Source organism: Rattus norvegicus, chromosome 1, assembly GCF_036323735.1.
Source record: "Rattus norvegicus strain BN/NHsdMcwi chromosome 1, GRCr8, whole genome shotgun sequence".
Lineage (NCBI taxonomy): Eukaryota > Metazoa > Chordata > Mammalia > Rodentia > Muridae > Rattus > Rattus norvegicus.
In genome coordinates, this window is record NC_086019.1 from 32977694 (window position 1) to 33049782 (window position 72089).

The 72089-nt window shown below is 42.9% G+C and overlaps 2 long non-coding RNA genes and 1 pseudogene across 4 annotated transcripts; 2 read left to right on the forward strand and 1 right to left on the reverse strand.

The window, feature by feature from the left end:
* Positions 1 to 4711: 4711 nt before the first annotated feature.
* LOC134484855 (uncharacterized) lies at positions 4712 to 15728 on the reverse strand. Its single transcript, XR_010062658.1, has 3 exons — positions 15653 to 15728; positions 14452 to 14514; positions 4712 to 5097 (listed from the first exon to the last, which is right to left on the reverse strand). It is a non-coding gene; the product is annotated as an uncharacterized LOC134484855 (long non-coding RNA).
* Positions 15729 to 28587: 12859 nt separating this feature from the next.
* Positions 28588 to 44672, forward strand: LOC120098992 (uncharacterized). 3 transcript variants are annotated; one of them, XR_005497829.2, is made up of 4 exons: positions 28588 to 28705; positions 30785 to 30836; positions 38756 to 38845; positions 40696 to 40841. It is a non-coding gene; the product is annotated as an uncharacterized LOC120098992 (long non-coding RNA). The 3 variants fall into 3 exon arrangements; XR_005497827.2 differs by lacking the exons at positions 38756 to 38845; positions 40696 to 40841 and adding an exon at positions 44453 to 44672 and having other exon boundaries at positions 28595 to 28705; XR_010062848.1 differs by lacking the exons at positions 38756 to 38845; positions 40696 to 40841 and having other exon boundaries at positions 30785 to 31133.
* A 9095-nt stretch (positions 44673 to 53767) lies between these two features.
* Rpl10a-ps11 (ribosomal protein L10A, pseudogene 11) lies at positions 53768 to 54323 on the forward strand (annotated as a pseudogene).
* The last annotated feature ends 17766 nt before the right edge of the window (positions 54324 to 72089 follow it).

Sequence of the window (72089 nt, forward strand, 5' to 3'; positions counted from 1 at the left end):
GGTCCTTTGATTGTACACATGACATTGTTACAGGCTAGGAAAGGAAAACTCAAAAATTAGAGATGGGAGTATTCTACCCATCCAGTAAAGATTGGTTAGTGTGCTTTCCATGAAAGTGTTGCTTTCCTATGTGCTTCAACCTGGTAATGCTGGCTAGATATTCCTAATGAAGGTTTTCAGGGTCCCGTTCTGAAAATGTCAATGATGCGGTACCAGAAAAGCGTCCCTCATCCTTCATGCTGAATTGTGTTACTGATTTTGTGTTATTACTAAGACATGTTGTCACCTAATAAAGACCAAAAAAAAAAAAAGACTAACAGATAAAACTCAAATATACTAAACACTGTCTTAAAGTAGGATAAGTAAATCAGAAAACAATTCAACATAATTTATAATTTTTCCTTGCCAAGAAAGGTAACATCATAGTCCTTTTAAATTAGACCAGTTGGTGGCAAACTACATCATTTGCTTAGTAGCAAAGGAGAAAGAAATGCCCAGAGGCTGGGTCAGCTTCAGGCTTGTGTTCACCGGAAGCTCCCAAGTTCATGACTGGCATACACAAAACAAAACTGCCAAGGATTTGTAATAGAGAGTCTCACTGCTTGGAAGCTGGGTGGTGGGATCCACCTTAACCATTGTTTTGGTTCCCAACTTTATTTATGTATTAGTTAATGTTCTGCGGCTGTTTGCCTGTAGCACCAGGTTGAATGATCTGGGAATCTGGGAATGTGTGCTCAGTGTGGAGGAGAGGGGAAACATTTGCAGTAGTAATAAATGGATTCCTAGCACTCTTCATCATCATGGCTTTCTCCGAGGCAGAGTGCTCTACAACCTTCTCCTAAAATTGTGGCCCTTTGATACAGTTCCTGATGTCGTGATTACCCCTATCATAAAAATATTTTCATTTCCACTTAAAAACGTTACTGCTAAAAACTTTAATGAAAATATCTGTGTTTTATGATGGTCTTGGGCATCCTCTGTGAAAGAGTTATTCAACCCCCAAAGGGGTCACAACCCACAGGTTGAGAGCCTCTGGGGAAAGTTGTTTACCATGCTGGCTCAGCAACTCTGGGAGGTAGAATTGTCATTGATTATACTCTTCATGAAGGAAACTGGAGTGACTGAGAGGTCGAGTCCCATGACACTCATAGTGGTAGAACTGTAGTGTTAGCCTTTGCTCTATAGACCAACTGGTGAAGTTCTTGGGTAAAAGGAGGAAGACCCATTCCAGCAGGACACAGGAAGGGCTGGGCTAGGCTCTTTAGAGATCAGCACAGAAGCTGAGCCCAATGTTTCACAGCTGCAAATTGTGACTGCACCTGTTTGAGATAGGGATGTGCCACAGCTGAAGGTCACGAGTTCAGAGTCCATGGAAGGGCTTTTTGGATAACACTGAAGGTCAGGCATTTGGAGGCTTGTCTCTACCCACCAGACCAAGGCAAACAGCTGAATGACTTCCGCCATGCTGCAGCAGAGTAAATATGAAATCAGGTGCACCCTTCAAGGGAACATTGAAAATTTCTTTCTTTCTTTCTTTCTTTTTTTTTTTTTTTTTTTTTTTTGGAGACAACATATAGTTTTGGTACCTGGGCTGACCTCAAACTCTTGACCTCACCTGGTCTTCCTGCTAAGTGTTAGGACTGTGAACCACTACCTCTGGCTCACGGGAAGGACTTCTGAATTCTGGAATCCAGTTCTAGCAATAGATCCTTTGAATCATTCCTCCTGATGAATGTCAGTGTGGCTATGCTATGAACCCAGGACACTTCCCTTCAGTCAGTAGAGATGATTTACCTTTTCTGTGACTTAATTGAATCTTTAGTGAAACATAGCCTGTCATTTGTCACAGTCCAGTGTAAACACCAGTCAAGTACACTGTGACCCAGGTCTAGAAATCCAGGCAAAGGATATGCAAAATATGCTAACCTTCCCCTGTGGGCAGAAGACCCTTTGGAAGCCACTCCTTAAATCTCTCACTCCTATTTGAAATGTGGAGATGAGGGACCAAGGTTGCCAGGCTCTGACCACAGGGTTCCTGTGCAGAAGTGGCATTATTCCTGCATAGAAAACTCCTGGGCGTCCTGAGACACAACCCCGGCCTGTCAAAGACAAGAAGCAAGTGGCTTCTCCTGCTGGGCCAAGCTTGCCCAGTTGATACACAGCTTTGCCATGTTTGGTTCATTCAGATGACAAAGAAAGAATGGGTGGTATTATTTTCATCTTTATTTAATAGTGTTATTGCTAAGGATCTTAATGAAAATATCTGTAAATATTCTATATGGGCATGCTCTAAGATAATGGACCAGGTCCTTCCTGGACCCTGCAATTATACTCAGATCTCAGTGGATGCTCCCTCTGGCAGGAGGTATAGACCAGTGTGTGGCTCACACAGGGACAGCACTGTGGTGAGTCACAGGGAGAAGTCAGAGTTCATAGTTCTTATGGAATCTTCTCAAAGCAGAAGAGGACTCCATGCAAACATGGCATTCTTTCCCATAGATAGTCAAGCATAGCGATCTTTAACCATACAGACATTAAAAACTTAGGTCCGCCATCATTCTTAGATAGGAATCCCAGCTTTACATTAAGATACGCTGTGAGACCTTCAGTATGTAAGCTGAGTTCATGTGCCTCAGTGTCTTTATCCATATCTTAGGAATGATGGTGGTACACCTCTCTTAGAAGCTGTCTAACTTTTGGTGTCAGGGACAGAATATGTTCATGCAGTCATTAACAGGTGTCCAGCCATGCACTCAAGGTCATGGGTAGGTAACACGTAGAAGAGTAAAACAAGTCTTGCCATTGAGGGCAGCAGAAGAGCAGGATGGAGAACTGAAACACAAATGTAGCAGGCAGATATAGTATTAGTCATCATCTAATGAGGAAATGAGAGCAAGATGGGTGGGTCCTTCAGCCTCGGGGGAAGCTGGGCTGAAGGAGACCCCGAGAGGATTTGAAAGGAAGAATGACTTGGTTGATGGCCAGACTGTGTGAGCACACATTCATCAGTGCTCCTGGAGGACACAGCTGAGAATGGAAACTGGGTATGATGGTTTTGCTCTGTACAAAGGCTATCCATGAGTGCTAAGCCCCATGTGCGTGTGCAGAAGTCAGAAGTCAAGAGTCTGGGTGGACAGGTAAGAAGGTCCCAAAGCCAACCAAGTGGGGACTGATGAGGCTCCATTGGATGGTTAAACTGAGAACAGACAATGATTATATAACAGTGGCTAAACTAATGATGGTAGCATAATGACACCTTGCACAAGCAAGCACTGTGTAGCACATGCTGTCCCCAGTGACAGTATGTGGGCCATCTCTATTTTTATTCTCCCTATGAAATCCCACATTTTCTGCAAAGGCTAATCAAGTTATGTGTAGAGAACTTGCTTGGTACATGACACTGTTCTGGGCACTTTATCTATAGTCTTATCAATCTCCACCATAGCAGTCCACTTAAGATCATTCATATGCTCATGCATTGAATGGCTCTAGGGAGCTATAGAGAAAAAGTCATGGGTGTTCCATCCCCTGCACATGCTTGTGGGCAACTACACAGTAACCTTTCCAAGTCTGTTGATTATTCCAGAGGTATATTTTCCATATATACCAAGGTATGTTTTCCAGATTTTATGAATACTCCTATAACCTCTAATGTAAATAAATGGGTATATTCAATTTACTAGCTCCAGATCCACTACTATCCACATAGGCTTATCAGCCTCTGGGATGCGGGCTATTCTGTTATCACAAGAGTGTTTAATAAAATCCACATCATTTTCTTGCTTCCAGGGGCTGTAACATTGGGGTCTGGGTCAGGGTGTCAATCTTACAGAGTCCTTGAACTTTCCCTGCCCGTGAACAAGTTTGAGAACTCAGATAAGCTGTTACCTCCTGAGACCTAGGTTGAAACCATAGTTTATTGGAAATTCGTCTTTAGAGCAAAGAAAGAGACAAACAACAGAAAGAACACGAAGGTATGTTGGTGTGTATTTGCTTTCCATCTGTGGCACCCAGCTGGCCTCCTGCATCCGGTGAACCCCAGAACACTTTGCTGTAGGGATGATGCTCAACTGTGCCCCTGCATGGGCACAAGGAAATGCACTTGTCCCACCCACCTCTGTAAGGAAGCCTGCAGGCTCCTCTTCAGCCTTACCTCTTCATTTATATGGTGCTATTTTAAGCTGCCATGTTGGACACCACCATTTTTTTTCTTCTTCGCTGCTGAGGGGACAATTCTTTCCCATCAGCCAGATGCCATGCCTTGATTTAACAATGCTTTGCTATTGGCTGGAGCACTCCTCATGCCCAGGAGCTGCAGCCAGGGGCATGGGAGCCTCCTTTGATTTTCTAATCCTCAGCTCCTCTGCCTGCCTCTGTGCAAGAAGCTCTCTGGGTTCAGATTCCACCGCAAGAATCCCCAGAGATAGGGACGGTGCTCGAAGGAAAGGAGGCAAGGTCAGACCTCAGAAAGGAAACGCTCTGCCTTTGAAAACTGCAAGGGTCAGTTCGGTAATTAGCCAGCTGAAGTGAGCCATGGCCAGGGCCCACCAAACTCGCCAGCGGCTCTTTGGTAATGAGGAGGGGTCTTTGTCTGTACACTGGCTGGTATGCTGACACCTGGTCTTTTACTACATAGCAGAGCTCTCGATCCATAAGGTTTATTAATAGAGATTAATCAATAAAGATAGACATGGAGTTCTTTGGTGCAGCACACAAGGTCAGCCAAGTGCAGGCACTGCCAGCCTCTCACTCAGCCCCTGATCTTTAATTGATGTCCCCTGCTAAAGAGGCCACCAGAGGACAAGTGCCATCTGCCATCCAAATCCTGAGCCTCTTCTCTTCAGGCCTGAGGCACAGCCATGCTGAACTGAGCCATACTGCCCTCTGGGATGGGTGAGTAGGCCAGCAAGCTTGCACGCAGACCCCAGTGTTCCAGGGACTGTGCTTGTACACTCTTCTACCTTTCCTTGTCCCTGGGTGACTTTACAGCTGTGACGTCAAGGGTCAAGATGCATTTTTATGTTAAATTTACATTCTTACATGTAGGTTTCACCACCTTGGGAAATGAAGCTGTCGTATTGTGCTGTGTGATTTTTCCTGGGGAGACAGAAAGGAAATGTTTGTCCAGAGAGAGTTACTGATGTGACACACGGAGTGTGTCTTAATGAAGTGGTGAGTTGCCATCCGAAGCTTGCATGTCCCGCCAGCAGATACAGTACTGAAAATCCCACCGGAACATATGCAATTTCTTGGGAAAACTGAATTCCTGGATTTCCTAAGCGTTGCAGGTAGTTTGGACAGAGACTCTTTGTCCCAGAAATGTATCCATTTCATAACCTTAGATTAAAGGGGCTTTTTAATATTATAAGTCTCTGCTTCCTGCATCTTGACAATTACATTCCCAGAGTCTTCTGAGCCACGATCCTCCTACTAGAAGGGGAAGCAGGAGCAAGCTTCCTTCCTCCTCATTCCCTTCATCGGTGACTGCCCTCAGAGCACAAGGGAACTGCATTGACTGCAGACCTGACCCTCCTCGATGGCTCTCCATCATTTTACATCCCTAGGACACGTGGGTAGGGGCCAGCCTCTGTTTCATAGGAGCCAAGTTTCATAGGGCCTGCAGAGCCCTGCAACCTGAGCAGGGGAGGGGCTGTTTGTGGAAGTGAAAGGCTAGGGTTAGCACATTTACAAGCCCCTCACCTTCTTTGTCTAGATGTTCTGCTGGGTATGTGTGCCAAGTGCACAAGCCAGGGAAACCAGAGGAAAAGTGTTCAGAGCCCCCTCCAAAGTCCCAAAGGCCAGGGGTACCACACCAAGAGCCTTTACTGTGCCATGTAATTACTTAGCACAGTGATGTTGGGCTAGGATATCCCCATTTTTGTGTTGTTCTTATCTTTTGTTCAGTGACTTTTAGTGGAAACTACTACATGGTAAATGAATCATGTCACTTTTCCCCATTCCTGGTTCTTTGATGACACCCTTGAGCCCTGCTTCCAATGTATAGCATGGTCCACACACGCCCGTTCCCACAAAACACAGGCTTCTGTTCCTTTATGATTCTGCTGGATTGCTGTGGATGAATTTGGTGGAGTAACAAAGTAGAAGTGTTTTTCTTTTTTTTTCTTTTCTTTTTAAATTCCCTTCTGCATTTCCACCATTCCTTTTGTTTTCTTGTGTTTGTGTGTGTGTGTGTGTGTGTGTGTGTGTGTGTGTGTGTGTGTGTGTGGTGTTTGGTGTATGCATATGTGTGTGGAATAGAGTATTCCAACAGGTGGAAAGGTTGTACCACGCTTCTTATTCCTGTAAAAAATCAAGGTCTCTCTCTGAACTTAGTAAGAGCCAGCAGGCACAGGACTGGTGTTGCAGGTGTGCCCAATTCTGCTCGTTTTCTGCTGGGGGTTTCAGCTTATTCCTCCAGCCTATGTAGCCATGCATTCTTCCTACCATCTAAAAGGAGGCTCTCATCTGCCCGGTTTTACATTCTACCCAAGGAAGGGAAAGGTGCAGTCAGCTCCTGCTCCATTTGCTTGAATTTTCTGCACCAAACACCATGTGAGCTCACCTGCACAGTGGGCCCATAGTTCCAAAGTTTCACACGCTAGGAAGGGCTTTCTACCTCTAGTTCTTACCCCTACTGTACTGTACTGCTTCATACCCCAGAGGATCTGCTGCTCTGTGGGTAAATGCTGACTTGGGCAATGGGAGTAGTTTTGTCTCTGGTATGTTTAAGGCATTAAACAACTAAGGCTTGGAGCTGAGGAGATAACACAGCCATAGAAGAACTTGCTCTGTAAACATCAAAAGCTACACATAAGCCAGTGTTGGGGAAGTGGAGATAGGAGGTCTCTGGGGTTACCTGGCCAGGCATTCTAGCAGAGTTCATAAGTTCTCTCTCTCTCTCTCTCTCTTCCTGTGACAAAATATGTTCTTTCCCCAGCCATCCCTATTTAATAATCCATGCTTCTTCTATTGTTGCATTGGCTAGGAATTTATTTTAAGTCATGTAAGTAGAGAAATAGGCTGAGGGTAGAAGCCTAGATTTTTCCCTGATTTGAGGGAATGTGCCTCTCAGGGGATTCTAAACTCAATCCAATTGATGACAAGGACTAGCAAGTCTTTGCCAACTTGGCATTGGAACATTAATGCAAGCATAGGGCAGGACAGGGCTCCATTTGGGGGGTCAATATGGCCTGCCCAATGCACTGGGAATCTCGAAATGTGCCTCTCCACTTTCTGTGAAGATTTCAATGCAGGGAGGAGAGAGTGTGCCAAGGTCCTTCGTTACATGGATAAGGGCCAAGGCACTCATTTAAACTCAATTTAATCTTTTAAAGATCCATAAACAGTTACATTCTAAAGTATAAGGGGCCAGATATAAGCCCCTGAAATATATGAATTTTGGGGAACACAATATAGCCCATAATATAAACCCACACGCAATATTCCCTCTTGAGCTTACTTATCTGATAACAGCAATCATCAAGTTCCATCAGCTGTACTTCTGACACTCAGTCCCTCTCCCACACTAAGTCCTCCATAGCTTTCTCCCAGAAACAAGGACATCAGCTGGTGCTTCTAGACCATAGCATGCACCAAAGACCCACCAACCATGTCCTAACTTCACTCTTAGAGGCCCAGCTGCCAGCTCTGTTTTCATCACACATGCCTAAGAAGCTTCTCAATCTTAATGAAGGATTTGAATCAATGTCTCCATATGACCTCGACTGGCTTCAGACCTGCCATGATCCCCCTGCCTCTGCTTGCAGAAATCCAGTATTCCCTGCATCTGCCATCACACCTAGAATAAAGCTCCTCTCGTTATTCCCTGACCATCTCCCACCAAGTTTTCCGTCCTGGAAACCTGTAACTACATGATTAATGTTGCTGGAACTAAGATTTCACAGCCATTATTGAATCTCCCCTGCCTTTTGCATATAGGAACAAAGACACTGTGTTTAAAATATTCAAAATGTATTTAGACTCTAAACAGCCTCCCCCACTTTCCTCTACTTGTTATATCTCACTGCATTGCTGCTACAGGCTCCCAGCCCATTTTTCCATGTCCATGATTCAATATCTGAGAACAATTAAAGCAACATTTTAAGATGTTGCCAGTATAGTGCTGTGTCATATTCAATTAAAATCTATGTTATCAATTGAAGTCTGGACATTAATTATCTCCAAGTTGATCTCCAAACCATTTCCCAGTGAAAACTCATGAGAGAGAGTAACAGATATAGATAGATAGATAGATAGATAGATAGATAGATAGAGATAGAGATAGAGAGATGATAGAAGATAGTAGATTTGGCACATTCAATTCACTATATAACATGTTTCCAAACTAATTTAAAGTGGTATATGAACAAATGAACTTAAGGTAAAAAAAATGCATAGGTAGAAGAATTCATCAAGTCAGGTTGCTGAAGGCTTCTTAAAGAGAGGGAATGAACACACACACACACACACACACACACACACACACACACACACTTTCTACATCCATAAAAAGGAAGAAAAGAAGTCTGAAATTCATATTACATTAAACTATTTCAGAAATTATTTAGTAATCAAAAACCACAGAGAAGTCCCACAGGCAGGGGTGGTGGGGTGGTGGCAAAGAAAAGACATTTGCAACACAAATATAAGGGAAAAGCTTATATCCAGAATATAAAAGTCTTGACTAATTATGAAAAAACAGAGGCAGTCTTATACAAATAAATCAAGATGCTGCTCAAAAGAATGCAACAAATAGCCAATAAGGTGTTCAAAGTTACAGTTGTCCTCTGAGTCATTTGCATAGAGGAAGCTTTGATGAATTAATCCTCGGCCTATCTCCATGGTCAGACTTAAGAGATGGACAGTGGCAAAGACTGTAGAGGATATGGAATAACTCAGAAAACACACAAGAGCCACCATCACTTCAGCTGAATGCTCACACACTCCATGAGGAGGTACTTTGCAACTGGTCTGCAATAAACACAGATGACAGTCCTTTGGAAACAAAAGCCAGTTGATGATGTCCATACAATATCATTCTTGATAAACCAAATTAAAAACAGCCTGTGTTAGTCAGGTATCTGTTCTTGTAACAAAATACCTGAGGTAATTCGCTTACCAAGAAGAAAGGTAAATTTAGCATGTGGTCCTAGATTAAGTTGGCCATTTGCTTTGGGCTTTGGGGTATATAGATGCGTCATGTCGGAACTGCATGGCAGAGTAAAACTTCCTAACTTCTGAGCCTGGAAGCAGAATGTGGAAGAGCCTAGGATCACACAATCTCTTTGAACAACTCAAGATCTAATGTTTTCCCACTAGGACCCACATTTTTCAGGTAGTACTACCTTCCAGATAACACACAGTCACCAAGTCTTATGTACCATGCCAACTTCAGGAGCACGTTCATCCAAACCACAGCATAACCCAAATGCCATTCCAACACTGGAACAGAGAGATGGATGTTCAACCAACTATAAGTAATCCAAGTGCCATGCCAGCAATAGAATAAATGGACAACAGTGTTCATGGAACATGGTGTAACTCTGCCAAGCCAACGGTTGGCTGAATGAACAGCAATGTTCATAGGTTGTAGAATAACTCAAATGTCATCCCAACAGTAAAACAGATAGATGTAATATTTTAAGATTATAGTGTGATCCAAGTGTAGCAGTAGGACACCAATGGATGGTGGTGTTCAATCCTAAACTAGAGGGGAAGAGACCACAATATATAGTTTTGTGAAAAGCCATTCTTACCAGGGCGCCTGCTTCCTTCTGTCACACAGGAAGTAGCATCCTTCTAGACATCATCCACACTTCTTTTCAGCTTCACAGATTACAGCTTTGGTTCATCATAAGCAAAGACATGATGTTGCATGAGGAATAAGCAGTGCCACTGTGTGTCCAGTTTCTCCATCATGGCACCTATATGCGGTGAGTGTGCAAGGTCAGCTGAGCACCTTTCTGTCTGGGTGAGAGGAGATTTCACAGTGGCCGGTCTGGGAACATATCATTCCAAGCTCACCGTTTTGCAGTAGCAGATTACAACAAAGGCCCTAGTGGAGGGGTGTGATGATCCCTAGTCACCCAGGTAAGCTGTTTATGGCTCCTCCCCGGCCATTAGCAAGTTATGCTTGAGTGGACACTGAGCCATGTTTCCACGAAATGTGTGAATAATTTAAAGTGAAAGTCTAAAGATTTGTGTATAAGGGTTTGCATATGAGTCTCTTCATAGAGTACACCACATTCTAAATTTGGTCCAACACATAGACAGTTTCAACAACAGCACAATGAAAGGTTTGAGGCCACCTCTAAACAATAGTTTGTAAATAGAAGCTCTTTTTTTTTCCAGCGCTAGACAAGCGCTCTACCACTGAGCTAAATCCCCAACCCCGTAAATAGAAGTTCTTGAGGAAGGTGGATAAAGCAGAATTTACACACATACAAGACAGATAAGCATACGGGCACACACACCACACATACACAAAGAAGGGGAAGGAAGGAGGAAGAGGGGAAGGGAAGAAGGGGAGAGAGAGAGAGAGAGAGAGAGAGAGAGAGAGAGAGAGAGAGAGAGAGGAAGAGGAGAGTTTATTGAAACAGTCTCAAGCTGTAGGCTGCAATCACACATTGGGACACATAACTGAATACAGGATATGAGAACGTGGCAGCAGTAAAGTTCCTGAAAAATCAACAATCAACAACTAATTCCAAAACAAAAATGTAACACATTCAAGGGGTTCCTGACAGCACTCAGCTGTGCCCTGCTGTACCACATGCCCTTACTGCAGCCTTGGCTCTAATTGTGCGACATCACACCTTGGACTATGCATGCAGTCACATATACGATCACACGTACAGTTGTTCAACACTGTAACACTGTGACACCTCACCTCAAAGGTAGGATTGCTCGCAGCCTGTGATGGTCTGCTGCACTCTTACTGTACATGTGGAGTTTTCCTTGCTTACCTGATAGTTTAATTACAGAAAACAAAAGCTTTTAATATTTTATAATACTCCTCAGAAATTAAGCATCATACTGATGTGCGTGGGTTTGTGTGTGTCCTCTGTATGTGACAGTGAGCCACACCCATAAAATCTCAACAACGTTATGACTTAAACATGACCTGCCTAATGACAACACCAGGTGACATGCCAACATGAATACAGGAAACTTCATAAAGCTTTAGCCCTATATGAAGCGCTACAACCAATCAATGACTGCTGAGGGAGTGTCTTAGTCAGGGTTTCTATTCCTGCACAAAACATCATGACCAAGAAGCAAGTTGGGGAGAAAAGGGCTAATTCAGCTTACACTTCCACATTGCTGTTCATCACCAAAGGAAGTCAGGATAGGAACTCAAACAAAGCAGGAACCTGGAGGCAGGAGCTGACACAGAGACCAGGGAAGGATGCTGCTTACTGGCTTGCTTCCCCTGGCTTGTTCAGCTTGCTTTCTTATAGAACCCAGGACTACCAGCCCAGGGATGGCACCACACACAATGGGCCCTCCCACCCTGGATAACTAAGAAAATGCCTTACAGCGATATCTCATAGAGGCATTTCCTTAAGGGAGGCTTCTTTTTCTGTTATAATTCTAGCTGTGTTGACACACAAAACCAGGCCATAAAGAGAAGGACAATCATATTCTCCAGTGATAAGCCCTTTATCCCAGGTGTCCATCCCTAAAATGCATATATATGCAAGCAATAATAAGTGGACTGATGTGCGTGCATGAATTCATATATATATGTATATATATATGTATATATATGTATATATATGTATATATATATAATTAAGGAATAATAGGTCATGAATTTGAGAGGGAGTAGGATGACACAGGAGGAGTTGGCATGGGAACAGCAGGGTGAGAATGATGTAAATCCATTGCTTCTAAATGAAATTCTCCAAATTATGAATTTTAAATTAATAATTAGTCTACTCTGGATTGGATTGGATTGGATTGGAATTTTTTTTGAATTTTCCTTTTTAATTGCTAATTTAATTTTAATAAATTTTGGATTAATTTTGGACTTGGATTAGGACAGAATTTCCAATAGTTTCTGAAGTATCCCTGTTTTAGTTAGGGTTGCTATTGTTGTAAGAAACTACCATGGCTCAAAGCAGCTTGACATCACAGTCCATTACCAAAAGGAAGTCAGGGCAGGAACCTGGAGGAAGGGGTGAGGTAGACACCACGCTTGCTGCTTACTGGCTTGTTCTCCATCATCCAGGGTTCTTATAGAACCCAGGGCTGACAGCTCATGAATGGCCCCACCCACAATGAACCAGGGCCTCTTACATCAATTATTAATCAAGAAAATGCCCTATAGGCCAATCTGGTAGAGGTATTTTCCTTCATATCAAATTATTCTAGCTTGTGTCACTTTAAGAGAAAACAAACCAGAACAGGTCTAGCTATTCCTCTGCCATTTGGTATTGTGTACTTAATGTAAGTGGAATTATAGCATCGATGATCATACAATCAAAATAGCAACAACCTCATAACAGTGTTGAAGATCCTTTGAATTATGCAGAGATCCTTTGCATTCAGCCAAGATTTAATTCCCAAACATACAACTGATCCATGTCATTAATATGCAAGTCTTATTTGGTCTTTAATAGAGAGTAGGATGATTTATACACCTAAGAATTATCTTAAACTTCTCTATGATATTTGTATCAGTAATTATCTGACTTGTATGTGTACTAGAAGCACCTGGATGTCACACGTTTCTCAGGATAAAATCTGTGGTGTGAAAAATGTTGAAGAAACAAGTGGAAACCTTCATTCTGTGTTCCCAGACCAGTGCCCTGGGTCTGTGATTATCATCAGACCCGATACTTCCTCTGAGGCAATTATACTTTCTTCTGAAACAAGAGGGAGCATAAAGTTGAACCTCACAGTGTTACTTTATTCCAGAAATTCCACTTCCACATTTTCCTGGTACCGTTACCCTGAGGGGTTTACTGCAGGCATGCCCAGACCTAGGAGTATTCTCCATGTGCTGAATCTCCATTAACAATTTTCTCCTTCCCACTTGGACCCTCCAGAACCAACTCTGGACTTCATCTTCCACCTCCCAGCCAGGATACTCTGCCCATTCCAGTCTAGTCCCTAGGGAACAATTGTAGCCTTCAGAATCAAAGAAACAAAAACCTACTTCTCCCCCACACAGACAACACTCTTTCTGAACTATAGAAGCCAGGGTCCTCTGTGGCCATCCTAGCTGTCTGGCCTTCATCCCCGCTGCTATAGCCCTCCACTGTCTGACATCTCTGACCTACTCTCAGTCTGGAAATTCTTCCAGTAGGCCGTCACTATCCTGTATATGCTCACCCTAAAACATGGACATTGGGGTTGATTGCTTGTCCCCTCACTGATTTCAGTATCACCTCACTGTGTGGCCAGGAAGAACAGTGCCTCACTTGTAAAATATCCTTGAGAAGCTTCTGTTTAACTATCAATACTCAGGTGTTACGTGGATTGGATATGTTCCACCTAGGGGATGTCTTTATTTGTAGGTGTGACATTGTTGGAGTAAGTGTGGACTTGTTGGAGAAAGTGTATCATTGTGGGCATGGGTTAAAGACCCTCATCCTAGCTTGCTGGATGTCAGTCTTCTCCAAGCAGCCTTCAGATAAAGATGTAGAACTTCCAGCTCCTCCTGCGCCATGCCTGCCTAGACATTGCCATGCTCCAACCTTGATGGTAATGGGCTGAACCCCTGAATATCTAAGCCAGCCCCAATTAAATACTGTCCTTATAAGACTTGCCTTGGTCATGGTGTCTATTCACAGCAGTAAAACCCTAACTAAGATAGGTATCTTAAGGTTTTTCAGGGTATCCAGGCTATATACATAGTCCTATGGACAATATCACCAATATAAACCCAGGTCAGCTGGTTATAGGCATTTCCTTCACCTGCCACAGAATTCACATGGCTTAAGCAGGGGTAAGAACCTGATTTTGATCAAAAATCTCAGTAAGATCTCTTTTGAAGTATTTCTTTCAATGAATCCCTTAAAAGTCCCAAGAAGGGAGGATTGTTTATGACTTTGGGACTTTTGTGGATGGAGACCCATCATTAGAATCTGTATGTAGACTATGTCCTGCAGCTTGTGATTCAGCTGCCCAACTGAAGCTTCAAGATGCTTAGCCACAGAGACACATCCTGACAATATCAGAGATGCAGCAGAGGTTTTCCCAGCCATCTCATATCTAACCTCCCCAGCTGCTGTCAGCATGAGAGACCAATAATGAGAGGGAGATTCTCTGTAGAAGAACTGAAGTTCTAACTCAATGAGAAGATTCCTGGCCCTGGTTTTTGAGAGGCATCTTCATGTCCATTTCCTCCACAGTACCACAAAAGGCAATGCACCAAACTCAGAGGAGGCAGAGTATTTACCAAATGGACAGTTCATATAGCTTTCTAGTATTCCACAAGCATACCTTTCTTTGAATGAATGTTCTTCAGACCAGCAATTTTCCTGCAGAGAAACTGAGGATGCCTGCCTGAAAGGAAAGCAGAGGGTAGGAAGAGAGGGAGTGAGTAGCATGGGTTGTAGAGGTGAGGCTCATCTCATTCTGGGAGACTACAGAGCATCCATCATGTCTATGCTTTCACTATACATGGTCTCCAGTTCTTAACTAACAATTCAAACATTTGCTATGGGGTGGCCATTTGTCAGGCTAACTGGGGGCAGAGCCACCAGGGAGGGGAGGGCCTACCAAAGAAAAGTTTGCTCTTAACTCTTCATATATCAGTGATTCTTGACTTCAGAAGACTCTTCCTTTGGGATGCTCATTGCAATGTCTCTTTGAAGAGTTTGCTTTGCTTTACTGATAATATCTACTCAAACTATCTGTCTTTTGATTGAGTTCTTTTCTTCCAGAAGACAAGAATGAGAGATCCTGTAATAGTAGGAGAGTTGAAGCCAATACATAGGTCACATTCTGACAGTTGAAATAGCCAAGACACTTGGGTGAGGTAGGCCGAGGTGTTTCAGGCCTTGTTTCTGTTTGCATTATTAAAGGAATTGGCGATCCACTACCACTAAATTATGTAGATTCAGGTTTAGGCTGTAAGACACACATTGACCCTAGCTGCAAGAGACTGAGCAGCCGAGATGAGAAGCTACTTTTACAGTCCTGAAATAGCCCTGGACTTAAAGTTACAGCAGAGGGCAGTAGGAGGGCTATAACTTCCTCCCTGAGCCCATTCATGTCTGAGCTAATTATCCTGTGCCCGTTCAATGTTCTCTATTCATAATGCTAAAAGGGAATCTAGCTCAAGGTTAAAATAAGATCAGCCAAGAACTCTGATCTCCTGAGAAGTAGGCAAAGAAAAGCCTTCAAGGTGTCTATTAGAACTCCGAGCCTCTGGACAGAGGGATATAGGAACAGTCAGCTGCAGGTACCTGCAGTTGTATTCTGCTCCTGGAACTGAACTGAACTGGTCAAAGAGCTCCCTGCACCAAAATCCTGTAGAGGAGAGAGATGGACCCTCAGAAGTGCAGACACTCCTGAGAAATCAGAGGAGACTACCCTCTGCCCACATTCCCAACCCAAGAGGGAATCTCCTAGTGCCATCTGTGCCCCTTGGGCACAGGGAACTAGGAGCAGTCAGGGGCAGGACCCTTCTGATTCTTACCTGTGCTGAGAGCTGAAAGACAGTCACCAAGAGTGCCTACACACCTGAGAACCGAACACCTGTTCCCAGAAACGGCTGAAAGAAAACAGAAAAATAGTTCTACAGGAGTGCTGACACAGAGGCCTACAGGAAGGCAAGCCACTGTCAGAAATAGCAAGACGAGCTAACACCAGAGACAACCTGATGGCAAAAGGCAAGCGCAGGAACCTAAGCAACAGAAACCAAGACTACTTGGCATCATCAGTGACCAGTTCTCCCACCAAAGCAAATACTGGATATCTAAACACACAGAAAAGCAAGATTTAGATTTAAAATTACATTTTATGATAATGATGGAGGACTTTAAGAAGGACATAAATAACTCCCTTAAAGAAATGCAAGACACCTCAAGTAAACAAGCAGAAGCCCTTAAAGAGGAAACACAAAGATTCCTGAAATTATTACAGGAAAACACAAACAAACTGATGAAGGAATTGAACAAAACTATCCAGGATTTAAAAATGGAAATAGAAAGAATAAAGAAAGCACAAAGGGAGACAACCCTGGAGATAGAAAATCTAGGGAAGAGATCAGGAGTCATAGCTGCAAGCATCACCAACAGAATACAAGAGATAGAAGAGAGAATCTCAGGGGCAAAAGATACCACAGAAACCATCGACACAACTATCAAAGATGATGTAAAACACAAAAAGTTCCTATCCCAAAACATGCAGGAAATCCAGGACATAATGAGAAGATCAAACCTAAGGATAATAGGTATAGAAGAGAGTGAAGACTCCCAACTCAAAGGACCAGTAAATATCTTCAGCAAAATTATAGAAGAAAACTTCCCTAACCTAAAGTAAGAGATGTCCATAAACATACAAGAAGCCTAAAGAATTCCCAATAGAATGGCCAAAAAAAGAGAAAAACAAAGAAATTCCTCCTGTCACATAACAGTCAAAACACCAAATGCACAAAACAAAGAAACAATATTAAAAGCAGTAAGGGAAGAAGGTCAAGTAACATATAAAGGCAGACCTATCAGATTTTTCCAGACTTCTCACCAGAGACTATGAAAGCCAGAAGATTCTGGGCAGATGTCATACAGACCCTAAGAGAACACAAATGCCAGCTCAGGCTACTGTATCGAGCGAAACTCTCAATTAACATAGATGGAGAAACCAAAATATTCCATGACAGAAACCAAATTTATATAATATCTTTCTATAAATCCAGCCCTACAAAGGGTAATATATGAAAAACTCCAATACAAGGAGGGAAACTACCCCATACAAAAAGCAAGAAAGTAGTCTCCTTGCAATGAAAACAAAAGATAAGACACACACAAACTTAACTCCACCTCTAATAATGAAAATAACAGGAAGCAACAATCTCTATTCCTTAATATCTCTGAACATCAGTGGATTTGATTCCCCAACAAAAAGACATAGACTAGCAGACTGAACACATAAAGAGGACCCAGCACTTTGCTGCATACAGGTAACACACCTCAGAGACAAAGACAGACACTACTCAGAGAAAAAAGCTGGAAAACAACTTTTCAAGCAAATGATCCCCAGAAACAAGCAGGAGTAGCCATTCTAATATAGAATAAAATAGACTTTCAACCAAAAGTTATCCAAAAAGATAACTTCATATTCATCAAAGGAAAAATCCACCAAGATGAACTCTTAATCCTAAGTATCTATGCTCCAAATGCAAGGGAGCTACATTCATAAAAGGAACCTTACTAAGTCACACATTGCACCTCACACAATAATTAGAGTAAGGATTAAAAAAAACTGAAGGGGCTTGAGACCCCATATGAACAACAATGCCAACCAGCCAGAACTTTCAGGCACTAAACCACTACCCAAAGACTATACATGGACTGACCCAGGGTTCCAGTTGCATATGTAGCAGAGAGTAGTCTTGTTGGGGCACGAGTGGAAGGGGAAGCCCTTGGTCCTGTCAAAGTTGGACCCCCAGTGCAGGGAAATGCCGGGGTGGTTGTTGAGGGGGATTGGATGGGGGGGAACATCCTTATGGGGGAGGGGAGGGGATAGGGGACTTATGGACAGTAAACCAGGAAAGGAAATAACATTTGAAATGCAAATAAAGAAATATATCCAATAAACAAACAAATAAAAATAAATTAAAAAAAGAAAAATAGGAAATGATCCGATTTAAACAAAAAGAAAAAAACTTGAGCACAATCTGCATTCATGATGTTGAGGAAGCCTGAGTACTGGCTGGTTTTGTTTATCAACTTGACATAAGCCGGAGTCATCCCAGAGAAAGGAGTCTCCCTGGAGGAAATGCCTCCATGAGATCTAGCTGTAAGACATTTTTCTCAATTATTTATCAAGGGTGTGAGGGTCAGCCCATTGTGGGTGGTGCCATCTCTGGGCAGGTAGTCCTGAGTTCTATAAGAGAGCAAGCTGAGCAAGCCAGGGGAAGCAAGCCAGTAAGTAACATCCCTCCAAGGCCTCTGCATCAGCTCTTTCCTCTAAGTTCCTGCCCCATGTGAGTTCCTGTCCTGACTTCCTTTGGTGATGAACAGCAGTGTGGAAGTGTAAGCTGAATAAACCCTTTCTTCCCAACTTGCTTCTTGGTCATGATGTTTTGTGCAAGAATTCAAACCCTGACTAAGACAGCATGGCTCTTTCCTCTAAGCCTGTGTCTAGAAACAGAAGGCTTCTCATGGAGAACAGGATATCAGGGGCCCAGAACACTGTGGCCTTCAATCCTACACAGTAAGTGAGCAGAGAATGCAGCTTGAGCCCCTGAACTATTCCCCTATAAATGAAATTACGTCATTCCGAGTTGGAAAGGGGAGAGAGCAACTCAAAGGGAAGATTTTGCTTCCTCTGAAAACCTCCCATCCGGAATGACATGTGGGACTGAGAATCTGGCCTGGGACAAAGGGCATGGCGGAACCCACAAACCTGCCCTGTGTGTGTCACAAAGAAAAGGAGACCTCATGTTGAGGAGGCAAATGCATCTGGGACCAGGAGACAGTGGGGGAGAAGAGAGGCACCCTGGCACCTTTAGTGGGACCTGACCTGTCAGTAGCCATTCTTCTAGCAAAATACAGTGACCACGGGATTATTTTACACTATTCTATATATTATATACTATATATACTATGCTTATTCTGTACTATGCCAAGTTTCCCTACCCCCACCCCCATGGAGACCTGGTTTCTCTAGGCCACTGACTCTTTTTTCTCCGAGTTTGCTTCCTAATGGTATCTGTCACCCACAAAGGCCTGAACATGAGTGAGATGAGACATGGCTACACTGAGCCAGACTGACCTGAATTCTCATTGTACAGTAGCACATTGTAGACCTTTGATATGCCAACCTATGGCTGGGGGATGGGGTTACTCTTAGTCCCATGGTAAGTCCAGGGCTAAACAGGTCACAGACTCGGGTAGTCACAGCAACCCCATCTGTACACAATGAAAAGCTGGGTTCCCCCAGAAAGACCTGCTGGTTGCATTACAAGAGCCTAAGTTTCTTCAACATAGCAAGCCTCCAATGCCCCTTTTAATTTTGGTCAGGGAAATCACTAAAATCAACACACAAAAATCAGTTGGTTTGAGACACAGGAAGGGTTTTGGGGAAAGGACACCAGGGTTGACAAGATGCTAAGCAGTCAGGAACCTGCCTACAGGCAAGCATGAGGACATAAGTCTGATCTCCACCTCCAATATATATATATAACGCTAGACACATTGACATCTGACGGTAATCCTAATGCTGATAATGCCATGGGGGACAGCAGAGACACAAGGATCTGTATGGCTTGCTTGAGAGTCACCCTAGCTGAGCCAATGACCTCTATGTTCAGTAAGAGACCTTGATACCTATAAGCAAGAAATTGGTCATTGCACTCTAAGAAATTAAGGTGGAAAGCCAGGGAGATGGCTCAGTGGGTAAAGAAGCCTGATGACCTAAGTTGTGGCCTAGATTCCATAGTGTAAGGAGAGAACTGCCTACTTAAAGTTGTGTCCTCTGATCATCTAACAATTGCTGTGATACTGGCTTGCCTGTACACACACACACACACACACACACACACACACACACACACACTAATCACCATCATAATAATAACAATAATAATGCCATTTTAAAAAGATAATATATAGTAAGACTGTGGAAGATACCAGCATAGACCCTGGCCTCACATTTATATATATGAACATACAGAGACCTACACAGTAGAGGAAAATGATAGCTGAGTGTTGTGGTCCACTCCTTCAGTCATAGAACTTAGGAGGCAGAGGCAAGTGGATCTCCAAGTTCAAAGTCAGCCTGGTCTACAAAGTGAGTTGCAGGAATACCAGGGCTAGAAAGAGAAATTGTGCCCCAATAGACAGACAGAAGATAGATAGATAGATAGATAGATAGATAGATAGATAGATAGATAGATAAATAGATAGATGATAGATAGATAGATAGATAGATAGATAGATAGATAGATAGATAGATAGACAAAAGATTTCATGTATAACTTAATCATAAAATTAGGACATGTTGAGGAATAAACCTGAAGAAGGGCCCTCTGGAGGCTTGTATCTGAAAACCATACTGCACTGTTGAAATACATTTTTAAGAAGCAAATACATGAAAAGGTATACAATGTTTGTAGGTTGAAAATTCAGGACTATAATGATATAAATCATGGAACAAGAGATTCCATATCCTCACTATCACAATCTCAACAAAGTTGTTTTTTCACAAATTGAACATTTTCTTCTGAATTCTAATATATCATTAGATCAATGTATCAAGGACCACGTATCATCCTGACCACCTTGCAGAGGAGCATGGATTGTCCTATGTTCTTGATGTCAAAGTTTACCACACAGTAGGAAGGAAGAAGAGTTTCAGGGTGGTATAAAAAAGAGTATAGCCCAAGAAACTAGAACAAACCTCCCAGAAATGAGTCCTCATGTCCATGATCAAATAATTTAGAAATGATGTTAAGATGACTGAACAGGGCAAGAAACTGCTCGACAACTCGACAAGGGCTACTGGAGAATGACATCCGTGTATGAAGGTAAAGAACTGTTGGTCCAACCTTAAAGAGCACACACAAAGCATGCACCCTGTTAAGTCATAGCCTTAATGTGAAATTGCACATTCTAAAACTCTTGGAGAGAGTAGCTTAAGAGCAAAAAAACTTGGCATGATTTCTTGGCTGTGACAAAAATAAATGCATGTAACAAAATGCTTGTATTTTTATACTGTAAGTCTGATTTTAGGACATCATTCTTTTTATTTTATTTTTTATTTTTTATTAGATATATTTCTTTACTTACATTTCAAATGTTTTTCCCCTTCCTGGTTTCCTGTCCATAAGTCCCCATCCCCTCCTCCCCTTTCCCTCCCCCATACATCCCTCTTATTGCCCCCCCCCATATTCCCCTGTACTGGGGGTCCAACCTTGGTAGGACCAAAGGATTCCCCTTCCACTGGTGCCTCAACAAGGCTATTCTCTGCTACATGTGCAGTTGGAGCCCTGAGTCAGTCCATGTATAGTCTTTCAGTAGTGGTTTAGTCCCAACATTATTCTTAAAATTAAACAGTATAGGGTGCTGGAGGGAAGGCTCAGCAGTTGAGAGCACTGTCCTCACAAAGGATCTAGGTGCAAGTCCCAGCATCTGCATGGCTGCTCATACCTTTCTGTAACTACGACCTCTTCTGGCCTCGTTAGGTGTCACATGCACATTGTGCATAAACACAAACCTCTGATACAGATACAATAAAAATAGATAAATCTTTTTGAAAAGAACTGTTCATCAAAGGCTATGATAGAGTAACAAGACAGTTGCTGGCTTGGGAAAAACATTTTCAAGCCATCAATATATTAATGTCCAGGGCATATAAAAAGCACTTTTAGTGAAATAACAAAAAGATAAGTAAAAATGAGCAAAAGATTTGGACCCAAGGGTACATGAACATCATACTGTGCATCCACTAGAATGGCTGGTACTGGCTGTAAAGGTAAGTAGCAAGGGAAAACCCAGGAAGATGAGGGAAAAGGGAGCTCTATGCAGTGATGTGGAAACTGTTGAGCAGCAGACACTCTATGTGGAAAAGGAAGTTGGTGTCTGTTCTTCTAAAGAAACCATCACTATTCACCACATTACCCAGCAACTATATTTCAGGATTCATTCCAATAAAAAATAGACAAAGAAAGAAAGAAACAAGAGAGGCAGGTAGTGACAGTGAGAGAGGGAAGAGCTAGTCCAGTGGTGGCTGAAAGTGTGGGGTGGGTGGGGGTAAGTCACCTCTGAACCTGGCAGGGATAAAGTTCTCAGTTGCTTCCTTGCCATGAGCTTCTTTGTTGGCAGCTTCCTCACAAAGAATATTGTTTTTTATGGGACTGGAATGAGTTGAAATACATTGAGAATATCTACCAGCTGCTACTTACACACAAGGGAGGTTAGAAACTAAGCCAGCTGTACCCCAAACCATGGTTGATCCCATTAGACAGCACAGGTCAACTTAACCCAAACATACCCCCCTCCTGAAACCCAGATTCCCCTTGTGCTTTATGAAATGCAAATTAAATGGGGAGAGGCACATTTGTTCTGGAGTAGGGTCCAGTTCTTCCCTGCAACTGCTATGCCACACAGGAATAAGGGCAGGAAGCCAAAGTGCTGGTTTTGGGGGAATTGATGCCCTTACTGCTCCAAGAAGAAAGCATGGGCCCATTGTAGCAACACTACCTACTTCGCTATGTGGATTCCAAGTGAAAAGAGATGGTGAACACGGAAACTCCGGTCTACAGAGACTCAGGATGCTGTGTGAACACACCTCTAACATGTCAGGGTTCTGGGCATGTGTGGCTCCAGTGGCAGCTCTGTCAAGAGAGGCCATTTTTTTTGGGGGGGTCCTCTTCCTCCTAAAGTTGCCATTGTCCTCAGAGTCACCTGCTGCTTTCCCACCTCAATGTCATTCATGAAATTCCTTTGGGGTTTGGTGCGAATAGGTGAATGAAGACTCATACCACAGGTGCACAGGGAGCATTTAAAGACTCCAAGTATGTTCATTTTGTTTCCTTTGTGCTCTGCCAGAGATTTTATGAAAGCAAAGACCATCTTCCTATCCTGGCACACTGACAGAATGGCATTTTATTCTCCTGATCCCAAGCTACCCCCCCGACCCCCACCATGCTCTGAGTCTATACATTGGGCTCTGCCCCTCCTCAGGGATCTGAACAATGGGAGCTGACTCCTCCCATTACCCAGCTCCACCGCCAGCAGCCTATCGTTTTTTCTGTCTGTTTTGGCTTCTGATAAAGATATTTTGAAGAGCAGGTTATAGAGCTCTGAAGTGAAAAGGTGGAAAAAGATTCCGCTGGTAATTGCCCTACCAGCAGCAATTGGAGACTTCCATGGTAGGTAGAAAAGTCATCTTGGGGGCGCCTGACCATGACAAAAGGGAATTAGTGTGCCTGAAATGAGCTGAGGAAGCTGACCTTCTCCTGTGCTCCCAACCCTCTCCTCTCTCTCTAGTACTGAACTTAACAAGTATAAGCTGGACCACTCGCCATGTGACTCTTCAGTTTTGGGCTCAAAGGGAAATGTAGTTTTCAGGCTGTGGCTTCTTAGGGTCTTTTCTAAGGATACTGTCTTTTCCAGTCCTGGGAGAATTGATTAGTGGCTTGCAAACAGCCCGAATGCTCATGCCATGTTATTCTGAGTCCTCCCACTCCCAGGCCACTAAGCACAGACATTTGGTTCACACAGTAGACACTTTATATTATTAAGGTGACAGGCCTTCATGACGGTTGTTTGCTCCCAAAGGATCTCTCAAGATGCAAGAGAGTCATTTTCAACAAAGACAGTCTTAAGCAAGCCAGGGACATGAGTCACACTGTGTTTTGTGGCTCTGTGCCATCCTAAGCAGGGATTCATTAGTGCATTCATTCACTAAGAGCTCAGTAAATGCCCAGAGCACTCGGTTAGATGACCAAGGTCCCTGGTGACCATGATAGGAACTTTTCCTGTGAGATTAGCACCTGTAGAGAGCACTTAAGCCCCCCAGAGGATGGCAGCTCAGAATATACGATTCAACTGAGAAAATAGCTTCTTATTGGAATGACCCTGGGCAGGGGGATTGCTCTCAGCCCTGACTGTGGGCACATGCTGGCAGTGGGAGAGGCCACCATGTAGGATAGCCTGGAAGACAATCCAAAGGTGACCTCATCAGTCTTGCTCCTATGTAGGCTACTCCATGTCCTTCACACTCACACCATAGACTCCTAGAGAACTGCACACTCCCTTCTATGGACTGTATGAGCAGGCATGAACACATACATACACATGATCAATGCCCTACAGAATAGAATTGCATCCAATGTAAGTGTTCGAGTAAGATCAAGTGTTCCTTGTGGAAATATGACATGAGGATCTCAAGTAGAGATGGGGCATGCCACATATAGAAGGGAGGGACTGAATCTCAACTGAACTATGAAAGAAAGTGAGCCAAAGAGGAGCAATGTCACTGGCAGCATCAGGAAGGAAGACACTGAGGAATCCCTAGATGAGGAATAAGAGCTGCCCAGAGGTCAGATAAAGAGGAGGGGGAGGCTGGCAGAGGATACAGCTAGGGAACACTGGGGGAGATGATCCTAGCAATCATAGGCTGCCTGACCCAAAAGGAGGCTAGAAAGTCATGGGATGGGCCAGGCCCAGAACATGGTAACTTAGCATTTATTTTCTAGTGGTTTGGGACAATGATGTGACCACCTTTCTCAGATAGTAATTGTCACTCTGAGTGTGGCTCAGATATAAGATAGAACAGGAGTATTTGAACCACACCAAATAAAGGTCCCAGGGAGAGGGTAGGAGGGATAGTATCTAACAGGCATGGTGCCAATAACTACAAGTGAGGCTCAGGGAGTGTGGAGGGTGGTAGTGGACCTTAGTGAAAAGTGGAGAGACAAAAAATAAGGCTTTCTCCGAGGCTTGGGAGCTAAACCCTGATGGAGGGGTAGAGGAGGAACCTTTGAGCATGCTGGGGCTAGGGACAGACACGTCTAGGATATAAAGTGGGGTCAAAGACCCCATTTCCTTCTGTTAGGATCAGGGTGGAGGTGTTCCAACCATGGAGCACCACAAAGGAGTGATGGAGAAATCAGGAGGAGAATCCAGTGGAAGATTACCTGACCATCAGACAGGCCCTGGTCCTAGTTCCCTCCAGTGTTTGGGATCTTTGGAAACATATACAGCTGAGGAAGGCCACCTATCCAACAAGACTGGAAAGGCACCCAGCAGGGTTAAACAGGCAGGCATCAGCTTTCCTAACTATTTCCTCAGATAGGCAGGGTTAGAATCTTGAAAACACAGAAGGTCAGAAGTCAAGTGTGGGTCTCCCAGGATCAGGGAGACCTTTCTGATTGCTAAATGCATGCCTCGGTATTATGTCTATGGTGGGGACCCATAGAAGCATGGTCTCTGTTAACGTCAGAATTGAGTTGCATGCAAAACTAGACTTGGGTGTGAGGCCCTTTTCTTGAAGGACAAAGTGGAGCATGCCCCTCCATTTCAAGGTTCTGGATGGCTAAGCTCTGTTTCCTTCAGAGACTTGTGTGAGAAGCCATCTTTGCCTAGATCCAATCTTTACACTGGGATAGCTTATCTTGTCATCATCTGCTTTGGGGTATTTGTGCCATTACTGTGATTAAAATGAGATAAACAAGCCACACCATGTGTGCACGCATAGCAGGTGAGTTCAGCACAAGTGACCCCGGCTATGTCTATTTACCCAGATCGCCATTTTATGCACTTGTCCCAGACTCCCCTCATTTCTACACTGCTCACCAAGCGGCAGTATTTATCTAGGCTGCTGATGTGCGTAATAGAGATAATTGCTAATGGAAGTGTGAGTTCCCAGCGTTCTCTAGGTAAATAGCTGTATTGGTCAGAGACAATGGAATCCTGTTGGAGACACAGTGGCCTTTCTCACACGCACCCAGCTATCAGAGCCTTATCTATGCAGAGATAATAAACAGTTCAGATAAAAGTTGAACTCCTTGACGAATGTACTGGTAATGGTATTTTCTAAATCAAGTGACTTACATTGGACCTGTTTGATAGAGTACATACAGATGGTCACAAATGGTATCAAACTGGGTCGGTGCAGAGAACCTCTGTGCCTAAACCATCAAGCTGTAAGGAGCAAGTGCCAATACCGAGAGATGCTCAGAATAGAATGGGCTGAGGGGAAGTACAGAGATCAATACAATATGTGCTCATATTTGAGTCCATGAAGTCATGGAGCCCTGTGAATAGCCCTTCTATACACATTTTGCTACTTAGTTCTCCTTCAGCTCTCCATGAAAGACTTTATCTAAATGGTCTGCCTATTAACAATTCCAAATGGGTTGTAGGCAGGAGAATGACTATCTAAGAGGTGCTAGTAGGATTTTAGGATCTTTCCCTTGACGGGAAACCGAGTCTGCTTCTTATAGAAATAAGCAACTCACTGTAAAGAAAGGGGAAGGAGCCAGTTGTGTCCATGGTGCAGAAGCAACATTCAGATTGCAACAGAGATCTTAGGCCCAGGTCCATCAAACACCGGGTTAAAAGTGTACCAGCAAGCGAGCTGCTGGCCTCTCAAAAGTTTTACGATAAAAGTTAATGCGCTTAAGATAATCAGTCTCCACTGTGTGGAGCCTTCGGTAATTTTGCTCCTGTCACCAAAGGAGCCTCAGGGGATGGATGGCTGCCCGCACCTGTAATGAAGCACTTCTTGCCCAAGCAGCTGTCACCTCACCTGTTTGCCAGCCCATAGGAAGGCTGGAAGAAATTCTCCAATTTAGCAAGCAAACTTAAGTCATTATTAGAAATGACAGGGAAACCTGATGAAATTGTACTTTCAATTGGAAAACAAAATTGCAATCAGACCAACATGATTTCCTCGTGGCCTGACCATGCTAATGCCAGCCGAGACATGGGCAAATGTATTTAAAAGTCATAATGGAGCATTACCACGCCATCTCTTTTCACTGGCCCTTATTAATATAAAACTTCAATTTGCATGTAAATGTGGTCAACTTTCATATCATCAAAATACATGAGGCCTGGGAAAGTAATGAATTGAAGTTGGATGCGGCAATTACTGACGTTTATAAAGAATTTTAAAGAGGTCAGTCCAGTCTTGGCTGAGAAAATGAGGAAATCAACAGGGAATATTGTCAATATAGCAACCGGGGGAGTTGGAGGCAGTCCCAGGTGTTGGGTGTGAGATGATGATTAATAGAGAGGCAGCTAGTCTCCTCTCACCCACCACCGGCCCTGGACAGACCCAGGCTTGAAAGGGCTCTGACTGTGTTCTCAGAGCATCCTGGCCAGGCTGCACACAGGTTCCAGGGGGACGCAGGAGCAATGCTGAGTGTTTAATTGGGCTCTGCGTCCTTTGAGCTCCTCTCCATCCGTGGTGATCAGTTTAACTGTTTCTTCTCACCCCAGACTAGAGTCACCAACGTTTAAATAAGGTCCTTGCCTTATGGCTCACCCAAACCTTGAATTCCTGGATAAATTAAGGAAAACTGCCTTATTGTGTCCCTATAAATAGGCAATTTATAATTTGCCTATTTTACTTTTCTAAGCAGGAAATGGTTTTCTGGCGGCATGCTGTAAATCCTTGATTCTGTAGAGTGATCTGAGGCTTTTTCTTTGCCTATTTATACAAACAAGTTAACAAGCAACATCATTTTAAACATCCCAAGAAAAATCATTGCCCAGATAGAAAAACTGTTCTGATTTTAGATTGGTTAATTTCGGATAGTGCAGGTGAGAAGGTAAGCAGGACCCGCCCCTCTGTCTCCCTAATCTCATTATGATTGGGGCAGGCTCCTCAGGACAGGAGCTCTAGAAAAACATTGCCCTGCCTCTTGGAGGCAAGCCCAGAATCTGGGCTTTCCACTTTTTATCAGCTTGTGACTTTGCCCACAGTGCACCCTGTGCTGTTCTCAAAGTGAAGACAGACACTCATTGTGTATAAGATTGCTTCAGAACTACACAGTGCTTTTAGAATAAATCCCTGTACCATCTGCTTCTGGCTTTTCAATGACTCAGGGAAGATTCCTGGCTGAAAGTAGGATCAATTCTTTGGACAGACATTGTGAGCTCTTCCTGACCCTGGTTCCCCAAAGGACATTAGGGCTTTGTTTTTGTTTTTTCCATTTTTCCTAATTTTGAACTTAATTTTTTTAAATACACGTGTGTGTGTTTGTATATGTATGGATGTGTATATGAGTGTGTGTGGTATGTATGTGTGCATGTATGTATTTGTGTGAATGTATGATTGTGTGTGGAGTATGTATTTGTTTATAAGTGTTATGTGTATATATGTGTGGTATATGTGTACATGAATGAATGTGTGTGTGGTAGGATTTGTGTATAAGTGTGTATGTGTATATATGTGTGGTATATGTGTACATGAATGAATGTGTGTGTGGTGTGGATTTGTGTATTAAGTGTGTATGTTGTATATGTATGTGGTGCGTGTGTGTGTGTGTGTGTGTGTGTGTGTGTGTACACTACCACAACAGAGTGTGGCGGTAAGAGAGTCCCTTTTTGTTTCTTTCCTTCTACTATACAGAGTTGGGCGGTTAGTTCTTCAGGCTTGATGGTAAGATTTCTTGCCATCCTGCTTTGGCCTTTTTTTAAATCTCTCTATTCCAGAGTGTACATGTGAATATGGATTCTAAGATATGGTTTGAAATATGTAATAACTGTACCCACCCACATATGATTTGCTGTTTCCAAAACCCAGATTCAGATATTGGATTCTTGACTCCCAATGTGGATTTGAGGCAGTGCCAGTATTAGGGGCCAAGCACACTTGGGCTTGAATAAAGCATATCCATTATGACACCTTGGTGAGAATGTCCTATATCATAAAGGAAGCATTTTTGTTCTCACTAGTAAACATGGCTTTCATGTTGAGGGAACCTTGGTGAAGGGGTGAAGTCAGGCATTGACTAAGCCTGTGAATCCCCTTCCATGCATGGATTCTGGATTTGAGTGTCTCGAATCTAAGAGTGAGTATTTCCAGAGGGCACTACAGAAGTTAACATGTGTGTATTCTCTCTCTATTTTTAACCTCAATGTCTGTCAAATGAGCATTTGTTTTGCCGAGAGGAGTTCGGGTGACTGTAGGCAGCGTATGTTGGAAGAGTTAGCAGGGAGAAGAAGGGATGAGTGGTGTGGACACAAGCTGAACATTCACAGGAGCCACGGTACTGCTGAGAAGGATCCTGTTTCGACATGAAATGTGGGCTCAACACACTGTGAACACAGTGAATTGGAGAAGTGACATGGAAGTGGTGGGAACTCCACCCAGCGCTCTGCTTAGGACCCTGCCTTGTCACTTGACAGAATGCATGGGTTTTGCAAGTCAGCCTGAGAAGGGTGATTGAATATGTGTTGCACGTCAGCCTGTCTGTGCCTGTATCTCTGTGTAGCTCACCCGTTCCTTCCTCCTCTTCTGCATCAGGGAGAAGGTCTGTTTACAGTTGTCTGCCTTTTTTGTCATACTTTGGGAATCTAGAATGTCTTGACATGGGTTCAGGCATGTTTTGCCATCTGCAAAGGTCGAGCTGCAGCATGGTAGCCTGGTGGAGGGCATCACATGGAGATACGGAGCAAGAGGAAGCCTGCATCCCTCCCCTGCTTTGGAAACTACTCAGACCATTATAGGGGCCCTATACTCCCAACCTTCCAAAGGCTCTGCCTCCTAACACCATCAACAGAAGACTCTGGAGATGAAGTCTCTAATACAAATTTCCTGGGATAGCCCCAAACCACAGCAAGTCTGGCTAACTGCAAAATCCCCTGAAAACTGTGAGGGGCCTTCTCTAGGCATCCCACAGACTACACCACCTCTCACTTAGGCTTCCCTCTGCCTGCTCTGATGTAGACATCAGGTCTTCCAGAAGTCTGACACTCAGACCTCTGTACAGTGGCTCACAGCTCCTGCCTAATTCAATTGCTTTCTCCTCCCCAGTGTCCTCTTGACTGAGTCCATGCTAAACGGGACCAAGCTCCAGTCTACCCTGGATAAACTTGAATGCACAAATGTTCCCTGAAGCTGTTTAAATGTCTCCATGTTCCTTCCAACCAACTGGACTAACATGCCCATGGCAAAACCCTCTTCTTGGGAATATAGGAGTTATGCCTTCTCTGGCCTCTTTGAGCAACCTTCTGATAGGATGTTTTCCAAAGTAGTGAAGCACAAGCTAGCCTACTTCATGGGGTGGTGGTCCCCTTAAGAGGAGGCGCCCTTCTTTAAATGGTGATGGGTATTGCTTGCTTGTCTTCTTTCTGCTCACATTGATGACCACACTATAGAACTTGGGACTCACAAATCGTTTTTGCTACACAGAAGAATTCATGGCTGTTGTTCAAGATCAAACAGAGGGAAGGATGCGAGGAAAAGCTAATCATTGGGAAAATAGGATCGATTTGGGAAAGCATTGGATTTCTGTAATTCTTTGCTTTTTCTCATCACTTAAAAAAATCTACTTGTTAATAACAACAGCTCAAATAAATCACTCAATAGGTTGCAGCGCCCTGAGGGGGATAGAAACATCTATCCCTCTTCCCTGTCTCTCTTACATTTTTAAGTTATGTGGAGCTACTAGTTTGAGGACAATGATCTTCACGTAACATAACATGCTTGCTGTCTTTCCTTTCTCAATGGCGTTTACAACACCCCATTCCTCCTGTGTTGTATAAGACACTGTAGCTTCCATGTGTAAAAATAAAACAGTGTTGACCAAACAGAGGCTGTGGAGGACAAGAGCCATGCACTGCACAGGGAAATGCAGCCCAGTTTCTGAAATTTTATGAACAAAGAGATGACAATAATAGATCAGAAGCCAAGCTGAACTTTGGCATAGTAATGCAACACAAATCTTAAGAGTAAGAGGCTAACAGTCAGGTACTCTTCAGGATTTCATAATTCAGGATATGTAAATACACAGGAAAGACATTGTCTTCTTTTCATGTGATTATAAGAAATGATAATGTAACTCCATGATGGGACTTACTGTGGGTTACTTACTTAGCTGACCATTCCAGAGGTCATTGTGTTCTGTTTCTGTTTTTTCCCTCCCCAGATTGCCTACAGAGATGGATCAGTTCCTGTTTAGTGAAGGGACAAGAATCAAGGTACCTGCCCTGACTCACTCTCATGGAGTTGACTCTTGCTCACAGCTGAAAAGGAACCTGGATTTGTTTCCTCCCAAGTCAAGGGAGAGACACAGACCCTCTGAGGAGCACCGATTGAGCTCCTGTAGTATCTTATGTTTCTCAGGAGCCCCTTACATGTGTGCCTTGACAGATGCTGCAGGAGAGATCAACAAGAATTTTCCAGTCTTCCCCGAGGACCAGGGGTTTTTCCAGAAGGTGGCAGTCCATTGTATGGCTCTAGGATTTGTGTTACATTTCAATGAACTTTTACCTTACTATGGGCTTTTAATGAATTATTGAATTATCTGATATCAAATAGGTGTAGAGAAGTACTTAGGCCATTACAGTGACTGTCTCTGGTGTTCCCAGGCAGGCAGTGAAGTGGTAGCACTGGTTAACCTTACTCATGCTGGCCCAGATTAAATAAAACTGGAGCCTTTCCTCTTCCAACTTAGCTGAGGTTTAAACTGGTTTGTGGTCAAAGCCAATGAAAGATAAGATGACAATTACAAGTCAGCAGTTCATACGGCTCCTGTAGAGAGGGTCCCTGCTTCTAAGGTACTAAGCTTTCTGAATTCATGCACAGGGGTCAGGGACCTATCATGTTCACAGACTCTGGTTAGGGGGGCTCTATCTGCTGAGAGCTTCACAGAATTATTATGTACTTGATATGGCCTCTTAGCTACACAGAAAATTCTCAGATGTCTAATGGCTCTTCTGCTTAAGGGTTTTGTACAGACAAGGTTAGTAAGGATAGTTCTCCTCAAGTATACCATGAATTTTCTCTCATCCTCTCCTCTTCCTTCTATTTCATTTTTCTTCCCAGATACTTAATGTTTATCTACATGCCATCTTGCATTACACACACACACACACACACACACACACACACACACACACACACACACGGGGAGAGAGAGAGAGAGAGAGAGAGAGAGAGAGAGAGAGAGAGAGAGAGATGTTTCCAAGTCTGTATATGAAAGAAATTGTGATATTTGTATTGCAGTCTGTAGCACAGATTTTTTAATATGAAGATACCCAAAGATTCTTCAAACTTCCTGACCATGCTGGCAATTCCTTGAGAGAGCTGGGAAGCAGCAGCATGCCATGGTTGTCCCTCACATCACTGAAAGATTTTGCTACAGCACACAGGAGAGGTGCCTGCACAGGATGAGCTTACCTTAAATTCTCAGAGGGAAGAAAATGACACTAAAAATCTTTTTAGGAAACAACATTATTTAAGTATGTAAAGGGGGGGCATAATTACCGGGGTCTAGAATATACCTGTATTAACAGGGCTTGGGGGAAATTGCCTACCTCACTTCTTTGGCATCTTGTTTCTGACATAAAAACACACAATATTAATGGCTTAATACAACATGGACTGCTTATCTTATACTCCAGGAGTTCAGACCTGAGCATGAGCTTCTCTGTGCTACCATGCAGGTATCAGCACTCCAGTCCAGAGGCTTCCAAGGAAAATAGATTATGGCATTTTTTCAGCTCTCAGATATACCCACACCCTGTGTCCTTTAGCACAGTCCCATTACCTCCCGATAGCCACTCTCTAACCCACCTCCCATCAGCCACTCCTCTAACTACCCTACCTCTCATCAGCTACCCTTCTAAGTACCCCACCTCCCATCAGCCACCCTCTTTCTAACTATACCTCCAATGTCTGATCTGCTTTCCTCACTACCTTCCTGGCCAGGCTCTTTAAGAACTATTATGATGTTGGGCTTACTGGAAACCTGATCTTCTTGGTCAGACCAGATTTATGGTTCTACACACAATCTTCTTTCTCTCTTCTTCTGACTGTGTAACATAACAATGTCCTGGGGGTAGAGTCCAGGAACCAGCATGTGGGTAGACTTGTGTTCTACTCCCAGTTTACTAAAACTAACCTCATGAGGTTAAAACTGTCAGAGCTTAAATTCTCACAAACACTGTAGTTTTCCAGAATGGAGAGTGTTGAATTCCTTTAGACTGTGAGGTTCTCTATATGACCCCATATGATCATTTGGCATTGGTCACTAGTGATAACATAGAAGTGAAGCCGAGTCAGTACCCTAACTCCAACTTGTTTTAAAGTTACCCTTTATCCCCTGATTAGACTGATGATTTACATGTCTTGGGAGGGACATCTGGCTGAGCAATGTGGAGAAGAGTGAAGGCCTGCAAAATAACACAAAGGCCAGAATCTCTGTCCATCATACTACCACAGTTCAACACAGTACCAAGAAGCCTGCAGAAGTACAGTGGGCATCTATAAATCAATAGTACCAGCTTTGATGAGGGCATGATTTGATACAAATATTGCTGTGGTGGTAGTCAGCAAATTATAACTATAATTAAATAGCTTGGATTTCTTACTAGAGGGTACCCAATTACCATATTTCAACATAAACTCCAATATGGGAGGGTTTCCTGGTCCCTCTCTCACCCCCAGATTCTATATCAACGTCTACCAAATAGCAGATCATATAAACCACCTGCAGAATAAAAAAATATTACTTACCATTAATTTTATTCATATGCCCATGACGAATAAATTTCTCAATCATTTTGCAATTATTCAGTAGATTTTATAGATGCCTTAGTTGGTAGTCTTCCTTAATGAATGACTCTTCAGTGTCCCATTACTCAAAGGCTGTGATAAACCCATCAGTCAGAACTTGTGTTTAAAGGGAATCCTACTGCGTTGCCTGGGACTCCAGCTTTGGAGTAAAAGTGGAAGTTGAGGCTATGAAGAACTTCCCTGTGACTCTGACACACAAGTAAATTAGTAAATTGTGGTCTTTCTTATTTACTATCTACTCTGTGTGTTTGGAAGATTCGTGATTGTTGGCATCTGGTCATCCCTAAACACATAAATCATCATACACTTAATGGGAATTTAAGGACGTCTCCCTTGGGAAGGATGCCTGTGGTCACAGGTGTCCACACCCTATGCTCTCTTGAGTTTTCTGCTATGAAGTCTGCTTGAGCCTTAACGGCTTTCTTTGGCTGTTCAGCTTAATCAACACTTGCATGTTCTTAAATGTGGTGCTTTATGACAGATGTCAGGAAACAAGGACACTTAACCTTTCAGAAGGCACCAGACACACCTCCTCCTGGGCAAGATTATTCCTCACTTTGCCTCCACTGTAATTCTGAGCTCATTCACTCTCAGTCCTTTAAACTAGCCATTCAGTTAAGAATCACCAGTTGGCCCAGGTCCCATTCACAATATAAATATGGGGACGTATTTCAGTAGCTGCACTCAGGAGAGAGAAAGGGAGACAGCATAGGAACCAGCCATTCACCACACAGACCACTTTTGGCAGGGGTGGCAAAGGTGACAACAGAGTAGTGAAGAGAGACATCCTATGCAATGACATTGACACTAATATTGAAATTCAAGAAGGTAGAATGAAGAAGGGAATGAGGAAAGAGTGAAGGGGGAGAGACCCTCCCTGGCCATGGCAGATATATAGGGATGGAGTATCCAGGACATCACAGAGGAGCCTGCAGGAAGGATAGGGGAGAGTTCCTATGTGGACGAAGCATAGCTGAAACAGGGACCCAATCCAAAATGCAAGGAGGGCAGACAGCAAGGAGCACTGACTGGAATGGAGCATAATGGAGAGATAGCTCACTAGGGTAGCAGAGAAATGGGTGTGTGGAAGTGGCTAGTGATAAGACTCAAGGAAAGTACAATTCCTTCACCCATCAGGGAGGAGGTGAGTGGGTGAATGTGAAGAAAGAGAGAGGCCACCTTAGAGCAACGCACAATTTACTGAAAGTCCTGAGGAGCTGGTGAGGGTCCCCACTTTGCTGCAGATTTGTTTCACTCTGTGAGAGACAGACATGGCTAAATTACTTACACTGAAGTTTTTTGTCATAAAGAATTCAACACTTGTTTCCCGTGATACATAGTTGACTTATAATAACATTGACTAAATCTATTTATCTTAGGCTTTATAAACTGAACAATCAACAGTAGTAAAATATATTTATCTCTGTGAGCTAAGGAGTATCCTTTCACTGAAACTTTATATCCTTGAACACCAGGAGAAATCATAATAACTATTAATATGAGCACATGCATATATGTAGAGTCAGAGCAGCATTAAGCTTATTAAATTAAATGAGTTAATTTTTACCATCACAATACTTCTAGTTTACTAATATCATTTTCAATTATCCAGTTTTTGATGAAATTAATTACAAAGCTCCCTGATAACAATGGGACAATAGACAGGTGTCTTGCCCATGTGTTTCTCTTTTGAAATGGCTTATGAATGTGCAGGAATCAGTCTAAGCTTCACTGTATACCAATCACAATACAGAGCTGAATAGTTTTCTCCCTTGCATACATAATGAAGTAGATACTTGGTGATGTACAAATCTTAGTGCAACCCTTTTGCAGTGTAAACACTATGTGTTTTCCCCTTCACAGAAACTCTGCATTTGTAAGAAGTGACAGTCTCCCACCACCCAAAACCTCCCCATAGATCTATTCCTAGGGCAAATATTCATGAGAATATGTAACCTGATATTCAAAAATATCGATAGAGTTTAAATGAAAGAATTCCCCTTCTCTCTCTCTCTCTCTCTCTCTCTCTCTCTCTCTCTCTCTCTCTCTCTCTCACACACACACACACACATACACACACGTGTGTGTGTAATGTTGATTATTCAGTTTATAACAATGTAGTAGATAGAATATTGAATCATTTGAAACATTGCCTGTGACTGACAACCTCAGAGCTAGAAGCCTTTCCAGCACCACTGTCACCCTTTTGTTAATCAATGGCAAGGGACTGTGAGATGCCTCAGCTTCCACAGGCTGAAGAGTGACAACCAGGTTTCATCTCTGTTGCTGCTATTTGCCAGCTGGTACTATATTTTGTTACTCAGCTATCGCCATAGACCTGAATGTCAGGCTGACGCTCACTATATTCCAACTAGAGCACATACTGTGTACAATGTGTCTGTATTCCACAGATGATGATGGGTTTGACTGGATGGCAGACTCAGACTTATCTAATACATGTGTGCACACACACCACAAACAGTGGCATACATATTTCTCGGTGTCATATATATCTATGTACAACATATATATATGTATATATATATGTATTAATAATATTTGAAGCATTTATTTTTTGTTAGTTTCTACATGTTGATAATGAATTCTGGTTGTTTTTATCCACACGCCTACTTTATCCTTTCCATGTATCACCCAAACCCTTCCTCTCAGAGATGAGAGGTCATTGATTTGAATAAGGGAAACTTACCCGTGGCTGCACAAGTAGAGAAAATGACCACTCTAACAATCGCGAACTGCCAGTAGTCCCTGAGAAGGGTGGGGCACATGGGACTCTCCCTGTCCCTGTGAAATGTGAACAGTCTTGTGCAGGTCCTGTTCAGAAATTCACAGTAACAATGAGTTTCTGAGTGCAACTACACTGCCAGACCCAGAATACTTGCTTGGCTGAACACCTCTCTTTAAAGGGTGTTCTAGTTCTCCTATAGCTATGGGCAGAGCACTCCACCATCACTCTTGGTCAGTTGTCAGTCTCTGTGACCTACTACCCGCATCAGCATGAAGCTCTTTCATGAAGCTTGAAAGCAACACACTCATCTAGGAGTGGAAATGAGTTTTTAGAAGACAGCGTGACAACATAACTATTCATCAGAGGAACAGTAGCAGCGTCTCCCCTTGGACTTGTGACTTCCCCAGCTGCAGGCTCTGGACCAGGTTTACAGAACCAGGTATGAGTTTTTTCCATGAAGAATGAGTCTCAAATCCAATCAGTATGTGGTTGGTTACTCCCCTAAGAATTGAACCATTATTGTACTAGAGGGTACACTGTGTCAGGCAGGCCATTATTGTACTGTGTAAGATTCATGGCTAGATAAGACTGTTTTATGACTCTTCCCACCTTGCAGCCTGCACAGTACTTTCCAGTACCATGAAAGGAAGCTAAAGGAGAGATGCTCTCAGTTTAGCACCAACTTGATTTCTCTACATGCTATGACGAAAATGTGTGTTATCTTCAGCAATAGGATCTTACCATCAAGTTCTGGTACTTAGCTTATATTTTCCCTCCTTTAAGATTGTGTGTGTGTGTGTGTGTGTGTGTGTGTGTGTGTGTGTGTGTGTGTGTCCCTATGTGTACTGTGCACATGCGGTGTCAGCAGAGACCATAAGAGGGAATGGAATCCCCTGCAACTGGAGTAATAGGTGGCTATGAACCACAGATGAGCTCACTGGAGGCTAACCCTGGTCCTCTAAAGAAGCAGCAGATGCTCTTAACTGCTGAACCATCTTTCCTGACCTCCAACCTTAGCTTTTGAGACAATGTCTCTGTATAGGACCTGGAGCTCCCAGTTTAGTGTAGGCTGGCTTGTTAGTAAACTCAGAAATCTGCTTGTCTCTGCCACCCAGCACTGGGATTATGAGCATTACCTTGCCTGGCTTCTTAGTTTGAGGCTGGACTCAAATTCAGGTTCTCATACTTGTGCAGCAAGCACTTTACCATCTGAATTATCTCCCGCAATCCAACTACCTTATATTGGAATCGTCCAACAAAACAGAAGCTGAGGCACAAACAGCACACACACACACACACACACACACACAAACACACACACACAGGCACACAGACATACACAGACACAGACACACCCCCATACCACCGCACACACATTCTGCCAGTTCTCTCACTACCCTACAACTGAGATAAGTTGACAGTTTGAAGGAACCATGGCGACCCTCACTTACCCAGGGAGCACCTGACCAAGCAGAATCTTCCCACAGAACATGTAAGAAATGGTATCACACTATTATGTCATGTGCAGTGTCAGACATTGAGTGAGCATATGGCATAGAAGGATCCAGTAGAGACCAATGTCAACAATGCTCAACTCTTCAACCAAATGTCTCTGACAGACAAGAGCATGTTTCTGACAGACTGCAATGCTCTAAGTGTGAGTTTAGAGACACAATATTTAGGCACAGTATTTTCTGTATAGTGCTCGTGATCAGTTTCTATAGTAGATAGTTAAATTGATAAGAAGGGGTGATAATGGCGATGGTGGTGATGGCAATAATGATTGATGGTGATTGTAGCGATATTGACGATATTGACAGTTATGATAGTGATGATGATGGTGATGGTGTTCATGGCGATGTTCAGGATGGCAATGTTGATGATGATGATGGAGTTTATAGTGATATTGGCAATGATGAAATAAATATTCTAATGGTTTCAAAGTGTCTTGACAACCACATCTTACAATTTTCTCCTCTTAGTGATAACAGAGATAGAAGCAATCAAGCACTTTATACTTTATTTTATCATGAGGATCAGGTTCATAATAACCTAAAGTTGTTTCCTTCTATATTTTTTAGCCTATGTGTACTACATTGAGGGTGAGGCCATTTCTCTCCTGCAGCTATCTTAAGCTTGGTGTGTGTCTTGTGTAGACACCTAAGCCATGTCCACAAGGCAGAAGTTATCATTTGTTTTTGAGGAGTTTGGATTTCCAGGAAAAAGGCAACAGGCTTCTGGCCCCTTATATACCTCTATACTGTATATTGCAGTTTCAAGGGATCACCTGCCACATCTTCACTGTGTGCAACTGCATTTGCTACCTGTAAACAGGTGACATCACATCTTTAAGAGGTAGTGAATGTTTAGCACAGAGAAATTTGAAATGATTGTACTAAGTCCTGGAACGTGTCTGACAGATGAATCTGGCATTGTCATGGTAGGGCTCATATGCAAACACTATCTCATGAGAGTCACCGAGGGGACAATGTAAGGATGGAGCAGCTGAGCAGCCTTTTATGGTCCTGTACAAAGAGTTTGTTTCCCTTTCCTAATGCTCAGTCCCTCTTTCAGATAAGCTTTGGTGACATCAGAATTCTCCATTTAGCTGAAAGATAAAGAAAGACATGATGTCTCCATTTGATGACTTAGAGAAGTGTGAAGGTAAGAGTACAAACGTCTATGCCAGGAAAAACCAAAGGCGAAATTTTCCACTGTTACCCATTGACTTTATGTCAGCAAGAGGTGAAAATTTTATCGCTTAAATACAGACATAACTCTATCAATAAAAAGACACACCTGAGAGATTCACTGGGCAAACAAATGGGCAATAACAGAAAGTAAAACATTCAGCTTTTCCAGTTGCCTAGAGGTAGGACAAAATTAGAAATTTCAAACAGACATTGGGTGGAAACAATTTACAGAGCTATGGCAAGAGTGACTCCCATAAGGATAGGCTATCCAACACGGTGACCCCTGTGATAGTTAATCTACAGCATCATTGTCTTAGTGAAGGTTTATTGCTGTGAAGAGACACCATGATCAAGACAACTTTATAAAGGCAAACATTTCACTGGAGCTGGCTTACAGTTTCAGAGGTTCAGTCCACTATCATCAGGACAGGAAGCATCCAGGCAGACATGGTGAAGGAGAAAAGGCTGAAGAACAAGCTGCTTCCACCATGGCAGGAGTCATGGTGGACTTCATGTATTTGAACTGTGAGCTACAATAAATCTGTTCCTCCACTAAGTCTTCCCCATCATGTATTGATCACTGTGATGTGAAGCCATCACTACAAATGTCTATACTGAACATGAGCTCTCTAGATCAATTCTGACTTCAGGAATAAAAGGCTCATCTGGGCACTGGGGACACTACTTGCTAAATACTCAGACTATTTTCATGCTGTGTCCTAAGTCATACATGGGTCAGCCATTGCCTTTATGATAGAAGCACATTGATGCCTTGTCTGTTGATCTATCTGTGTGGATCATCTCAGCTCAAGATTGGCCAAGTTCTTAGCTGCACTGCCTTGTAGACAAGTCATCTCCTTGGTCCATGCTGCCACCACATAAATATATCTCCTGGTTCTTTCCATGAAGCATGTTCCCTTTTCAAAGAAGGGAGTCTAAGCATCCCAGTCCAAAGTAGTTCCTTATTGCTTCCTGTTCTTAACTGTGGCATTGAATCTCTTTCTAGTGACTCATTGAATGACGAGTATAAATGAGATGTAGAATATTTTAAACATTGTGGGCCATTTCTGTGATATAGAAATGAAGTATAAAACTACTCAAAGTAATTCCCACTCTCCACTGCACCCCAGTTTTCATGTGTGTGTCAATCTTCTGTGTCCTGCTCACAGTATACTCCTATGGGAAGGGCTGTGAAGGAGAGAAGACAAAATTCTGACAGTACAGAATAAGAGCAGTGGGTAAAACAACTCTTGCATAGCACGAAGATTTGCATCCTCTAGCACCTGAATAAAATGGCAGGGATGGTGGATCTTTGGTGCTAACGGCTCAACCAGCCCCGTTTGCTTCGAAGCTCAAAGTTCTGATGAGAAACACTGTACCAGAGAGAAAGATGGACTGCTTCTGAAGAAGGGCTCCTGGGGTTCATCACTGACTTCTACATGCTTGTGGACACACATGCACATGCACAAGCGCGCGCGCACACACACACACACACACACACACACACACACACACGCACACAGGCACACAGGAACACACACTTTAAAGGCAGACAGGAGTCAAGAAATCAAGAACACAGAGATCTGAGTATGATGTCTGAGTTTCTGCTTCATATCCATTTCTGCTAACTGCACTCACCCTGTCTTCTCTCATGATAAGTGTTTTGGCTTATCATGTATGTCAAGTGTTCAGAAAGAGGCCTCAGGAATATATTAACTAATTGATTTGTGAACAAATGAGAAAATGAGCACAATTTTATTTTTGGTCATTTTTATTCAGATGTGTTTAGGTAAATTCCTTTTATGCTCCTGTCCTTCCCAGGTTATCCGTGACATCTAGAGAAAAGAAGCTGCCCCATTTTGAATAGGCTATACGATGCCAGGCTCCGACATTCTGCCCTCAGTTTCTCATGCCTGAAGAGCTGCTATGCTTGCCTTCATGAACCATATCAAAGGAATGGCTTCCAATCTCTTGTCTTGAATTTGCTGTGCCTGGGCAGATTCTAAAATGCAGGAGGTTCAATAGGAAGGAATTCAGGAAGCTTTCCAGCATGTTCCCCTCAGACTGTCTGCCCCTTGAATGTCATCAATCGTGATGGAAATGTTAATGAATGGTGAATACAGAGGATGCCATTCATCTAACCTTTTGATGAGGACAGTGGCTCTGAACATGGGTCAGTTGGGCCATTAAGGGAAACTTGGTGCTAATGAGACCAAGTAAGAGACCTGGGCCCCTCATGGCCAATTAATTCTGTGCAGAAAGAAAGATTCTGGGTTTATGGTCAGCAGCTGCCCCAGTCAACACAGTTAATCATTCCATAGGTGTGTGATGTTGACTCTAGGGGAGCCTATGGGGGGTGAGGTAGTACCAGCCTTTCTGTACAGCAGCTAAAGCACATCCTACAGCACAAAAATGCCCATCTGTGGGTCAGGAGCTGTACATCTCCACATGCTGAGTAGCAGATCAGTGTTTTGAGGGTCTGAGCCCAGACAGGATATGAAGCAGCTACGAAGGGAAGCATGCTTCCTGCCCTCTGGCTTAGTAGAGCCTTTGAATTCACCACACTCCTAGCTGCCCATGATAGAATTGAGTTAGAACAATTTTGATTTTCATTCTAGAACTTACCAGAATCTAGTCATCTACAAGTTGGAGACCGAACAGTTACACTCTTCAGTGAACTAGTCCAAAGTTGAGTCTCCAATGAAGACTAACAGCCCAATTTTTGTCCTATAACATTTGGGGCAAACCACTACTGGTCTTTTAAGGCAGGCCATTTTGCTCAGACTTCTGAAGCCGAGAAGCTCATGCTGATGCCAAGAGCTAACTTGGATAATCAGTTTGGTATATAAAAACCTGATTTCCTAATGGAAGCCCTCGTTGGTTCACAGAACCTATCCTGGCATAACTTTTTGCCCATTCTTTCCTAAGCCTTGTGAATCACCTTTTCCAGGAATATAAATCCTTCTAACTGGTTTTCCCCCTGTGGTCCTCATACAAAGCCATTCAGGGAGCTTCACAGGGCAGGTGCACCTACAAGGAGGAACAGAGGCTTTGGGGAGTTCCTTCTATCTGTGTTCGTCATCACCATCTGCCAGAGCCCAGATCACAGTAGAGCTCACAGAAGATAAATGAGCTTTGTGATTTAACTCTCCAGAAACAATCTGGTTATGTAATGTCATATTTACCAGGTCAGTGCTGAGTTAAAAAGCAAATCTAAATCAAAATTCTAACCCAGTCATCATGAAGTGTGTGTTCTCCAAGTGAAGAGATTTACAACTTATATGTGTATGTAGATTCTATAACTCTCCTATGTGTGTGTGTGTGATTTTATAACTCTGTCTACTATGTGTATATAGATTATATAACTATGTCTACTATATTTGTGTGTGTGTGTGTGTGTGTGTGGTGTATGTGTGAGTGTGTGTGTGTGTGTGTGTGTGTGTGTGAAAGAGAGAGGGGGAGGGGGAGAGAGAGAGAGAGAGAGAGAGAGAGAGAGAGAGAGAGAACAAGGAAGATGAGGAAGATAATCTTCTCCATGACTGGAAGTATGAGGCAATGCCCTAGACTCTCCAACCCCAGGGCTGCCTTGAACAGAAAGGACACAACTTGGTCTCACAGGATGAGTATGTGGCTGAGAATTTTGTCTTTTTTTTTCTTTTATAATACTGAATAACCTACTGGACCCACCTCAGACCAGGCTGACATGAAGAGAAAATGCCCTGTCACCATGTAGGGCATATATCTACTCAAAGCTCATCACCACCTCACCTTTCCCACCTTCCTGAGTACCTTTCTGAGTTATTCAGTCCTTTCCTGGAACTTCCTGCATCCAATTAGAAAACCCTAGGCCAGGCTAGCTGGAAGGGAAGTCTGTTTTTCTCTTCCTCTCTACTATTTCACTGTCCAGGGGGAGCACATGAGTTGGTGTGGAGACCTACAGTCCTCTCACTGTGCAGACACCCCCCTCCAAGGTCTTCCAATGGAGTTCTTCCTGCCCAGACACTCCTAGTTTTTCTTGCAAACCCTGAAGTTAGGCAAAATACGTAGTTTTCAATAAACGTGTTTGAATGAATAAGTAATACGGTATCCTCCATTTTATCTGCCTAAGCCTAAAAGATATAACAGATAAAATGTAATTATCCCATAAGAGTAATAAACACTCACACTGAGAAGCAAGCGGTCTTCACTTCTAATCCAGCCCCCACGATGTGACATGACACTATGAGTCTTATGTCTCTGGAATTTCCACCAGTTTCCAGACCCAAGAAATACTGCTGAGAGCTAGCTTGCAAGTCTCTTGTCTCATCAGAGAATCTTCCCCCTCCACCTAGAATCATCATGTGCTATCCTGTCTCTAGTACAGAGGTGTGGTACTGTCTCAGGCCCTCTAGGGTAGAACTGCCAATCCAAAGGCTCTGAAGGGGATAAGGGGCCACTGATCCCTGGCCAAGTGTTTATCATTTATGAGATGAGGAGACCAATTATGGAATTAACTAGGATGGGAGTTTAGATTTATAAGAAAAGCACTTGAGTTGCAGATAACAATAATCTTAAGTAATGAAAGCAAGACTGCATCCTTAATGCTGGATAGAGCATAGAGCAAAGAGAGACTTCAGTTTCAAAAGGTGCTGTTCTAATTCTGGCCATCTGTCCTCTGCAACATGGATGACAGTTACATGCTGCCTCAGAAATTCATAAACATTCACAGTGGTGACTTGGTCTATCCTCATCCCTCAAGTTTAAGAAATGTTTAAGTCCAGCTACTGTGTTTCTTGACATCATTTCCTTCGAGCTCCCACCTAACATTGGTCAATTCAAAGCTCACAGTAAATGCTCAGTAGGAGTTCCTTTAGCAGCAGGATGCTTTCTGGCTGAGTCTCAGTCAAGTGCCCCTCACCCGCCTATTCTAGTCTCTCCACAAATTCCCTTCCCTGGATGCTGATCTTGCATTGGAACCAAAGAGGCAGCCTTCTCCATCACACACACAGCAAGCCCAAGGTCCCACGCCAACACTAGAGACTGCTCCTCTAGAAGAAAAGCCCTGATAAAGCACGGCCAGGATGGCCCTGTCATACTATACCATCACACCAATACGTTTGCTAAACTGATCAATAGTAAGATTGATAAGCCTTCTACTTGGTTAAGTTAATCTTCGTATCGATCAGCCTGGCAAACGTATTGCTTTTCCTGAGCAGCCTTCCTCCACAGCCTTGCTGTGCCCCACTCTGACACCCTGGTTGTCTGGTCCTATCAAGAAGAGAAATAGAACAACATTTTCTACATTAAACGCTTCCATTACATCCTGATCATCTTTGCCTGCAACAGATATCTCCTCGAGCAGAGGATTTATAGACAGAAGGTGCCTGACTAATTTTTCTGTCGGTGTTAGAATATTGATAATGATCGGGGACTTCCCAGGCTCACACACAGTACGTGAAGTTCAAATTAATAATGGTTATAAATCGGAGTGGTAAGTGCCTTTCCAATTACAGTGCCCAGAGGAAAGACCTCAGAAAATAAGGCTACAGAGACGAACCAAGGCATGCAGAGTCTGTACCTGATTTGTTCTTGTTTTTAGGTAAGACACAAAAAAGGAAAGCTTGCGAAGAGAAGCTCACTGGCAAGAAAACAGATGGTCCCATGAAGGAAAGACAAAAAAGAAAATCATCTACAAAATGGTGATGGGGCTGTTCTACCAACCAGGATCACAGAAGATATCCTTGGACAGGGCATATTTGTTCAACTAGAAGCACAATGTGCTCCCTCCATGACCCCGTAAACCCTGTGAAGTTACAGTAGCCTGTAGTAAGACTAGGTTTTGTGAAAGCAGCATGCTTTCTATAGGCATCTGCGGAGCAGAACATGCACAGAGTTTAGGAAACATAAGGCATTGGTTGTCATGTAGAAGAAGGGCAAAATCAATACCTGAGTGCTATCAGAGAACAAACATGGCAGACTACCTGCTAGCACTGGATGAGCACAAAGACTAGAGAGAGAAACAGAGAGGAGAGAGGGCAGAGGGAGAAGAAAGAAATAGCTGTAGTCTGGGTGTGATTTGCTAGGACACCCTGAAGGACAGAAATGTTGATGAATGGATCACTGGTGAGGGGAAGTACATTGTTTTTCATGTGGGGGGAGACATGTTTGTAGGAGTTAAGACCTCTTTCCTAGTGAGAGAGCAGGGTATTTCAATAGGCATTAGAACCACTTCTCTAGCTGAGATGCCAATGTTACTATGTGACTGTGCCTGAGACTTAAGTGGAGACAGACATGGCAGAATGGACCAGGGGAGGAGCCCTGAGAAAGAAGGGAGAACACCGGATTCCAGGTTTCAGTAACTGCTTCCAAGAGTCAACACCCACACATAGCTTTCCCTCATGTCCAAGAACCTTCCTTGAAGCAAGGAGTTCTGCTTAGGAGCCATGGCCCTGCCACTGCCCACCATCAGATGCTACCTGGCTTACCAACAAGCCTGAACAGCCCCCTTCTCTTTTCCCAGACATCTCTCTGCACTACATCCCAGATGGGGGAGGCAACCGCTCACCTGTGAAGCTTTATGACTTTACAACCTTGAGCAAACAAGCACCAAGCATTGCTCCTGGCCTCTGCCCTCCATGCTGTACTTCTGACTGGTGGGTGAGGTCTTTCATTCCATTCCATCAATACTTGACCTTTTCTAACACTTCCCCCATGGGATGCAAGAGAAGCCAGACACTCTGTCAAATAGAAACATAAGCATGCAGACCACAGGCTGTGTGTCTGTCTGACTTCTCCCTGCCTTTGCCTAGCCAGGAACAAATGATGGTCAGTAAATATCCGTTGAGTGATCTTTAAATAAAGATAGGCCACTGGGGGAATGTTCTCGAAGGAGACAGTAGGAGCCCAGCTTGGCCTACCTCTGTCTATGTTCCATCTTCCTCTGCCACTCCCCTTCTGTGTGCTCTTTCACCACTGGTTAAACCCAACCAGACTAGCTGGACTGTAGTCCTAAAAACTGTGGCCAAAAGAAACCTTTGCTCCTAGTGTTTGTCTTTGGTTAGACTCCGCCATTACAATGGAGAGCTGAGTCACGAAAAGGATGATATTTGGAAGTTGCTAGGGTGTGGAAGTCACCTTCCTGTTTCACACTTGTGCCTTCCTGCTTGGTCTCCACTGTAGTAGAAACCTGCAGGATCCACATCATCCCATAGGCTACATGACTAAGAGGGCATGACCTCACAGAGCTCAAGGCTTCGAAAAGGGTGATGGGTAAACCAGAGGCAACACTTGAGTCCTCATCACTGCCAGGAAGAGTCAGTGAAAATCCTAACTAGTTCCTTGATATCATATCTCCAGGCAGCTGCTCTGTGGTCAGCCACTCAGAGCAGTAAAAATACAGCCAGCACAACCAAATCAGGAAGGTTCCAAAACAACTCAGCTTTAGTTAGTTTGTTTGTGAGCTTCATCTCAGCCTGTCAGATTTTACAGTGTGACTCGTAACTCAGAAAGATTCCTTGGTGTGAAATTCTGTCCATGCCAAAGTCTGTGCTCTGTTCTGATGAAGGCCATAAATGATCACTTGGTGCTGGCTTGCCTTAGAGATTCCAGTAAGTCATAAAAGACTTCACAGCAATCATGTCACTCTTTGGGGCCTGATCTGAGGCCTGTCACTCAATGAGAGAAGAGTGAAGTTGTCAGGACCCTCATCCCCAACACAGCCAAGCCCACTTTGCATGCAGATATCTTCTTTCTTCTTCACTGAAAATGTAGCAACCTCTCCCTCACCTGAACAGGGACATCCAATTGAGTGAGCTTTTCTACTACTCACCCTGAATGAAAATCACAGCAAAGTATCCATGAACTCCAAGCTTGGACTCACCTTCATAGTACTTGGCCCAGGTCACTCCAGGGAGTTGGAGAAGAACTGGCCAGGCCCCTGTGTCTGGTAGATATGAATAAACACAGTGAGGTAGACAACGTTATTTAAAGCTGCTGCCCTGGATACCCAATTCCTGCAACTCCTTTTGAGTGACAGACAAGTCCCAATATCCCTTTGATTTTTGCAAGATAACTGAAGTTTCTTCACTTTTTGGTAAAAAGAAAAACCTTTTGTTGGCACTCTGGGAAATACTTCCACATGGCATTGGCAGCTGAGAGCCAAGCATTCGTCCTTTCTACTTGTCTTCTGTGAAATAGTAACACTTTATTCTGCATCTGAGAGATCCCTGGTGGACCGAAAGTGGGGAAGAAATTAAAAATGAAGAAAAATATTCTTCCCTCTCTCATAAAGAGAATAAGAATTCTGACTGCTACCAGGGAGACAGTAGATACAATCCTCTCATTTCACCTTCAGATAAATTTTCATTTCAAGCCAAACCATCTTTCTTTGAAAGAGTTGTTATGCACACACACCAAAATCACTCAAAAGGGATAGTTTGCCTCAGCATTATGTGAGGTGTTCAATGTATTCTGACAGTTGTCAACAAGCTGGACTCTCTCTCTCTCTCTCTCTCTCTCTCTCTCTCTCTCTCTCTCTCTCTCTCTCTCTCTCTGTGTGTGTGTGTGTGTGTGTGTGTGTGTGTGTGTGTGTGTGTGTTTATGGCTGCATGCATGTACACCTGAGTAGAGAAGACTCTCACAGAAGAACAAGATGCCCTTGGAGTTACAGGCAGTTATGAGCTCCCTGATGATGGTGCTCGGAATTGACCTTGGGTATCTGGGAGAGCAGCATGTGCTCTTAATCTCTCATCCATCTCTCTGGCCCTTTCATTCATTTTTAACCCCAGGGACATCTCAAGTCTTTTGTGGGTTTTTACAATTTATAATTTGTATCATAGCCCTTGAAGGCTAAGTATTTCTAAATCCTAGCATTGTAGACCAAGAGAAAATTATATTCAAATAGAATTATGCAGGAAGAGACAGATGCAAACTACAGCCATTCTTAAGGACATGAGTGAGGAGAATCCCAAGTTCTCAGAACTTCCTCTAATCCTCAAGGAGCTCAGGGTTCACTGCATAGATTCATTCCATAGATGTGCTCTTACTTGACAAATGAGGAAAATGAATGCCACTTCCTGCTGACACTGCTGTTTAGACGACATGTCCATCTCAAAGTAACATGTGCCTTTTTGAAATGTGTATGAAAAACGCCTTCTGTGAGACTCATTTACAGGAAGCTGAGAGGGTAGTAAGGAGGCAGCACACGACATTGTGGATCTATTAAGCATGTTGGCTGCAGAACAGCAATCACATTTTAATATTGATCGGCACTAGCTAATTAATAGACATTATAGGAATGATACAATCATGATAAATAAAACTGAGGTCCAACTGAGAGACTTTCGCAATGAGTTCTTTGGTAATGATGGCTCTTTATGAACATAATGGACAATGTTCAGAATCAATTTCTAATTTATGATAGTGTTGTGATTTATAGTTTGGACTGGCGATAAATCCAAGGTAAGTTTGTAACTGTGAAATCTTGCCTACAATATGGTATCCTTGGTACATTAAAGGGTCATGAAAATAAATTGTATAATTTCTCAGAAAAAAGTAATGAGGTATAGCATGGCATTTAGCCTAATGAGTAATACATAAATAATGAGATATTAAAAATAAATAAAACACTGCACTATCTCTACCATCCCTGCTGAGTAAAAATGAAATTATAAATGGAAGATCCTTTCAGCTAAGTTGAATGCTGGTAGTTTCCATGATGTCCTTTCACTGTGTGGCTGGCATTCAGAAGGCAGACAGTTCGTGTTGGGTAAGCATATAAATGTGGATTTTTCTTTTTTTTTTTGAAATAAAAAAAAGTTATTTATTTTAGTTTTTTTATTATTAACTTGAGTATTTCTTATATACATTTCGAGTGTTATTCCCTTTCCCGGTATCCGGGCAAACATCCCCTTTCCCCCCTCCCCTTCCTTATGGGTGTTCCCCTCCCAACCCTCCCCCCATTGCCGCCCTCCCCCCAACAGTCTAGTTCACTGGGGGTTCAGTCTTAGCAGGACCCAGGGCTTCTCCTTCCACTGGTGCTCTTACTAGGATATTCATTGCTACCTATGAGGTCAGAGTCCAGGGTCAGTCCATGTATAGTCTTTAGGTAGTGGCTTAGTCCCTGGAAGCTCTGGTTGCTTAGCATTGTTGTACATATGGGGTCTCGAGCCCCTTCAAGATCTTCCAGTTCTTTCTCTGATTCCTTCAACGGGGGTCCTATTCTCGGTTCAGTGGTTTGCTGCTGGCATTCGCCTCTGTATTTGCTGTATTCTGGCTGTGTCTCTCAGGAGCGATCTACATCTGGCTCCTGTCGGTCTGCACTTCTTTGCTTCATCCATCTTGTCTAATTGGGTGGCTGTATATGTATGGGCCACATGTGGGGCAGGCTCTGAATGGGTGTTCCTTCAGTCTCTGTTTTAATCTTTGCCCCTCCCTTCCCTGCCAAGGGTATTCTTTTTCCTCATTTAAAGAAGGAGTGAAGCATTCACATTTTGATCATCCGTCTTGAGTTTCGTTTGTTCTAGGCATCTAGGGTAATTCAAGCATTTGGGCTAATAGCCACTTATCAATGAGTGCATACCATGTATGTCTTTCTGTGATTGGGTTAGCTCACTCAGGATGATATTTTCCAGTTCCAACCATTTGCCTACGAATTTCATAAAGTCGTTGTTTTTGATAGCTGAGTAATATTCCATTGTGAAGATGTACCACATTTTCTGTATCCATTCCTCTGTTGAAGGGCATCTGGGTTCTTTCCAGCTTCTGGCTATTATAAATAAGGCTGCGATGAACATAGTGGAGCACGTGTCTTTTTTATATGTTGGGGCATCTTTTGGGTATATGCCCAAGAGAGGTATAGCTGGATCCTCAGGCAGTTCAATGTCCAATTTTCTGAGGATCCTCCAGACTGATTTCCAGAATGGTTGTACCAGTTTGCAGTCCCACCAACAATGGAGGAGTGTTCCTCTTTCGTGGATTTTTCTTAATGCGATGGTGGTGATGTTTTCTGTTTGGAGACCCTTCACAGTTTGAGGGAAAGGTGATGAAGGCCACTTGTATTCAGGATCATCAAGACCAGAAAGTGTTCCATCAAAGTACTCATAAAGAACAAGAAAGGTAGCTGCTACTCCCGAGTGGGAAGAAGTTCTAGTTTGGGCTGTAACTGCCCTGTCTAGAGGATGCAGCTCATATGGCCAACAATGACCTATATAATACTACTCCACTTCCAAGACCTCTCTCAACCACAAACTCATGAGTAATTACTGGACAGTACCATTTTGTCTAGCTCATGGTCCAAACGTTGTGCATGCAGGAAGTTCTCCACCCATGGATTTCCATTCTCACACAGCCAGCCTCATGTCTATCTATCCGTACTTGCCCTCTGGCCTGTCTCCGCATTCCACAAAAGGACATCACACTGTGAATCTCCTCCTTCTGAGACATCTCACCAACCTCACTTTCACACCATCAGGTCATATGCAAACTTCTCTTTACTGGTGGTGCTCGTTTGCTCTCAACAGTCAACGCAATCTTGATGACTCACCATGGTAGTTGAATTGATACGTGATGGAAAAGAACCTTAAATGATGAATTGCCTCGTTTACATTGGATGGTGGCCTCATTTGTAGAGCGTCTCCTTGATTAATCATTGATGTGGGGTTCCCAGTCCACTGTGGGCAATGTCTTTCCTGAATGGGTCATGAAATTGTACTTTAAAAGCCATTTGAGCAAGCTAGAGAGAGCAAGCCTGTCAGCACTGATTGTCACCAGACTCTACTTCAGTCCTACCTCCAGGGAACAACCCAGGGTGACTGTCTTGACTTCCGTAGATGAATGACTGAAGCCTGAAAGCCAAATAAACCCTTTCCTTCTTGAGTTCTTGAGTGGCTTTTGCTTATGGTCTTTATCACAACAAGAGAAACTTAACTAGAACAGAATTTGGTACAAAACAGTGAAATATTGTTATGACAGATTTGATCATGTTGTTTTGGGGAGAATAGTGGAAAAAAGTTGGAAGTTTTGGCCTAAAATAACAAAAAGGCCATTTAGTGCCCAAAGTTTAATTGGCTGTTACAAGAGTTTGGGAGGTAGGAATATTCAGAGAAGTGAAGAGGTTAGAAGCCATATGTCAGGCTTATGAAACTGCAGAGCTGGAAAGTGATGCTAATGATGTTTTGAGTTAAGAAGGAATTGAGAGTAGTAGAGGGGGATACTATAATCAGGATATAATGTATGAAAAAACAATCTGTTTCAATAAAAGAAGGGAGCTCTGTTAGTCTCCTACTCCAGTGGAAATCTACCCATCTGAGACTACATAGAAAGCACAAAGTGGGATTGATGGCTATAACAAAATAAGAAAAAGAGAAAAAGTTATTTTAAAATAAACTATTATTTGGGGGAAGAAGAATTTTCTCCACAATGAAGGGGCAATTTTGCATAGGACATGGATATTCTAACAAATACAGCTAAATGCAGATCTTTAAACTTATAGGAAACATTGGTAGAACCTTCAATTAATAACTCACAAGATATGTTTCAACCTACTATAGCACAAAAGAGGCTTAGCAAGAACATGGGGCCTTTTAGAACTACTCAGCAAACAGCTGAATGTGTTCTGAATGTGATCAAGCATCAACAGGATAATAAGGTAGATTATGTGTTTCGAAAAACTCAGTAAGTTTAAGATAACTTAAAATGTGTTTATGTTTGCACATGTGTGTGTGCATGCATGTATGTGTGTGAGTGTGTATATGTGTGTACATGTGAGTGTGTATGTGTGCATTAGTGTGTGTTTGTGTGAATGTGTGTATGTGTGTGAATGTGTATGTGAGTGTGTATGTGTGTATGTGAGTGACTGCATGTGAGTGTGTGTGTGCATATGGGTGTGCATCTTCTGAACACAAGAAAATGAAGCTAAAACAAGTAAGAGTAACTCTAAGGTAACCCACAAACATTTGGGAATTAAGACAAGAGAAAAATAGGGATTTAAAAATAAAACAGAGGAGAAAAACATTATTTAAGTTGTCCATTGTACCTAAGGTATTGAATCAATTTTTACATTAAAACTCTTAATAAAACAAAGGAAATGAAAATAATCAGGATGGGATTAGAATGAAATTGAACCAAATGAAACCAATAGGAAGCAATGAAATTGAAAACAAAGTACAAAAGTAGAATAAACTTGATTTCTTGGAAAAATTAAAATGAATTTATGCACTTAAGGTTAAACTGATTTTTTTTAAAAGGCCTTATAAATCATGCATATCATAAATGAGAGGGGAAATGCTATCAAATATTGTGCAATACAAAGAAAACTAAAAGAGGGATAATAAAATGGTCAGATTTAAAAATAATTTAATATTCCAAAGATCATTTAAGAAAATGAATTGCATAATTATTCATGGTGAACATTGATCCTTTTACAAAAACCAAAAATGTTTGATCTCACTGAGTTTTATTAAACTTATCCTGAAGAATCTACTCAGCTCAGAAAGACTACGAAGGAAATGAAGGTATTCAGATGGTCAAGAAAGAAATACAGAGGAATTTTCTTACAAATATCAACGTGATTTTTCTAGCAATTATAGTGAATTCATGAAAATGTACCTAAAATAATCTGCAGGTTTCTGAAGGCATGGGATAAAAAGGTGAGTATATGAAAACTGATTATATTTCTATGTATAAGCAGTAAGCATCTACAGATTAAAGTTCCTTAATTATAGGAAGAATGTATGAATGTTTACAGTGAAATTTAACAAAATAGGAACATAGTTAAGTGTGGAGAGAATCTCTTGTGTATGATATAGTAGCATCACCTGCCAATAAAAAGCTGATGGCTTATCAACAGAGGCAGGAAATAGGAAGTGGGAGTTCTGGTGAGGAGAGAGGAACTCTGGGATAGTCAAGCATGGAAAGGTTCACCCAGAACTCTGTGGAGACAGACACCTGAAACTGAGGAGAGGTAATCAGCCATGTGGCACTCACAAAGTAGGATGGACAAGATAACTAAGTTATGAGCTAGCTGGGGAGCAAGTCAAAGCTTGTGGACAGACATTTATTTATAAATAATGTCTCAGAATCATTATTTTAGGGACCACAGTGCAGGTAAAAAAAAAGCCTGCAGTTACAAATAGTGTCCAATGTGGTAGTCATGTAATCCAAACCTAAATATTCAAGTTTAAAGCAAAAGATCCAGGTATTAAGCAAAGTCTTGGGTGGAAAGCACTTCCCTAGCTGGTTGGGGACTGGAAATGGAAAGACGCCTAGTACAATTCCTTTAAAGCTTCTGCTGTACAGCAAGGCTGGCTGCTGGCTGCTGGATACTGAATGGGGCCTGTGAACGTCTGGCTCAGCAGGCAGGTGCATCAGCTGAGCAGCAGGCTCTGTCTCCGGGAAGTCCTGGCACTCTGGATAGGCAGAGATCACAGTTTCCTGGCCCAGTCACGGTAGATACCACTGAGAACCTCACAGCAAGGTGGAAATGCCTCTTTTTGTCTGGTCAATCATGGCGGGTGGCTCGGTCCTTTAAGGTTTGGCCTGCATGGCAGAGAATGGATCCAGGACAGAAGCTAGGCCCAGACTGAGAAAAACCTCTGAACAGGTACAGTATGCTTGAAAATGTGCTGAAGTACTAAAGAAAGCAAAGAAACTGGGTATAAACAATCACATAAACATAAATAATTAGAAAATAATAAAGTAAAATATGCAAAGGAAGGAGAGAGATTAAAAAGAAAATATTTTTCTATGTTAAGAAATGGAGAATCTGCTTTTCCGGTTCCCGAGCAGGAGCTACAATAAGCAGCAAAGACTCATGCGACACCCTGTAAGAGGCAGTGCGAGAAGTCCTGCACTAGAACCAGCGTAAGCGCCACAAGTTTCTGGAGAAGGTGGAGCTGCAGATCAGCCTGAAAAAACTATGACCCTCAGAAGGACAAACGCTTCTCGGGCACCACCAGGCTTAAGGCTACCCCTTGCCCCAAGTTCTCGGTGTACATCCTGGGGGACCAGCAGCACTGTGATGAAGTCGAGGTCATGGATATCCCCGACATGGACATCGAGGTGCTAAAGAAGCTTAATAAGAACAGGAAGTTGATCAAAAAGCTGGCCAAGAAGTATGATGTCTTTTTGGCCTGAGTCTCTGATCAAGCAGATTCCACATATCCTGGACCCAGATTTAAACAAAATCTGGAGAGCTCCCCTCCCTGCTGACAATGAAAACATGGTGGCCAAAGTGGATGAGGTGAAATCCACAATCAAATTCCAGATGAAGAAGGTGCCTTCGGCCACATGAAAATGACTGATGATGAGCCGGTCTACAACATCCACCTGGCTGTCAATTTCTTGGTGTCCTTGCCCAAGAAAAACTTGCAAAACATCTGGGCTTTGTACCTCAAGAGCAACATGGGCAAGCCACAGCATCTGTATTAAGATGTTCCAATAAACCACGGCTGCCATCTTAAAAAAAAAAGAAAGAGAAAGAAAGAAAGAAAGAAAGAAAGAAAGAAAGAAAGAAAGAAAGAGAGAGAGAGAGAGAGGGAGGGAGGGAAGGAGGGAGGGAGGGAAGGAGGGAGGGAGGGAAAGGAGAAAGAAAAAAAGAAAGAAAGAAAGAAAGAAAGAAAGGAAGGAAGGAAGAAGGAAATGGAGAATACAAGGAAAGAGAATATTTGGACTTCATATAGTTTTATTTTGACTATCAGCATAGAAATAATTATGTATTTGGTTATTATTTCAATCTTATATATACTCTTTAAGAATTTTCAGGATAAATCAGACTTAGGTAAGAAGGACTGAAAGATAGAATGCTTGGTTACATGCTATGGAACAGAGATGAGAGGATTCTTTCAGTGAACATAAAGACTCTTCAGAAGAAGCCAATCTGGAACCATACATCAATGGCAAATAAAGAAAATCCACAGGAGAAAAATATAACAAAGGCTTGAGAAATCAGAATGGCAACCCATAGAGGTATGATATGCTAAGCTAATAGTGCTGGCTATACTTGAAGCAACCTTAGAGAATTTGAAAATTTAAAATATATACATATGTTGATACATTATATAATTGATACATATTCAGAATTCCCATGGGCTTTTGCCTTAAATTCTGAAAAGAATGATTCTGAGATTATGCATTTATCAGAGATTGAAGCTGATGATGCTCCAACCTATGTATCCAAAAAATATTTAGACATTATGGCATAGAATATATTATACAGGTATATCTTACAATCCTATAAGTCACATGATTATCAAAGGACCTAACCACCCTTTATAGGGGAAATAGCATGTTCCAGAGAAAGATTACATAATGCTTTCATAATGCTAACTATGAAAATTTTGAATGTTAATGAACAAAAATCAACAGCTGCCAAGATATTGGATTAGGGGAAAACCTGTTGAACTAAAACACCCTGTTAATGTTAAGGATTTCCTAACTTCGGAATGGAAGGAGGAAAGCCTGTTACACTAGGGAAGAAGTTTTGTATTTGTTTCCACAGGAAAAACTAAAGCTGTGGATTCTCTTCAAAAATCAGATTTGATGGGGGGAGACCCATGAAGAGCCTGACTGCAGATGAGAAAGAAATCAAGAAGTCCAACTAAACAGGAAACATGTAGTGCTGATCCCTCTACGTGGGAACACCTCTGAGACTGGCTGAGAAATGAGCATCTCTCCAGTCAGAACTTCAGTTAAGCATAGCCAATAAATCTTGTCTACAGAATCCTTGGGACTCAATCATGCCATTATTTCAAATGGGAAAAGCAGAAATTTATATTACAATTGTGTTATACAATCCAAGCTAACTTACAAAGGCAGAAGCCTTACCTGCTCGAACAGAGAACAAAGAATCATCTTTAACTGATCTGTGCACATTGTACATTCCATATATATGTCATTGCAGAACTGTATGTTACTTGTGAACATTTGCATATTTATAGACATTGATGAAGTTAAAATGGCTTTGGCAAAATTCACCCTCAGGGTTGCTGAAAAGGTTGCTGAGATTCTGCGACATATTTATTCCAGCATCCTGCTTGAGCCTACCTCTGATTGCCTTATAGCTGTTTCCTCAAAAAATCTGAATCTGAGACAGTTTCAAAATGTTTAGTTCGATTGTCCAGCATCACTAACTGTTCCAACCCTGGCTACATTTAAACCTGGAACATTCCCACCACACAGAGACTGGACAGCAATGTTGCAGCTAGCTTTCTTAAAACTTACCAATATTCCAATTTTCTTTGGGGCTCCAAAAAATAACAACAATGCCTACACACAGCAGGAATCAATTTAAGAGAGAAAAACTCCCACTCCTAAGATGTGGGGTGATTTTTTGACTGTTCAATGGATGATGGGTAATTGTCATCATTAGAACGGATGGTTGCAAGTCTTGGGAGGAGGAAAACAGAAGAGAGCTTAGATTTTCTTTTTCTAGTTCTTTCCTTTATTCTTCTTTTTCTCTTATTTAATCTACTTTTAGAGCAAAGAACATCAACAAGTCAAATATTTTTATATAATAGACTTTTGTATATCTATACAGATTAAAGTCATATATTGTTACAATGTGATGTGCTGTGTGTGTGTGTGTGTGTGTGTGTGTGTTTCAACTCTTGTTTAAGGCATTGTATCTATGTAATTATTTAAAATTCAATATAAGTTTCTAGTATTTTGAAAGCTGCTATTAGAAACTTTTAAGGGTAGTTTTAAAATTCAACTTAGTAGCAAATAGTCAAACTTAAGTGATGTTAGATACTAGTTTAGTTAATTACAGATATATAGTTCCTAGATTAAACAAATAGCAAACATCTAGAAACAATTCAAATATATTCAAAAACTTCAGAGACCTTCAGAATATTGCATTTAGGAATGTTTTATTAATAAAGTGTCTTTTTGACAATAAGACCTGCGTGTTCCCGGCAGCACCCCCATTCTACTTCAAAGAAAATGATGAGTATAGAAGAACTTCCTTATGGAGCCTGCTTCAAATGTGGTGAGTTGTCACTGGGCAAGAAACTGCCCTTGCTTCAACTGCAAACAGAATGTTGTCCAAATTAGACAAACAAGATGCAGGAAAGTCGACTGACAAGCTTTGCAGGGATAAGGTAGGCAAGTGCTTCAATATTCCTGCTTCACAGAAGTCTGTCAGATATTCTGGGCCAGAAGGCCAAACATGATGCCCCAACAATATAGATAAACCCTGGGTGGCTATCCAGGCAGTCAGTTCCTCTGTCATTTCTATAGTTTTGGAAGCTGCTTCCTCTTAACTTCTTGCGCACTCAGATAATATTTATTTTTTCTCATGTCTCTGATGGACTTGAAGACTAGATAGCTATAGTCTCACAATTAAGCCTAAGTTGTTTAGGATTTAGAAGAATATAAAAGTCAACATAAGACGGAAAAACTGAGATAACAAAGGAAAGTGGGCAGACACTGGTGTGGATTAATCCAAAGCTGTGAGTGGGGAACAAAACTGCAAGTCCACAGACAGGGACTACAACAGTGGGATGGGAGGTCTAGTCCCAACTCTGTCAATGATTTCTTTTAATGTTACTACATTAAATTAGCTGATTAGGGGACATGGTGCCTGTGTGCAAGTCCAGCAGGTGAAAGAGTAGAGGGTTCTGAATACAAGACCAACCCAAGCTACAGACTGAGATCAGATCTGAAAACACCAGAATCAAGAGAAACCAAATACAGAATACGGAGAAGCAAAAAGAAGATAGATGTTCATTACAAAATACAATAAACTAAACAAGGGTCCAGACCCTGAAAAACTGGAAACACATCCCATGTACTGGGCAAAGCCAAGTGATGTAGCCACACAAATTAGGAACAGGTGATGTAGAGAAGCACATTGTTACTAAGATGCACTGATGCCTTACAAGGTAACTGTGGGTCAACTCAGCAGAGACACAGTAGCATTGAAGTTCTATGCTCCTGAAAACATAGTTTCAATTACTCAATGCAAAAACTAATGGAAGCGGAAGGAGAAAAATTAAAAGTCAAATAAACTGTTTTATTTTAATTACATTCCTCTCAATTGATACAAGGAGAAATACCCAATACATAGGAAATTTGAACAACACAGCAGGACTGTCTGACTGAACTTGCACACCTTTTATCCCAACCTCACAGCCTTTATTCAGAGCACATGGAAGGTTTTTGGACTAGCATATACCAAGAGGCACAAAGGACCAATGCGTTTCAAGAGGTGGAGACAAGCGTGTTTATGAATGCCATAGTAAGAAACTAGAAATCAATAATTAAAAAAGCAAGGAAGCCCAGACCTCTTTAGAAATAGAGATACAATCTTCCACCCAACCAGTGTGTAAAAAGTGAAATCATTAAGGGAAATGTCGATGTTTTGAGCTGAGATATGTTGAATGTGCTAAATTTATGTTCAGATTTCTGAAGTCTAAGCGTAGACACACCTGTACTCTCCACCCTTGGAGAGTGAATGTAGGAAGATTAGGTGTTCAACGTCAGCTTCACTTGCAGAGCTCAGAAGCATCTCGGGCACATGAGATGTGACTCAACACCCCCTCCTACCCTGACAGGTACCTCTTGGATGCACTAGTCTGACAGTCACTAAACTTGTCATCTTCTCAGGATTAAAGAGCAGTAAGAGTCTTTGGGCAGTGGGGACTCTGGAGTTGGCTGGGCTGCCTATAAGTCTACCTCGCCAAGGATAGAGCTTCTGTGAATCTCCCCCAGGCTGGGTGGGCTCTTTAGTGATTTAACTGCCCCTGAGTGAACTCCTGTGAGAAACTGCGATAAGTTACATTTATACCAAATAGTTTTTAAGGCTTTCTTTGCTTTGAAATCCTGGATCCACCACCATACTGACTTGCTAACATACCCAGAGAGGTCTTTCTGGACAGCTCAGTCCTGTCCAGCAGCTCTTCAGCTTGATGGTACCAAAGCCTGACTTTAAGGATAGCATAGCTCACTGAGCTTCTAATCAGAGAGGTCAGGAAATAAAGGTTCAACTGTCCTGAAGACTCACAGACAACCCCACCCCACTTGCTAAAGAGTTTGGTTCACTTAAAGCTGAACCAAAGGAACAGATTAGAGCTTAGAGAATGGCACACATCTGTGCACAGCTGGGCTGTGTGCCTAGGCAAGACAGCTTTCATGCTACCCAAGAAACTACAGAACCCATTCTTGGCTCTTCAAACCATCCTGAATTTTACAGAAAGGACATCTCTTCTCAAAAGTCAAAGCATAGGCTAAGGGACTTGAGTTTTGAGTGATTTCGCAAAAGGACAAATGGCAGACAATTTTGAAGCCCAATAAATTTTATCTGTCCAATGTTAAACACTGGGGATTCAGATAGGGCAAGAATATATACTTCACTCATGGGCAAATTATAGCTGGACCAGCTTCCTATACCAGGAATACCAGACGCTACTCCATGTGAGGATCCTGTAGCTAAAATCTTGGTAGCTGGAAAAGGCTGAGTGGGATAGACAGAAAAAGAACCTGGGCTTTGTGGCTAGATGGTAACATGATGGTTAGCTGTAATAGCAATGGCTTCTTCCTTCTGGCATAGCATGCACCCCAAATGCTAGCACCAAGCCAGTGTCACTCTCCAACACTGCCTGGGATTCTTGTAAACAGAATCTGGAGTATATGACTTGTGCTGCTTCCCTGTGAGCCTGTCTTCTCCCTGCTTTCTGTGGGTACCATTGCTCCCATGACATCCTTCCTATCTCCTTCCTCCTTTTCCCTGGGTGTCATTTATGGTTCCACACACTTGACCCCTTCCTATTCTCTTCCATGCTCCCCACCCCTGTCCTATTTCCTCGGTACTTGCATGTTTTTTCTTGCCCTTTTCACTTGAGCTTATATCCCCTGTCCCATTAGCATGAAGTCTTTTACACAGAATGGAATTTTGGGTAATCTGTAGGAAGGACTAAGCACTAACATGCTGCTTAATGCCCTCTCCAAGAGTCTCTCCTATCTGCCTCTCTGTCTCTGTGCATGTTTGTCCTTTTTCCGTGTCCCTGTCTACTATTGTGGATGGCTGAGCCTTTGCTCCTATGTGTCATTCACGGGACCTCCAGACCCAGATCGATGTGATGGTTGGGGGTGGGGTTGGGGGAGTCCCAGGGAAGGCTTACACAGCTGAAGCCCTCAGTGACTGGAACACTTTAGAGGGAGACTGTAATTAAGTGGAGATCGGCCCTCCAGCCCCCTGGGCACTGAGCATCAGCAGCAAGAGGAAGCCCCTTCATTACCCAAAGAAGAGCACTGTGATGGGATGCTCTGGTCAGGCCTCTAGTGGCCCCTTTGTTACCATAGTGGAAGGACTGCACTTTCGGCTAGCTGTCTTTGCCAAATGCTATCATTTTAAAAGCCGTGAACAAGGGGGAGTGGGGCCTAGGGGTATACACAGCTCCATATGCTGGGGACAGGGAGACAAGTGTAATACTGCACTATTAGACTGACACAGGAGCTCACTTCTGCCCCGAACATGAGACAGCTTGAGAGGATTATGCAGGACAGGCTGTCACATGATGAAATTTTCAGAAATCTGTTAACCCCAGCTCAGACCCAGTGAATATTTTATCACCCCACATGGAGAAGGGCGGTATATTTATTAACTGTGGGAAGACACGGCCAAGAAACTGGGCACATAAAAGCGAAGAAGAGGCTATGTATTTAGTACCCAGTTGGGACAATCACAGGCAGGGAGGTTATGAACAGAGGATGGGAGAGGGCCTTAGTCCACTAGGACTCCCAGGCAGATGACATTGGAGGAAAATGGGCACAGGGCAGAGGGGATCAAGCCAGGGCTCAACGAGAGAAAACAGTGTGGCCACTGAGCCAGTGAAGATGATAATGACTGTCAGTATCAAAAATACCAGAGGCAGAGGAAGAAAGAATTGGGTAGATTTCCACTGGAAATGTTTTAATTGAGATCTCATTCAACATGTTGAATTCACATGGCTTTTACACAGGGGATGGCTGTTTGCTTTTCAGAGAAACACAGAGTGAAACATCACTTAGAATCATAGATCAGAGAAGCCAGCCCTCTCTGTATGTGGTCATTGGGATGGTCTCATCATGCACAGAGAACACAAAAAGCATGGGTGGGAATATTTGGACTCTCACCAGAAATCTACCCAGGTGACTTGGGTCAGGTATTGTATTGGGCACATAGGGGTGTTTTTCAATTTCATCTAGGCGAAAGAACATTACATAGCCACTGGAAGCAGGAAAGGAAGCCATGGACCAGGACCCAGATGGTGACCAGTGCTTCACCTGATGACACAAGGAAGGAAGCATCAAGTTGTGACGTTTTCTCCGTGGCTACCTGGATTTAGTGACCCTCCACAGCACACACTAACTCCTAGTTCTTTTCCACTGTGTCAGGAAACCGAGTCACGTGACAATGTCAGGCCTGGATGCCCACTTGTGTAGATCATCTCAGAGGGAGCCTAAGTCTGGTACCACGGGACCACCTCTCACGGGCAAAGGAGTAAACTGATAGCAAACCTGCAAGCCATTTTAAAATGACAGATTTGTCTTCATTTCATAAATGAACTGGACACAAAATGTTGAGAGCCACAGAACCCTTGGTCAGTTCACACACACACACACACACACACACACACACACACACACACACACACACAGACAAATAAAAGCAACTTCTGGGCTTTTCTGCAAATTGCCCAGATTACTGAGATAACATTTGCCCAACAATGTCAAGGGGTCACAGAAAAAACCAACACAATATGCTTCTCCAAACCCAGCCCATCTGAACGCCTGAGCTCCAATGTAAGCAGAGCCCAGGGGGCGGATGATGGAACAAAAGCACCCTCCTCTAATTGACTGAAAAATTAGCCTGCTTGCCCCATGGGAGGCACTAGAGGCTGCAGCAGATGGAGGCTGCTGGGCACTGCAGCTCAAAGGCTCCCTGAAACCTGCTGTGGATCTTCTGCAATTATGGGTCACAGCACTCCTCTTGTTAGACAGAACACCAGAAAGTCAGGGCAGGGGACAGAGGGTCAGAAGGTCCCACTTTCCCCATCTCCAAGCTGAAGCTCCTAAATAGACTATCTACACGGTGGAGTTGCATGTCTGCACTTTGGGCTATTTGCATGTTTTTATACACTTGGCCTCTGGCCCAAACAGATGCTTTCTTTGATTCTGGTGATCTGAATTAATCCGCATTGCTGTGTCTTGATCCGCTAGACGTGGGTCTGTGCTTCTTAGGCAGCACATGTGGAGTTGAACTGCTCGGTGTAAGTGTGTCAGGGTGAAGGAACTGTCCACATTAGCAGTGCTCACGGCATTCAGGTGCCGCAATGAAAGCTGCCTCCCTGAACAGAACCGCACCACTAGCTAGGATGCTTGTTCCTCTAGTGAGAAATGAAAGCCTGGGGCTTAGAGCTTTCGAACCCACTGACTCAGCTAGAATCACTGTTTAGCGACTACTAGGATATCCTCCTCCTCTACCTCCACACAGCTAGGGTTATAGGCACACTGTCACGCCCAGCTCGAGTTCTGAGGATCCCAGGCCCTCATGCTTTTGTGGAAAGCACCTTATTGACTGAGTCATCTCTCTAATCCTGCCCTTCTGACTTTCTAACAGAATAAACACCCAGTACAATAAAGGAAGAATCTTTTTTCTGTTACCATCCAACTTGAAACAAATACCAACACCCTGTAGACTACTTTCTTACAAAGTACTCAGACATCGAAATACAATTCTATTTTCCTAGCATTAATTTCTATTCAAACACTCGCTGGTGACATGAACAGATGGCTTAGTGGTTAAGAGCACTGACTGCTCTTCCAGAGGACTGGTGTTCAATTCCTAGCAATGCCACAGTGGCTCACAACTGTCTATAAATCCAGTTCCAGGGGAATGTCCTGACCTCCTCAGGCAGTAGGCATGCAATGAGTACATAGACATTCATGTGCCATGTGCATAGAATTTTAAAAAATTCAATATTTTTAATACTGACTGTTGAGTTACCAATTCAGATTCAATATCTCACTTCACATGGGTTTCTCTGTGTTTGTTCCATGTTGGGGCTCTGTGGAAGACACCGCCCTTCCAGAAGCATCCTGAATGTCCTCATTATGGTTTGAATTGAGTAACAGAGGGACATCCTAGAAAGAACAAGGGGCATGTTAGCTAACTTGTGCACACAGGATGATTTACAAAGAAAGAAAGAAGGAAAGAAAGAGAGAGAGACAGAGAGGCAGAGAGAGAGAGAGAGAGAGAGAGAGAAAATTAGTAGAAGGAAGAGGAGGAGGAGGGAGAGAGGGAGAGAGGGAAGGAGGGGGGAAGAAAGGAAGGGAGGAAGAAAGCAAAAAGAAAGAAAGAAAGAAAGAAAGGAAGGAAGAACAAAAGAAAGAAGTGAAGAAGTTATGACATATTTCAGTGTGATGTTTAAGATGCATTCTGTGGATAAATGCGTAACGGTTTACATTTTCCAAAATTTTTAAGAACAATAAACAATATGTCACCCTGTTAGCAATTCTAGAATTAAAGGCCATAGGAAGATTGCCTAGAATATGACAGGAGTAACTGAACCTTTACCCCTTGTCCCTTTGGATTGTCCCACATGAATTTGGAACCTACAATTAATTTTGCAGTGTACTCATTCAGTCAACATTTGAAATTTTTCTCTTGCATTGCTGTAGTGTTTCTAATCAGCATTTTAGTGTGAAATCAAACACCTTGTAGTGACCTTCTTAATCACTGTGTTGTCCTTCACTAGTAGATTCTCCCTGAAGCGTTTTTAAACGTTCGTCAGTCGGATGCCCTTTCCCAGGCTGTAGTGGTCTGTGTAAAGAACTATGACTGTCTAGAACAACCTCGTCATGCAAATACTTCTGATGCTCTCCAACCTCTGCCCCTGCTCTACTGCTTTGACCCTCAGAAGTCCCAGCACCGTGGGTTCCTCTGGGAATGCCAGCCCATGGCTCCTACCCAGCACAGTGTCTGTGAGTCTGTGCAACTGTGCCGGTCAGCACCTTCCTTTCTGTATCTGAGAAGTCCACTGCGAAACAAGCACACTGCGGATCCAGCTGCCTGTGGGTGGGGGACACTGGAGACGCAGCCACTGCTGGGCTGTTACCGGATGTTTCTGTTTCTCTGAGATTGGGTTCCAAGGATACAGTCCTGGGTATAGGGTAAAGAGGTGGCTAGCTTGAGGCGCTAACAATTTCTAGAGAAATGTCACGGACATCTCTTTTCCTGTTGATTTATAACTCTGTCTTTGGAGTCTTTGTACAAATCTTTTGCCCATTTTTAATTAGATATATTTTTGCTGTTTGGGGACTTTTAAAAATATGAGAGTTGACAAGTTATCTTCTAGTAAATTATTTACAAATATGTTTCTCTCAGCGCCAATTTCGTACAACCTTGATCTTTTCACCCCCACACACAGCAAAGGTTTAATTTTGAGTAACTGGACCCTTTCTTGTAAATAGAGAATGTTCTGGATGCAAGGTTACTTGTACCCAATGTACCCTTTTCGACACTGTAATGTTTTTGAGGTGAAGCCATTTCTTTATATTTTGGGTTGTGAGCCTAGCCTTTAATAACCGAGCCATCTCTGTAGCCCGAGGCTACTCTTTGTTGATAGGCAATTTGAATCTTTTTGTCTCTAGGTTTTCCATTGTGAGTCTAGCTCAAAGTTTGCCATTTTTATTGACCTGTTACAAGAACCTGCAGAGTCTACTGTTTCCCCGGGGTGGCATGTTTGGGTCCCACACGTGTCTTGCTCTTCAGTGGCCCCCAGCCATTCCTGACGTGCTCATTTCTTTCATTTAGGTAGCAGTCGTGAGCTTCTCTGGATGGAAACTGCTTTTGTTTGTTTTTCCTGTGCACTTCAGGTTTTGCTTTAAGTTCTCTCAGAAGTTTGAATCAATGAGTTCCCTCTTATTTTCCTCAAAATAGGTCTGCGTTCCTTGAAATGTCCTCCGCTACTTGGGTTACTTACAAGCACGCTAACTAGTTTCCAAGACTTTGGAGATATTTTCCTCTTCCTGGTTTCTAATTTAATTCTCCTCTGATTTTAAAAATGCACTTTATGTCACAGTGCCACTGGTGAATGCATGCACTGGCCATGTGACACGGTCCCACTGCTGAGTGTGTACACTGGCCATGTGACACGGTCCCACTGCAGAGTGTGTGCACTGACCATGTGACACGGTCCCACTGCTGAGTGTGTACACTGGCCATGTGACACGGTCCCACTGCTGAGTATGTACACTGGCCATGTGACACGGTCCCACTGCTCAGTGTGTGCACTGGCCATGTGACACGGTCCCACTGCTGAGTGTGTACACTGGCCAGGGCAACAGACTTCTCTGGTGAGAGCCGTAGGAATATTTGCTCAACACAGGAGCTCTGTGGGTGTAGGCCCTGCTGGCTCTGCACTTCACAGCTGAAGAACTGACTGTGCTCACAGCCTGATTCTGCTGGGTCCCTGAAGAATTTCTCGTGTAAGTTCATCTGTTAAGAAGAGATTAATGCAATGGCACCAGCTATAGCCAAATGTATGTGTGCTTCTTTCAGTGGCTGGGTCTGTCCCCATGGTTCTAGAGTGTTCTAGTCCGTTAGATACTGCTGTGTCTGTGTTTGACATTTCATGTTAGCCTCTGTACTATTCATCTTCAGTCACGGTTGGTCTCTTGGCCTGGAATTTAGTTCATCCTATCAACATAGAGATCCTGGTTTACCATGGTGTTTCAGGCAGTGCCTTTCACCTTTGCTCATCAGGAGGCCCGCAACACTGTGCCCTAAATGATAGCTCACTTCCTACTAACCTTGTGCCATGGACACTGTGCATTTTTTCTTAATTGTGCTATATAGGAAATTTTTACTCAAGGATGATTTTTAAGATGCTTTGACAATTTTATTCATGCATACAAAGTATGTTTAGTATGTGTTCTCCTTTGACAATTTCATGCATGCACACAAGGTATGCTCAGTACATGTTTTCCCATTGCCCCCCCCTTCTCTTGCCCCTTCCCGTCTCATGTCTTCCTAGTCTTTCTCTTGTCTTCATTACCTACTGAGTTCAGTTAGTGTTCCCAGTACGTGTACATATGTGGGGACATCCACTGAATCTCTGGAAACTTCCCAAAGACCACATCCACAAAGAGTGAACCTCCCTCTGTGGTCAACCAGCAAGTGGCAATAGGTCCTCAGCTAGGGATGGAACCTTTCTGTCCACACCTGAATATTGACTGGCTTTCTCTCATACAGGTCTTGTGCAGATGACCAAGGATGGCTTTGTGCTTATGACTGCCAGGCCATGTCCAGAAGACAGTGTTCCTCAGTGCCCCTCCCTTCCTCCAGGGCTCACCCCCTTTCTGCTCCCATCTGTCTGTCTGTGCTGTTCCTTTCTGGGCAGGTCATATGTCTTACACATCAGATTTAGAGCTGAGAACTCATGGTCATTTATTCTCAGCACTTTAGCTGCTTAAACTGATCATGTGTCTTGTGTTGACAACTGCACAACCTGGGCAGTTGGGTTAAAAATCCTAAAAGGGCAAGCATATTAAGGAACCCTCTATTCCTCTGTGCCCAGGGCACAGTATTGCTCGGTATTGCTCTTAACCTTGTTTTGAGCAGCCTACTCAAAATGACAGTCCTCACTTCCTGTTCTTTTGAGCCACCACAACTACCCCGACAACGTGCCTCTAACAGCTTGTGTGGATGTGTGCGCTCCCTGTTCCAAAGGTCAAGTGTGAACATGGAGGGAGCATCACTACCCACTCTCCAGTTAATGTTGCCCATGGGTGCACAGGTTCAGGGCTGACCATTTAGGATTGAGTGATCTATTGAGAAGCTCCTTGAAGAAGAAACCTGACTCTTGCCTGTAGCTATTTAGCTAGAGGTGGGTCCTTGTGAACCTTCCCCTCATCCATGTTGGCTTGTAGAGTGGTATGACCTCCTGCATGTCTAATTCTGGCAAGCATGCAGTTGTGAGTTCAAATTCTGTTTAGACCCAGGCTTAGCATTTTATCGTTGGTTTTCTTTGTGCTCTGTTTTTGTTCCAAGCTTTCATTTTTCCTGCTCTGTTGGGTCATTTGCATATTTCTAGCATCCCAGTGCAGTTCTAACATCTACTGCATTTTGTTTCTCTCTGTACCTCTGTGTGTATAAATATTCATATCCGTATATATTTTATGCTTATGCATTCATATCCATCCACATACATCTTTACATATTCATATGTATGTATGAATATGCATCCCTGCTCATGTGTTTGCTAGTTTTAAGGCTCTCTCCAGGGACTGAAATATACATACTGAACTTCTCATGGTCTCTTAGCACCAATGTGCTACCTCACAGCCCTCTGGACGTTCCCTTCCCTTTAATATTACAGATGTCTTCTACACAACATCTGCATATATTAAGCCTCCACCAGAATATAGTGTAAACATTGTTTTCAAATAACGAATGTGTTTTAGGGACTTCAGGGATAAGCACATGCTACACAGCTCACTTCTGTCATCGGCTCTCATCCTCACATGCTCTAAGGGTCCTTCTCCTTCTGTGGAAACCTGTCTTGACACTAGGTTCAGAAAGTCTTTGCCCTGTGACTTCTCTGGTCCTCCCTCCATTGAAGAGGCTTCAGGAGTCATTCATATCTTACTGTGCCTGCACCTGGAGCCTGGGGCTCACAAGGCTCGTGGAGCATCTTGGAGGTTTTCCAGTGTCCCAGGCTTCCGATGAGAAGCGATGCTGGTATTTTGCTCTCCCTGCCCATGCACAGCCCAGCACATCGGTGAGTACTGAACTCCATTGCTGTCACTTTTCAAGTGTCTTGCTGTGCTGCACCTGGGGTAGGTTACCTTGGCCTGATACTGCCAGGGTGGTCCTTAGGTTTCTCCAGGATGTTTTTTGCTGTGCCATCTCAGATATTTTTTCTAACACCAAACTCTGTCCTCTGGTACACTCTGCTGACACAGCGATCAGAGGCCTGTCACTGTTCTCCAGGGCCCAATTTAAAAAAAAATTGTCCTTCCTTCAGTTTGTCAACTGTGCTCTTTATGCTTAAAGTCCCCATTTGTTTGTTTCTTTGTGCTTTCCACGCACTGGTACAGACTTACCTGCTCTTCTCTCCTCTACTCTGAAGGATTGCACGCAATGCTTCTGCCTGTGTGTAAGAACTGCTTTGCAGTTTTTGTTGGATAGTCCCACAGACTGTGGCATTTAGCCTTGGCATCGGCTGAGTCTCTGAAGGAGCTGAGGTTTGCTTGCCTCATCTTTGCCAGATGATCTTGGATTATGTTCTGGATGTTTTGACTATGACGTCATTTGATTTCACGCTGTATTTAAATCTTATGTACAATGGTGATACTCCGGTTTTATTTAACAAACAGCCTCATTAGGTGTTGCTGTTTCAACATGCCCACCTGGGCAACCAGAAAGTCAAAGGAGGAGGAGGAAGGGAAGGAGGAGGAGGAAGATGAGGATAATGATGAGGAGGACACAGAAGAGGAGGAGATAGTTCTTTGGATACTGAACTTCGATCATCTGAGAAATGGTAACTTTATGGAAACTGTGGAGAGTGGGAGTAAGTAACATGAAGTGTGTTGTTGCTTCTACTTCCTAGATAGAAAGGCCTTTGGACAAAAGAGCACCAAGGATTATCCAAATCATACACAGAAAGAACACAGGCCTCTGCCCTGAAGGGATATTACTTAGAGCATCACCAAACACCAAGATGCGACTAACCTGGTTAGAGTGCCTTCCATGGTATGGCAAAGATCAGCAGATGAGCAGTGAAGACCAGGGGCTCTCATGCAGAGTTCCTGCTGATTGGCCTGGACCCTCTGAGAAGATCAACAAGCCGCACACAGGAAGCCCACCAAGGGTTTCCTTAGTGAAGAGTAGAACAGGAACCCTGACTCAGCTCTTAAAACCAGACAGCAAAACACACATTAAGTATGAAAAAGAAAATATTTTAACTAAAACAGACTTTCTAAAGTATTTGTAACAGACCAATAATAACTGCATGTAGTAGTGGTGTGCATGTTTTCATGCATGTACACTGCAAAGTGGTAGACTTGGGTGAATTAACATATCAACTGCTTCAAATACTTTGTCATGTCTTCATAGTGCCAATAAATGAAACCCATTCTCTCCACTACTTGAAATTGTCAACAGTGTATCCTTTGTCCAGGCCTAAAGATCACCAGCTCTGTGCTCCCCTGAGTCAGAGGTGGGAGAGAGGACCATTGTCATTGGTCAACCACTTCACAGAAAACTGCAAGCACGGAGCAGGAAGCCTGTAACTGAAGTTCCTCATGGGGAATTCTGAAGGCAGAGGACATATGAACATGGTTTTCAGAGCATCACATTCTAAACTAAAAGATGAGTCTTCAAAACATCTCACGTCTTAAAATCATGCTGTGTTTTCTTGGATCATAAAAAGTAGATGAACAAGTTGAATTTGGTCCCAGGAAAACTCCCCGAGAGTGACTTTTGTAGAAGTCAATAGTTAATAATAAAATGCATTTTGATTAATTAGTCTATAAATAAGGTTAAATTATTCTTCGTATTTGACTTCAGACTCTGTGTAAAGTTACAAAAACCAAAACAGTATGATACAGGTATGATAAAAAGAGAGAGAGAGAGACTTGCATGTTCCTGAGAGAGAACAGCATTCAGTAATGAGTCCTTATGTGATCTTCCAGCCCGTGACAGCAGAGGGTGAGGTGGTCATAGTTTGGGAAGTGGTGTTCTCTTAAAGAAGTGTCCCTATGAAAACTGCATGTCCGTGTCACGTGGATGCTGTGCTCATGTTACATACAAAGTTATTTCACAATGTTCTGTAGACATCAGCGTAAAGTAGCATTAATGCTGCAGAGAAGTGAGCAAGGAGATTTCTACTTATTTGATCATTGTCAATAGGTTTGGTCATGTAGTGGTTTAAATGAGGAGGACCTGTATGTGACATCCTTGACAATTTGTCCACACACGGGATGACTGTTGGTGTGTCACGAAGGCAGGCTTTGGCATTCCGTGTGCTCTCAGTCTCCTGCTTGTGATTTCTGAGATGTGAGGTGTCAGCTGTTCTGCTGTGTGCCTTTGTTCACTCTGTATTGTGGACTCTACCCCTCTGAGCACATCAGCTCAAACAGAACACGGTATTTTATAAACTCCTTCAGTCACGGTGCTTTGTCACAGCTTCAGAAATAGAACTAAAACCAGTGCTGAGAGCACAAACTGTATAAAATCTAAGCAAAAATGAAATGATCAAGAATATTTTGCCATACCACTATGTCGCGTGTGTGTATACACATGCAGATGTGCATGCCTGTGTGTTTGAGTGTGGATGCCAGAGTCCCACATCAGGTATCTTTCCACTCTCCACTTTAGTTTTCTAAGCACCTCTCAGATACTAGAGCTGACCAGTTCATTTAGACCAGCAGGACAGAGAGTCCAAGAGATCCAGCTGTCGCTGATTCCCCAGCGCTGAAATTACAGATGTTTGTGCTCCTGAGGTTTTGCATGGGTTCTAGATATCACATTCAGCTCTCATGCTGGCACAGCAAGCACTTTACTGACTGAGCCCTTTCTCCAGTTCCTTGCTATCATTTTGCAACTGTGGCCATGTGCCCCTTCCCAAGTCTTTATCTTTAGTCATAAGAAAATGTCCAGACAAGCCAGCATGAAGAGACCATCTGGGAAGCAAACCTCTGGTCCTGAAGACATTTAAGAGCCATCAAAAATGATGAGAGTGTAAGTAAGTGTTACAGTAAAGAGGAGCCTGAGGGCACAGAAGGAATAAGTAATGGGACATCCTGTGGGATCCTGGAACCAAGAGGCATGGAGAAACTGAGTAAATGGAACTTAATTAAAATTAATGTCTGCACGGTGCTTTTAACTGTGACTGGTGTCCATGCAGAGGCAGCCTGTCAACTATAGAAGAACTGGGTGTGGAATATTTGAGATAATTTTTGTACTATTTTGGATTATATTTACAAAGTAAAAAAAGATAAGGTGCATAGGAGTTAAAACTTCGCTATGTAATACATCAGTAGACACACTTGCGTAAGTAATTGGAAACAACTCATATATATACATATACATATATGTACATATACATATACATATATATACATATATATATACATATATATATATATATTTAGGGGAAATGATTTTGACTTAAGAGAGATAACAGTATTTACAGCTCCATAAGGAGGGGCAAATCCTACTTTTAATAGAATGTTGAGAGGCCATTTCATCAAGGAAGGTGGGAACATAGTCAACAGGCAGGTGAAAGGTGCTCAATCCATCCCACAGTACAGTGACACAGTTTTAAAAAAGACAGTGGACTCCAGCACACAGAATAGAATGGTGGGAAACAGAGTCTGACCGCCCAGGTCTGAGTGAAAATACAGCCAATGTCTAGATTGCCAAAGAGTGAAGCTGAGGAAAACTCCCTCCAGAAATCTTCCTTAGGATATGAGCACTTGTGATGCTTGGAGATTACTGAAAACTGAGATCGGAATCTGGGGAGGGGTCACAGAACTTCACACTAAGCATGATGGGAAAACCAGATTGAAGTCTCAGAAGCAACAATGAGAAACAAAATTGATGAACACAGTCGCGGCACTCTGTCAGCAACTACCAAAATGTCTCTGCTTCTTGTGCCCCTGGTTTATGAGAACCTGAAAGGGTTCCAGTTAATGCTAGTTAGACATGCACACATGCACACACACATATGCATGTGCACGCATATGTGCATGTGCACATACATAGAATTCTACACTGTACTGTTCTTTTATTCTTCATGGACAATATTTTCAGGAAAAAAAATGATGCACTTTTCTGACGTTCTCCTTGAAAGTTCCTCCACTCAGCTCTCTATTTCTGAAACTTCTCTGTAATAGCCATCTCAAGGATCTAATCCATCCTTCCCTTGAGGACCCATCTTCCTTGTACTGTTTTCCTGTTTGGCCTTGGGAATCTCAGCTAACCTAACATGTGAAGACTTTGAAGGTAGATTCTCACTCCATGTCGTCACTCACTCCCTCTCTGACCTGGGCTCTGGTCATCCTCCATGTTTCCCTCTCCTTCTTGACTGCAACCATGTGCCTCAGGTCTAACTCTCTGGTGCTGAGTAGACATTTGTAAAGACTGCTGCCACTAGCCTTGCTGGGACCCGGCCTCCCTCTCAAGCATCTCTGCCTGTCTGAGTTATCTGTACTGGACACTAAGGTCATGCCTATTCCACCTCAGACCAGCA